Genomic DNA, 72,089 nt, shown 5'->3' with positions numbered 1-72,089 from the left:
CCGATCGGAGTTTATTATATGAAGCTTATGGAATTTAACCAAATGAATCGGTCGGTTGTTAAACACTATTTTATACTAATGTTTGGATAATATGACAATGTTAGTTTATATACCGGGTGTCAATTTATTAAGGTGAACATGTATCGGGAGTTGTATTTCCGCTCATTCGCAGTTACGATCTCTTTCCTTGAGTGATTTTAGCTTGTTATATAGATTTACTTTATATTTTTGTTATACCGGGTGGTGGTTAATTCTCGATGCGTGTGTCTATGGTGATGTGTACGTGTATGTTTGTGTTTAGTAAGAGTGATGACGACGAGGTGGAGTGAACATTGGTTTATATTATCGCTATTACTTAATTTACGTTATTCTATTGACGCATACTTAATATTATGTTTCCTTTTTATTTTTCAGATACTGCAACTAGAGTGACAAAACTAAATGGGTAATTATAATAAAATTAAGATGTTCGACCGACTTGGTGGGTCGTTTCTCTTCTCTTTTTCAGGTGCTGAGGAGGCGGACCAGAAGGTGATATACCGGGTGGCCGGAAAATAGGTGAGAATTTTCATTGGACAATTAATTAATTATTTTCCTTCATTTTTAGGTAGGTGATAGGGGAGAACCAGTGATGGGGATAAAACAGGAAAAAAAAAAGGAAGAAAAAGAAAAAAAAAAGGAAAAGGATGTTTTAGCCGGAAACATAATAAAAGGTATTTATCGGCTTAATCTATTTTTGATAATAACTATATATATATATATGTATATATAAAAAGAAAAGGAAAGTAAAAGAATTTTATAGGTGCTTAACGCTTACTATGTCTACTTAACAGGTGACGTATGGAGTCAACGGACGGCGACTGGTGTCAAGCGGAGGCGCTGGACGTGACAACTTTAAATAAAAATAAATTTAAATAATTATATATAAATATAAAATATATAAATAAATAAATATATTTAACTAATTTATTTTTTTATGGTGAAATATGAAAAGATATTAAAAGTTAAATAATTTTATTTAAATTAATAATAAAATTAAAAAAATTTATATAATAAATTAGGATTAGATACCCTATTATTTAAATGAAAATAAAATATAATTAAATATTAAATGTTAATCATTAAAAATAAAAAATTTGGCGGTATTTTATGATTTAGAGGAACTTGTTGATTAATTTGATAATCCACGAATAGAATTACTTAATTTAATTTTTATATATTGTTGTTGAAAAATTATATTAAAAGATTAATAATTTAAAAATTTAATTATAATTATAATTCAAATCAAAATTTAGAATAGTTAAGATTTAAATGAGTTACATTTAATTTAATTAATTGAAATAAATTTTTAAAGTTTTATAAATATTGAATTTAATTGTAAAGTTAAAAAAATATTTAAATTGAATTTTAATTAAAATATGTACAAATTGCCCGTCATTTTCATTAATAAAAATTTATGGAAAAAGTCGTAACAAAGTAAATATATTGGAAAATGTATTTAGAATAAAAAAAAATTTTAGTTTAAATAAAAATTTTTCATTTACATTGAAAAGATTAATTAAAAATTATTAAAATTTTATTATAATTAATAAATAAATTATTAATAATAAATAAATATAAGAAAAAATATTATAAATTATTAAATAAAATTATATTAAAAAAAAAAAAAGTTTTAGTAAAAAATTTTAAAATAATTATTTTAATTTTAATGATAATGTAATGTAAATGAAAATAAAAAAATTTTTAAAAGTAATTTTAGTTAAATGTACCTTTTGTATCAGGGTTTATTAAAAAAAATTATTGATAAATAAATTTCTCGAAAGAAAAAGAGTTAAATAAATAAAGAAAATTTAATATAAAAAAATTATTTTTAATATTTATTTAGAGAAGATACTTTAATCAATTTTTTTGATATCTAATTTTTTTTTTTATATAAATTTAATTTAGATATAAATTTAAATATGTAAATTTTTATTAAAGTTTAAAATAATTTTTATTTACAATAAATATATTGATTTATATTAAAAATTTATGGGATAATCTATAAATTAATTTTAAAATTTAAAAAATTTATTAATATTATTTATAAAAATTTTATAAAAATGGTTTTAAAATTTAAAATTTTTTGAAAAAATTTAATAATTTATTTATTTTAGCATAGTTTAATTATAATTTTAAAATTAAAATAAATTTAATAAATTAAAAAAATATTTTTATTAATTTAAATTAAAAATAATAACAAACAAATTAAATTAAAATTAATTGAAGGAAAGTTATTACTTAAAGAAAATCTAAATGAAATTTTAAAATATATAAAAATTATAATAATAATTAATGGGATAAGTGTATAGAATATTAAATATGAAAATCAGATTAGGGTTTTAAAATAAATTAAAATTAATATTTATCCGGTTAATCGAAGAAAACATTTGGTTAATTGAAGAAAATCTTAATAAAATTTTAAAATTTATTGAATTAATTATTTTAAAGGCGGAGATAAATGCAGATGTTAAAATTATAAAATATAGTAAAAAAATTGGAGGGTTAATAAGTGAAATTATGTATAAAGGAATAATTTTTTGAATTGTTAAAAAAATAAATAATGAATATCAATCTAAAAAAATAGCTACAGAAGGGATTCATGAATGAAATGGGGGGATCCCTAATTTAATTATAATAGAGATAAAAAAATTGATTATAATAAAATTTATTTGTATATATATAAAATTATTAATAATTAAAGTTAACATTATTATTAAGGAAGCTAAAGCTTGAATGAGATAATATAAAAAAATAATTTTTTTATTTTTTAATTTAATTGATAAAAAACAAATGAATAAAAAATTATTAATTTCCATAATAATACAAATTATTAATAAATCGTATAAAAATAAAGAAATAAAAGAAAAATAAATTAAATAAGACATTAAAAAAAATTTTATGAATAAATTATGATGCATATAAATAATATTAATTTTTTAGTTGTATTAAACTTTGAATAAATGTTGAATATTAATATTATATTTTAATGTATTATGAAGCATAAAAATTTTTGAAATTTTTTGAGATAGTTTAAATCTATTAAATATAAAAAAATTAATTTAAATGAAAACATATATAAATTATGTATGATTTATTCTATCAAAATAATCCTTTTATCAGGCATATCATTAATAAATAAATTTTTAGTTATTAATAAAATTTAAATAGCAAAAATAATTAATTAAATAAGAGAAAGATAAAATTTCTATATTTAGGGTATGAACCTAAAAGCTTAGAGAATTAGCTTACTTACTTTAATTAAATAAATATAAATTAGTATAATATTTTTGAAAATTGACTATTAATCATTAGTTAAAATTAAATATGATAAGTAAATTTAATTTAAAAAAAGGTAAATTTAAATAAATAATTTAAATTAAATTTGTATTAGTAAAAATAATAAAAGAATTTATTAAAATTAAAGTAGTTATAAAGATTAATTAATAAATTAAATAATAAAATATTATAAATAAAATTATTATAAAAATTGATTTTTTAAAAATAATTAGTTATTATAGAATTAAAAAAGTATAATTAGTTAAAATAAAATTCGGAGGGAGAGAGTAATTTTATTTAAATTTAATAATTGACTATTTTAATTATATGTATTTATAAAAAAAAAATATATTATTAAAATTAAAATTAAAAAACTTATCTATAAATAAAATAATTAATAATAATTAAAAATCTTATTTATATAAATTTAAGGAGAGTATTTTATAGAAAGTAAAAAAAATTAAAAATTTAAGTTTTTATTTATATATACATTAATATTATTTAATAATTATTATTTAATGTTAATAAAATATTTTAATTATTTTTATAAATATATAATTAATTATATATATTTAAAATATTTAATTAACATTAATTATTTAATATTAATTAATTAAAACTTATTAATCATTATTTTTAATTTAATATATTAAAATCCTAAAATATAGAAAAAAAAAATTATTTATTTATAAAATATTTTAATATATTTAAATAATTATTAATAATTAATAATAATGATAATAATATAAAAAAGGGGGGGGGGAATATTATTTAATTTTTTTTTTATGTATATTATAAATTAAATTTTATATTCATATTAAATTTAAATTTAAATTATTTTTATAATTTGTTTTTAATAATTAATAAATATAATTACAAAATTAATTTTTTTTTAAAATTTATTTTATAATTTAAAGTATAAATAAAATTTTAAAAAATTATATAAAATTTAAATAATTTAATAATATATAAATTAGTATTTATAATAATTAATTAAATAAAAATTTATAATAGAAAATTATAATTTATTATTAATAAATAAAGTGCCAGCAATTGCGGTTTATACTTTAAATAAAAATAAATTTAAATAATTATATATAAATATAAAATATATAAATAAATAAATATATTTAACTAATTTATTTTTTTATGGTGAAATATGAAAAGATATTAAAAGTTAAATAATTTTATTTAAATTAATAATAAAATTAAAAAAATTTATATAATAAATTAGGATTAGATACCCTATTATTTAAATGAAAATAAAATATAATTAAATATTAAATGTTAATCATTAAAAATAAAAAATTTGGCGGTATTTTATGATTTAGAGGAACTTGTTGATTAATTTGATAATCCACGAATAGAATTACTTAATTTAATTTTTATATATTGTTGTTGAAAAATTATATTAAAAGATTAATAATTTAAAAATTTAATTATAATTATAATTCAAATCAAAATTTAGAATAGTTAAGATTTAAATGAGTTACATTTAATTTAATTAATTGAAATAAATTTTTAAAGTTTTATAAATATTGAATTTAATTGTAAAGTTAAAAAAATATTTAAATTGAATTTTAATTAAAATATGTACAAATTGCCCGTCATTTTCATTAATAAAAATTTATGGAAAAAGTCGTAACAAAGTAAATATATTGGAAAATGTATTTAGAATAAAAAAAAATTTTAGTTTAAATAAAAATTTTTCATTTACATTGAAAAGATTAATTAAAAATTATTAAAATTTTATTATAATTAATAAATAAATTATTAATAATAAATAAATATAAGAAAAAATATTATAAATTATTAAATAAAATTATATTAAAAAAAAAAAAAGTTTTAGTAAAAAATTTTAAAATAATTATTTTAATTTTAATGATAATGTAATGTAAATGAAAATAAAAAAATTTTTAAAAGTAATTTTAGTTAAATGTACCTTTTGTATCAGGGTTTATTAAAAAAAATTATTGATAAATAAATTTCTCGAAAGAAAAAGAGTTAAATAAATAAAGAAAATTTAATATAAAAAAATTATTTTTAATATTTATTTAGAGAAGATACTTTAATCAATTTTTTTGATATCTAATTTTTTTTTTTATATAAATTTAATTTAGATATAAATTTAAATATGTAAATTTTTATTAAAGTTTAAAATAATTTTTATTTACAATAAATATATTGATTTATATTAAAAATTTATGGGATAATCTATAAATTAATTTTAAAATTTAAAAAATTTATTAATATTATTTATAAAAATTTTATAAAAATGGTTTTAAAATTTAAAATTTTTTGAAAAAATTTAATAATTTATTTATTTTAGCATAGTTTAATTATAATTTTAAAATTAAAATAAATTTAATAAATTAAAAAAATATTTTTATTAATTTAAATTAAAAATAATAACAAACAAATTAAATTAAAATTAATTGAAGGAAAGTTATTACTTAAAGAAAATCTAAATGAAATTTTAAAATATATAAAAATTATAATAATAATTAATGGGATAAGTGTATAGAATATTAAATATGAAAATCAGATTAGGGTTTTAAAATAAATTAAAATTAATATTTATCCGGTTAATCGAAGAAAACATTTGGTTAATTGAAGAAAATCTTAATAAAATTTTAAAATTTATTGAATTAATTATTTTAAAGGCGGAGATAAATGCAGATGTTAAAATTATAAAATATAGTAAAAAAATTGGAGGGTTAATAAGTGAAATTATGTATAAAGGAATAATTTTTTGAATTGTTAAAAAAATAAATAATGAATATCAATCTAAAAAAATAGCTACAGAAGGGATTCATGAATGAAATGGGGGGATCCCTAATTTAATTATAATAGAGATAAAAAAATTGATTATAATAAAATTTATTTGTATATATATAAAATTATTAATAATTAAAGTTAACATTATTATTAAGGAAGCTAAAGCTTGAATGAGATAATATAAAAAAATAATTTTTTTATTTTTTAATTTAATTGATAAAAAACAAATGAATAAAAAATTATTAATTTCCATAATAATACAAATTATTAATAAATCGTATAAAAATAAAGAAATAAAAGAAAAATAAATTAAATAAGACATTAAAAAAAATTTTATGAATAAATTATGATGCATATAAATAATATTAATTTTTTAGTTGTATTAAACTTTGAATAAATGTTGAATATTAATATTATATTTTAATGTATTATGAAGCATAAAAATTTTTGAAATTTTTTGAGATAGTTTAAATCTATTAAATATAAAAAAATTAATTTAAATGAAAACATATATAAATTATGTATGATTTATTCTATCAAAATAATCCTTTTATCAGGCATATCATTAATAAATAAATTTTTAGTTATTAATAAAATTTAAATAGCAAAAATAATTAATTAAATAAGAGAAAGATAAAATTTCTATATTTAGGGTATGAACCTAAAAGCTTAGAGAATTAGCTTACTTACTTTAATTAAATAAATATAAATTAGTATAATATTTTTGAAAATTGACTATTAATCATTAGTTAAAATTAAATATGATAAGTAAATTTAATTTAAAAAAAGGTTATAAGTAAATTTAAATAAATAATTTAAATTAAATTTGTATTAGTAAAAATAATAAAAGAATTTATTAAAATTAAAGTAGTTATAAAGATTAATTAATAAATTAAATAATAAAATATTATAAATAAAATTATTATAAAAATTGATTTTTTAAAAATAATTAGTTATTATAGAATTAAAAAAGTATAATTAGTTAAAATAAAATTCGGAGGGAGAGAGTAATTTTATTTAAATTTAATAATTGACTATTTTAATTATATGTATTTATAAAAAAAAAATATATTATTAAAATTAAAATTAAAAAACTTATCTATAAATAAAATAATTAATAATAATTAAAAATCTTATTTATATAAATTTAAGGAGAGTATTTTATAGAAAGTAAAAAAAATTAAAAATTTAAGTTTTTATTTATATATACATTAATATTATTTAATAATTATTATTTAATGTTAATAAAATATTTTAATTATTTTTATAAATATATAATTAATTATATATATTTAAAATATTTAATTAACATTAATTATTTAATATTAATTAATTAAAACTTATTAATCATTATTTTTAATTTAATATATTAAAATCCTAAAATATAGAAAAAAAAAATTATTTATTTATAAAATATTTTAATATATTTAAATAATTATTAATAATTAATAATAATGATAATAATATAAAAAAGGGGGGGGGGAATATTATTTAATTTTTTTTTTATGTATATTATAAATTAAATTTTATATTCATATTAAATTTAAATTTAAATTATTTTTATAATTTGTTTTTAATAATTAATAAATATAATTACAAAATTAATTTTTTTTTAAAATTTATTTTATAATTTAAAGTATAAATAAAATTTTAAAAAATTATATAAAATTTAAATAATTTAATAATATATAAATTAGTATTTATAATAATTAATTAAATAAAAATTTATAATAGAAAATTATAATTTATTATTAATAAATAAAGTGCCAGCAATTGCGGTTTATACTTTAAATAAAAATAAATTTAAATAATTATATATAAATATAAAATATATAAATAAATAAATATATTTAACTAATTTATTTTTTTATGGTGAAATATGAAAAGATATTAAAAGTTAAATAATTTTATTTAAATTAATAATAAAATTAAAAAAATTTATATAATAAATTAGGATTAGATACCCTATTATTTAAATGAAAATAAAATATAATTAAATATTAAATGTTAATCATTAAAAATAAAAAATTTGGCGGTATTTTATGATTTAGAGGAACTTGTTGATTAATTTGATAATCCACGAATAGAATTACTTAATTTAATTTTTATATATTGTTGTTGAAAAATTATATTAAAAGATTAATAATTTAAAAATTTAATTATAATTATAATTCAAATCAAAATTTAGAATAGTTAAGATTTAAATGAGTTACATTTAATTTAATTAATTGAAATAAATTTTTAAAGTTTTATAAATATTGAATTTAATTGTAAAGTTAAAAAAATATTTAAATTGAATTTTAATTAAAATATGTACAAATTGCCCGTCATTTTCATTAATAAAAATTTATGGAAAAAGTCGTAACAAAGTAAATATATTGGAAAATGTATTTAGAATAAAAAAAAATTTTAGTTTAAATAAAAATTTTTCATTTACATTGAAAAGATTAATTAAAAATTATTAAAATTTTATTATAATTAATAAATAAATTATTAATAATAAATAAATATAAGAAAAAATATTATAAATTATTAAATAAAATTATATTAAAAAAAAAAAAAGTTTTAGTAAAAAATTTTAAAATAATTATTTTAATTTTAATGATAATGTAATGTAAATGAAAATAAAAAAATTTTTAAAAGTAATTTTAGTTAAATGTACCTTTTGTATCAGGGTTTATTAAAAAAAATTATTGATAAATAAATTTCTCGAAAGAAAAAGAGTTAAATAAATAAAGAAAATTTAATATAAAAAAATTATTTTTAATATTTATTTAGAGAAGATACTTTAATCAATTTTTTTGATATCTAATTTTTTTTTTTATATAAATTTAATTTAGATATAAATTTAAATATGTAAATTTTTATTAAAGTTTAAAATAATTTTTATTTACAATAAATATATTGATTTATATTAAAAATTTATGGGATAATCTATAAATTAATTTTAAAATTTAAAAAATTTATTAATATTATTTATAAAAATTTTATAAAAATGGTTTTAAAATTTAAAATTTTTTGAAAAAATTTAATAATTTATTTATTTTAGCATAGTTTAATTATAATTTTAAAATTAAAATAAATTTAATAAATTAAAAAAATATTTTTATTAATTTAAATTAAAAATAATAACAAACAAATTAAATTAAAATTAATTGAAGGAAAGTTATTACTTAAAGAAAATCTAAATGAAATTTTAAAATATATAAAAATTATAATAATAATTAATGGGATAAGTGTATAGAATATTAAATATGAAAATCAGATTAGGGTTTTAAAATAAATTAAAATTAATATTTATCCGGTTAATCGAAGAAAACATTTGGTTAATTGAAGAAAATCTTAATAAAATTTTAAAATTTATTGAATTAATTATTTTAAAGGCGGAGATAAATGCAGATGTTAAAATTATAAAATATAGTAAAAAAATTGGAGGGTTAATAAGTGAAATTATGTATAAAGGAATAATTTTTTGAATTGTTAAAAAAATAAATAATGAATATCAATCTAAAAAAATAGCTACAGAAGGGATTCATGAATGAAATGGGGGGATCCCTAATTTAATTATAATAGAGATAAAAAAATTGATTATAATAAAATTTATTTGTATATATATAAAATTATTAATAATTAAAGTTAACATTATTATTAAGGAAGCTAAAGCTTGAATGAGATAATATAAAAAAATAATTTTTTTATTTTTTAATTTAATTGATAAAAAACAAATGAATAAAAAATTATTAATTTCCATAATAATACAAATTATTAATAAATCGTATAAAAATAAAGAAATAAAAGAAAAATAAATTAAATAAGACATTAAAAAAAATTTTATGAATAAATTATGATGCATATAAATAATATTAATTTTTTAGTTGTATTAAACTTTGAATAAATGTTGAATATTAATATTATATTTTAATGTATTATGAAGCATAAAAATTTTTGAAATTTTTTGAGATAGTTTAAATCTATTAAATATAAAAAAATTAATTTAAATGAAAACATATATAAATTATGTATGATTTATTCTATCAAAATAATCCTTTTATCAGGCATATCATTAATAAATAAATTTTTAGTTATTAATAAAATTTAAATAGCAAAAATAATTAATTAAATAAGAGAAAGATAAAATTTCTATATTTAGGGTATGAACCTAAAAGCTTAGAGAATTAGCTTACTTACTTTAATTAAATAAATATAAATTAGTATAATATTTTTGAAAATTGACTATTAATCATTAGTTAAAATTAAATATGATAAGTAAATTTAATTTAAAAAAAGGTTATAAGTAAATTTAAATAAATAATTTAAATTAAATTTGTATTAGTAAAAATAATAAAAGAATTTATTAAAATTAAAGTAGTTATAAAGATTAATTAATAAATTAAATAATAAAATATTATAAATAAAATTATTATAAAAATTGATTTTTTAAAAATAATTAGTTATTATAGAATTAAAAAAGTATAATTAGTTAAAATAAAATTCGGAGGGAGAGAGTAATTTTATTTAAATTTAATAATTGACTATTTTAATTATATGTATTTATAAAAAAAAAATATATTATTAAAATTAAAATTAAAAAACTTATCTATAAATAAAATAATTAATAATAATTAAAAATCTTATTTATATAAATTTAAGGAGAGTATTTTATAGAAAGTAAAAAAAATTAAAAATTTAAGTTTTTATTTTATATACATTAATATTATTTAATAATTATTATTTAATGTTAATAAAATATTTTAATTATTTTTATAAATATATAATTAATTATATATATTTAAAATATTTAATTAACATTAATTATTTAATATTAATTAATTAAAACTTATTAATCATTATTTTTAATTTAATATATTAAAATCCTAAAATATAGAAAAAAAAAATTATTTATTTATAAAATATTTTAATATATTTAAATAATTATTAATAATTAATAATAATGATAATAATATAAAAAAGGGGGGGGGGAATATTATTTAATTTTTTTTTTATGTATATTATAAATTAAATTTTATATTCATATTAAATTTAAATTTAAATTATTTTTATAATTTGTTTTTAATAATTAATAAATATAATTACAAAATTAATTTTTTTTTAAAATTTATTTTATAATTTAAAGTATAAATAAAATTTTAAAAAATTATATAAAATTTAAATAATTTAATAATATATAAATTAGTATTTATAATAATTAATTAAATAAAAATTTATAATAGAAAATTATAATTTATTATTAATAAATAAAGTGCCAGCAATTGCGGTTTATACTTTAAATAAAAATAAATTTAAATAATTATATATAAATATAAAATATATAAATAAATAAATATATTTAACTAATTTATTTTTTTATGGTGAAATATGAAAAGATATTAAAAGTTAAATAATTTTATTTAAATTAATAATAAAATTAAAAAAATTTATATAATAAATTAGGATTAGATACCCTATTATTTAAATGAAAATAAAATATAATTAAATATTAAATGTTAATCATTAAAAATAAAAAATTTGGCGGTATTTTATGATTTAGAGGAACTTGTTGATTAATTTGATAATCCACGAATAGAATTACTTAATTTAATTTTTATATATTGTTGTTGAAAAATTATATTAAAAGATTAATAATTTAAAAATTTAATTATAATTATAATTCAAATCAAAATTTAGAATAGTTAAGATTTAAATGAGTTACATTTAATTTAATTAATTGAAATAAATTTTTAAAGTTTTATAAATATTGAATTTAATTGTAAAGTTAAAAAAATATTTAAATTGAATTTTAATTAAAATATGTACAAATTGCCCGTCATTTTCATTAATAAAAATTTATGGAAAAAGTCGTAACAAAGTAAATATATTGGAAAATGTATTTAGAATAAAAAAAAATTTTAGTTTAAATAAAAATTTTTCATTTACATTGAAAAGATTAATTAAAAATTATTAAAATTTTATTATAATTAATAAATAAATTATTAATAATAAATAAATATAAGAAAAAATATTATAAATTATTAAATAAAATTATATTAAAAAAAAAAAAAGTTTTAGTAAAAAATTTTAAAATAATTATTTTAATTTTAATGATAATGTAATGTAAATGAAAATAAAAAAATTTTTAAAAGTAATTTTAGTTAAATGTACCTTTTGTATCAGGGTTTATTAAAAAAAATTATTGATAAATAAATTTCTCGAAAGAAAAAGAGTTAAATAAATAAAGAAAATTTAATATAAAAAAATTATTTTTAATATTTATTTAGAGAAGATACTTTAATCAATTTTTTTGATATCTAATTTTTTTTTTTATATAAATTTAATTTAGATATAAATTTAAATATGTAAATTTTTATTAAAGTTTAAAATAATTTTTATTTACAATAAATATATTGATTTATATTAAAAATTTATGGGATAATCTATAAATTAATTTTAAAATTTAAAAAATTTATTAATATTATTTATAAAAATTTTATAAAAATGGTTTTAAAATTTAAAATTTTTTGAAAAAATTTAATAATTTATTTATTTTAGCATAGTTTAATTATAATTTTAAAATTAAAATAAATTTAATAAATTAAAAAAATATTTTTATTAATTTAAATTAAAAATAATAACAAACAAATTAAATTAAAATTAATTGAAGGAAAGTTATTACTTAAAGAAAATCTAAATGAAATTTTAAAATATATAAAAATTATAATAATAATTAATGGGATAAGTGTATAGAATATTAAATATGAAAATCAGATTAGGGTTTTAAAATAAATTAAAATTAATATTTATCCGGTTAATCGAAGAAAACATTTGGTTAATTGAAGAAAATCTTAATAAAATTTTAAAATTTATTGAATTAATTATTTTAAAGGCGGAGATAAATGCAGATGTTAAAATTATAAAATATAGTAAAAAAATTGGAGGGTTAATAAGTGAAATTATGTATAAAGGAATAATTTTTTGAATTGTTAAAAAAATAAATAATGAATATCAATCTAAAAAAATAGCTACAGAAGGGATTCATGAATGAAATGGGGGGATCCCTAATTTAATTATAATAGAGATAAAAAAATTGATTATAATAAAATTTATTTGTATATATATAAAATTATTAATAATTAAAGTTAACATTATTATTAAGGAAGCTAAAGCTTGAATGAGATAATATAAAAAAATAATTTTTTTATTTTTTAATTTAATTGATAAAAAACAAATGAATAAAAAATTATTAATTTCCATAATAATACAAATTATTAATAAATCGTATAAAAATAAAGAAATAAAAGAAAAATAAATTAAATAAGACATTAAAAAAAATTTTATGAATAAATTATGATGCATATAAATAATATTAATTTTTTAGTTGTATTAAACTTTGAATAAATGTTGAATATTAATATTATATTTTAATGTATTATGAAGCATAAAAATTTTTGAAATTTTTTGAGATAGTTTAAATCTATTAAATATAAAAAAATTAATTTAAATGAAAACATATATAAATTATGTATGATTTATTCTATCAAAATAATCCTTTTATCAGGCATATCATTAATAAATAAATTTTTAGTTATTAATAAAATTTAAATAGCAAAAATAATTAATTAAATAAGAGAAAGATAAAATTTCTATATTTAGGGTATGAACCTAAAAGCTTAGAGAATTAGCTTACTTACTTTAATTAAATAAATATAAATTAGTATAATATTTTTGAAAATTGACTATTAATCATTAGTTAAAATTAAATATGATAAGTAAATTTAATTTAAAAAAAGGTTATAAGTAAATTTAAATAAATAATTTAAATTAAATTTGTATTAGTAAAAATAATAAAAGAATTTATTAAAATTAAAGTAGTTATAAAGATTAATTAATAAATTAAATAATAAAATATTATAAATAAAATTATTATAAAAATTGATTTTTTAAAAATAATTAGTTATTATAGAATTAAAAAAGTATAATTAGTTAAAATAAAATTCGGAGGGAGAGAGTAATTTTATTTAAATTTAATAATTGACTATTTTAATTATATGTATTTATAAAAAAAAAATATATTATTAAAATTAAAATTAAAAAACTTATCTATAAATAAAATAATTAATAATAATTAAAAATCTTATTTATATAAATTTAAGGAGAGTATTTTATAGAAAGTAAAAAAAATTAAAAATTTAAGTTTTTATTTATATATACATTAATATTATTTAATAATTATTATTTAATGTTAATAAAATATTTTAATTATTTTTATAAATATATAATTAATTATATATATTTAAAATATTTAATTAACATTAATTATTTAATATTAATTAATTAAAACTTATTAATCATTATTTTTAATTTAATATATTAAAATCCTAAAATATAGAAAAAAAAAATTATTTATTTATAAAATATTTTAATATATTTAAATAATTATTAATAATTAATAATAATGATAATAATATAAAAAAGGGGGGGGGGAATATTATTTAATTTTTTTTTTATGTATATTATAAATTAAATTTTATATTCATATTAAATTTAAATTTAAATTATTTTTATAATTTGTTTTTAATAATTAATAAATATAATTACAAAATTAATTTTTTTTTAAAATTTATTTTATAATTTAAAGTATAAATAAAATTTTAAAAAATTATATAAAATTTAAATAATTTAATAATATATAAATTAGTATTTATAATAATTAATTAAATAAAAATTTATAATAGAAAATTATAATTTATTATTAATAAATAAAGTGCCAGCAATTGCGGTTTATACTTTAAATAAAAATAAATTTAAATAATTATATATAAATATAAAATATATAAATAAATAAATATATTTAACTAATTTATTTTTTTATGGTGAAATATGAAAAGATATTAAAAGTTAAATAATTTTATTTAAATTAATAATAAAATTAAAAAAATTTATATAATAAATTAGGATTAGATACCCTATTATTTAAATGAAAATAAAATATAATTAAATATTAAATGTTAATCATTAAAAATAAAAAATTTGGCGGTATTTTATGATTTAGAGGAACTTGTTGATTAATTTGATAATCCACGAATAGAATTACTTAATTTAATTTTTATATATTGTTGTTGAAAAATTATATTAAAAGATTAATAATTTAAAAATTTAATTATAATTATAATTCAAATCAAAATTTAGAATAGTTAAGATTTAAATGAGTTACATTTAATTTAATTAATTGAAATAAATTTTTAAAGTTTTATAAATATTGAATTTAATTGTAAAGTTAAAAAAATATTTAAATTGAATTTTAATTAAAATATGTACAAATTGCCCGTCATTTTCATTAATAAAAATTTATGGAAAAAGTCGTAACAAAGTAAATATATTGGAAAATGTATTTAGAATAAAAAAAAATTTTAGTTTAAATAAAAATTTTTCATTTACATTGAAAAGATTAATTAAAAATTATTAAAATTTTATTATAATTAATAAATAAATTATTAATAATAAATAAATATAAGAAAAAATATTATAAATTATTAAATAAAATTATATTAAAAAAAAAAAAAAGTTTTAGTAAAAAATTTTAAAATAATTATTTTAATTTTAATGATAATGTAATGTAAATGAAAATAAAAAAATTTTTAAAAGTAATTTTAGTTAAATGTACCTTTTGTATCAGGGTTTATTAAAAAAAATTATTGATAAATAAATTTCTCGAAAGAAAAAGAGTTAAATAAATAAAGAAAATTTAATATAAAAAAATTATTTTTAATATTTATTTAGAGAAGATACTTTAATCAATTTTTTTGATATCTAATTTTTTTTTTTATATAAATTTAATTTAGATATAAATTTAAATATGTAAATTTTTATTAAAGTTTAAAATAATTTTTATTTACAATAAATATATTGATTTATATTAAAAATTTATGGGATAATCTATAAATTAATTTTAAAATTTAAAAAATTTATTAATATTATTTATAAAAATTTTATAAAAATGGTTTTAAAATTTAAAATTTTTTGAAAAAATTTAATAATTTATTTATTTTGCATAGTTTAATTATAATTTTAAAATTAAAATAAATTTAATAAATTAAAAAAATATTTTTATTAATTTAAATTAAAAATAATAACAAACAAATTAAATTAAAATTAATTGAAGGAAAGTTATTACTTAAAGAAAATCTAAATGAAATTTTAAAATATATAAAAATTATAATAATAATTAATGGGATAAGTGTATAGAATATTAAATATGAAAATCAGATTAGGGTTTTAAAATAAATTAAAATTAATATTTATCCGGTTAATCGAAGAAAACATTTGGTTAATTGAAGAAAATCTTAATAAAATTTTAAAATTTATTGAATTAATTATTTTAAAGGCGGAGATAAATGCAGATGTTAAAATTATAAAATATAGTAAAAAAATTGGAGGGTTAATAAGTGAAATTATGTATAAAGGAATAATTTTTTGAATTGTTAAAAAAATAAATAATGAATATCAATCTAAAAAAATAGCTACAGAAGGGATTCATGAATGAAATGGGGGGATCCCTAATTTAATTATAATAGAGATAAAAAAATTGATTATAATAAAATTTATTTGTATATATATAAAATTATTAATAATTAAAGTTAACATTATTATTAAGGAAGCTAAAGCTTGAATGAGATAATATAAAAAAATAATTTTTTTATTTTTTAATTTAATTGATAAAAAACAAATGAATAAAAAATTATTAATTTCCATAATAATACAAATTATTAATAAATCGTATAAAAATAAAGAAATAAAAGAAAAATAAATTAAATAAGACATTAAAAAAAATTTTATGAATAAATTATGATGCATATAAATAATATTAATTTTTTAGTTGTATTAAACTTTGAATAAATGTTGAATATTAATATTATATTTTAATGTATTATGAAGCATAAAAATTTTTGAAATTTTTTGAGATAGTTTAAATCTATTAAATATAAAAAAATTAATTTAAATGAAAACATATATAAATTATGTATGATTTATTCTATCAAAATAATCCTTTTATCAGGCATATCATTAATAAATAAATTTTTAGTTATTAATAAAATTTAAATAGCAAAAATAATTAATTAAATAAGAGAAAGATAAAATTTCTATATTTAGGGTATGAACCTAAAAGCTTAGAGAATTAGCTTACTTACTTTAATTAAATAAATATAAATTAGTATAATATTTTTGAAAATTGACTATTAATCATTAGTTAAAATTAAATATGATAAGTAAATTTAATTTAAAAAAAGGTTATAAGTAAATTTAAATAAATAATTTAAATTAAATTTGTATTAGTAAAAATAATAAAAGAATTTATTAAAATTAAAGTAGTTATAAAGATTAATTAATAAATTAAATAATAAAATATTATAAGTAAAATTATTATAAAAATTGATTTTTTAAAAATAATTAGTTATTATAGAATTAAAAAAGTATAATTAGTTAAAATAAAATTCGGAGGGAGAGAGTAATTTTATTTAAATTTAATAATTGACTATTTTAATTATATGTATTTATAAAAAAAAAATATATTATTAAAATTAAAATTAAAAAACTTATCTATAAATAAAATAATTAATAATAATTAAAAATCTTATTTATATAAATTTAAGGAGAGTATTTTATAGAAAGTAAAAAAAATTAAAAATTTAAGTTTTTATTTATATATACATTAATATTATTTAATAATTATTATTTAATGTTAATAAAATATTTTAATTATTTTTATAAATATATAATTAATTATATATATTTAAAATATTTAATTAACATTAATTATTTAATATTAATTAATTAAAACTTATTAATCATTATTTTTAATTTAATATATTAAAATCCTAAAATATAGAAAAAAAAAATTATTTATTTATAAAATATTTTAATATATTTAAATAATTATTAATAATTAATAATAATGATAATAATATAAAAAAGGGGGGGGGGGAATATTATTTAATTTTTTTTTTATGTATATTATAAATTAAATTTTATATTCATATTAAATTTAAATTTAAATTATTTTTATAATTTGTTTTTAATAATTAATAAATATAATTACAAAATTAATTTTTTTTTAAAATTTATTTTATAATTTAAAGTATAAATAAAATTTTAAAAAATTATATAAAATTTAAATAATTTAATAATATATAAATTAGTATTTATAATAATTAATTAAATAAAAATTTATAATAGAAAATTATAATTTATTATTAATAAATAAAGTGCCAGCAATTGCGGTTTATACTTTAAATAAAAATAAATTTAAATAATTATATATAAATATAAAATATATAAATAAATAAATATATTTAACTAATTTATTTTTTTATGGTGAAATATGAAAAGATATTAAAAGTTAAATAATTTTATTTAAATTAATAATAAAATTAAAAAAATTTATATAATAAATTAGGATTAGATACCCTATTATTTAAATGAAAATAAAATATAATTAAATATTAAATGTTAATCATTAAAAATAAAAAATTTGGCGGTATTTTATGATTTAGAGGAACTTGTTGATTAATTTGATAATCCACGAATAGAATTACTTAATTTAATTTTTATATATTGTTGTTGAAAAATTATATTAAAAGATTAATAATTTAAAAATTTAATTATAATTATAATTCAAATCAAAATTTAGAATAGTTAAGATTTAAATGAGTTACATTTAATTTAATTAATTGAAATAAATTTTTAAAGTTTTATAAATATTGAATTTAATTGTAAAGTTAAAAAAATATTTAAATTGAATTTTAATTAAAATATGTACAAATTGCCCGTCATTTTCATTAATAAAAATTTATGGAAAAAGTCGTAACAAAGTAAATATATTGGAAAATGTATTTAGAATAAAAAAAAATTTTAGTTTAAATAAAAATTTTTCATTTACATTGAAAAGATTAATTAAAAATTATTAAAATTTTATTATAATTAATAAATAAATTATTAATAATAAATAAATATAAGAAAAAATATTATAAATTATTAAATAAAATTATATTAAAAAAAAAAAAAGTTTTAGTAAAAAATTTTAAAATAATTATTTTAATTTTAATGATAATGTAATGTAAATGAAAATAAAAAAATTTTTAAAAGTAATTTTAGTTAAATGTACCTTTTGTATCAGGGTTTATTAAAAAAAATTATTGATAAATAAATTTCTCGAAAGAAAAAGAGTTAAATAAATAAAGAAAATTTAATATAAAAAAATTATTTTTAATATTTATTTAGAGAAGATACTTTAATCAATTTTTTTGATATCTAATTTTTTTTTTTATATAAATTTAATTTAGATATAAATTTAAATATGTAAATTTTTATTAAAGTTTAAAATAATTTTTATTTACAATAAATATATTGATTTATATTAAAAATTTATGGGATAATCTATAAATTAATTTTAAAATTTAAAAAATTTATTAATATTATTTATAAAAATTTTATAAAAATGGTTTTAAAATTTAAAATTTTTTGAAAAAATTTAATAATTTATTTATTTTAGCATAGTTTAATTATAATTTTAAAATTAAAATAAATTTAATAAATTAAAAAAATATTTTTATTAATTTAAATTAAAAATAATAACAAACAAATTAAATTAAAATTAATTGAAGGAAAGTTATTACTTAAAGAAAATCTAAATGAAATTTTAAAATATATAAAAATTATAATAATAATTAATGGGATAAGTGTATAGAATATTAAATATGAAAATCAGATTAGGGTTTTAAAATAAATTAAAATTAATATTTATCCGGTTAATCGAAGAAAACATTTGGTTAATTGAAGAAAATCTTAATAAAATTTTAAAATTTATTGAATTAATTATTTTAAAGGCGGAGATAAATGCAGATGTTAAAATTATAAAATATAGTAAAAAAATTGGAGGGTTAATAAGTGAAATTATGTATAAAGGAATAATTTTTTGAATTGTTAAAAAAATAAATAATGAATATCAATCTAAAAAAATAGCTACAGAAGGGATTCATGAATGAAATGGGGGGATCCCTAATTTAATTATAATAGAGATAAAAAAATTGATTATAATAAAATTTATTTGTATATATATAAAATTATTAATAATTAAAGTTAACATTATTATTAAGGAAGCTAAAGCTTGAATGAGATAATATAAAAAAATAATTTTTTTATTTTTTAATTTAATTGATAAAAAACAAATGAATAAAAAATTATTAATTTCCATAATAATACAAATTATTAATAAATCGTATAAAAATAAAGAAATAAAAGAAAAATAAATTAAATAAGACATTAAAAAAAATTTTATGAATAAATTATGATGCATATAAATAATATTAATTTTTTAGTTGTATTAAACTTTGAATAAATGTTGAATATTAATATTATATTTTAATGTATTATGAAGCATAAAAATTTTTGAAATTTTTTGAGATAGTTTAAATCTATTAAATATAAAAAAATTAATTTAAATGAAAACATATATAAATTATGTATGATTTATTCTATCAAAATAATCCTTTTATCAGGCATATCATTAATAAATAAATTTTTAGTTATTAATAAAATTTAAATAGCAAAAATAATTAATTAAATAAGAGAAAGATAAAATTTCTATATTTAGGGTATGAACCTAAAAGCTTAGAGAATTAGCTTACTTACTTTAATTAAATAAATATAAATTAGTATAATATTTTTGAAAATTGACTATTAATCATTAGTTAAAATTAAATATGATAAGTAAATTTAATTTAAAAAAAGGTTATAAGTAAATTTAAATAAATAATTTAAATTAAATTTGTATTAGTAAAAATAATAAAAGAATTTATTAAAATTAAAGTAGTTATAAAGATTAATTAATAAATTAAATAATAAAATATTATAAATAAAATTATTATAAAAATTGATTTTTTAAAAATAATTAGTTATTATAGAATTAAAAAAGTATAATTAGTTAAAATAAAATTCGGAGGGAGAGAGTAATTTTATTTAAATTTAATAATTGACTATTTTAATTATATGTATTTATAAAAAAAAAATATATTATTAAAATTAAAATTAAAAAACTTATCTATAAATAAAATAATTAATAATAATTAAAAATCTTATTTATATAAATTTAAGGAGAGTATTTTATAGAAAGTAAAAAAAATTAAAAATTTAAGTTTTTATTTATATATACATTAATATTATTTAATAATTATTATTTAATGTTAATAAAATATTTTAATTATTTTTATAAATATATAATTAATTATATATATTTAAAATATTTAATTAACATTAATTATTTAATATTAATTAATTAAAACTTATTAATCATTATTTTTAATTTAATATATTAAAATCCTAAAATATAGAAAAAAAAAATTATTTATTTATAAAATATTTTAATATATTTAAATAATTATTAATAATTAATAATAATGATAATAATATAAAAAAGGGGGGGGGGGAATATTATTTAATTTTTTTTTTATGTATATTATAAATTAAATTTTATATTCATATTAAATTTAAATTTAAATTATTTTTATAATTTGTTTTTAATAATTAATAAATATAATTACAAAATTAATTTTTTTTTTAAATTTATTTTATAATTTAAAGTATAAATAAAATTTTAAAAAATTATATAAAATTTAAATAATTTAATAATATATAAATTAGTATTTATAATAATTAATTAAATAAAAATTTATAATAGAAAATTATAATTTATTATTAATAAATAAAGTGCCAGCAATTGCGGTTTATACTTTAAATAAAAATAAATTTAAATAATTATATATAAATATAAAATATATAAATAAATAAATATATTTAACTAATTTATTTTTTTATGGTGAAATATGAAAAGATATTAAAAGTTAAATAATTTTATTTAAATTAATAATAAAATTAAAAAAATTTATATAATAAATTAGGATTAGATACCCTATTATTTAAATGAAAATAAAATATAATTAAATATTAAATGTTAATCATTAAAAATAAAAAATTTGGCGGTATTTTATGATTTAGAGGAACTTGTTGATTAATTTGATAATCCACGAATAGAATTACTTAATTTAATTTTTATATATTGTTGTTGAAAAATTATATTAAAAGATTAATAATTTAAAAATTTAATTATAATTATAATTCAAATCAAAATTTAGAATAAGTTAAGATTTAAATGAGTTACATTTAATTTAATTAATTGAAATAAATTTTTAAAGTTTTATAAATATTGAATTTAATTGTAAAGTTAAAAAAATATTTAAATTGAATTTTAATTAAAATATGTACAAATTGCCCGTCATTTTCATTAATAAAAATTTATGGAAAAAGTCGTAACAAAGTAAATATATTGGAAAATGTATTTAGAATAAAAAAAAATTTTAGTTTAAATAAAAATTTTTCATTTACATTGAAAAGATTAATTAAAAATTATTAAAATTTTATTATAATTAATAAATAAATTATTAATAATAAATAAATATAAGAAAAAATATTATAAATTATTAAATAAAATTATATTAAAAAAAAAAAAAGTTTTAGTAAAAAATTTTAAAATAATTATTTTAATTTTAATGATAATGTAATGTAAATGAAAATAAAAAAATTTTTAAAAGTAATTTTAGTTAAATGTACCTTTTGTATCAGGGTTTATTAAAAAAAATTATTGATAAATAAATTTCTCGAAAGAAAAAGAGTTAAATAAATAAAGAAAATTTAATATAAAAAAATTATTTTTAATATTTATTTAGAGAAGATACTTTAATCAATTTTTTTGATATCTAATTTTTTTTTTATATAAATTTAATTTAGATATAAATTTAAATATGTAAATTTTTATTAAAGTTTAAAATAATTTTTATTTACAATAAATATATTGATTTATATTAAAAATTTATGGGATAATCTATAAATTAATTTTAAAATTTAAAAAATTTATTAATATTATTTATAAAAATTTTATAAAAATGGTTTTAAAATTTAAAATTTTTTGAAAAAATTTAATAATTTATTTATTTTAGCATAGTTTAATTATAATTTTAAAATTAAAATAAATTTAATAAATTAAAAAAATATTTTTATTAATTTAAATTAAAAATAATAACAAACAAATTAAATTAAAATTAATTGAAGGAAAGTTATTACTTAAAGAAAATCTAAATGAAATTTTAAAATATATAAAAATTATAATAATAATTAATGGGATAAGTGTATAGAATATTAAATATGAAAATCAGATTAGGGTTTTAAAATAAATTAAAATTAATATTTATCCGGTTAATCGAAGAAAACATTTGGTTAATTGAAGAAAATCTTAATAAAATTTTAAAATTTATTGAATTAATTATTTTAAAGGCGGAGATAAATGCAGATGTTAAAATTATAAAATATAGTAAAAAAATTGGAGGGTTAATAAGTGAAATTATGTATAAAGGAATAATTTTTTGAATTGTTAAAAAAATAAATAATGAATATCAATCTAAAAAAATAGCTACAGAAGGGATTCATGAATGAAATGGGGGGATCCCTAATTTAATTATAATAGAGATAAAAAAATTGATTATAATAAAATTTATTTGTATATATATAAAATTATTAATAATTAAAGTTAACATTATTATTAAGGAAGCTAAAGCTTGAATGAGATAATATAAAAAAATAATTTTTTTATTTTTTAATTTAATTGATAAAAAACAAATGAATAAAAAATTATTAATTTCCATAATAATACAAATTATTAATAAATCGTATAAAAATAAAGAAATAAAAGAAAAATAAATTAAATAAGACATTAAAAAAAATTTTATGAATAAATTATGATGCATATAAATAATATTAATTTTTTAGTTGTATTAAACTTTGAATAAATGTTGAATATTAATATTATATTTTAATGTATTATGAAGCATAAAAATTTTTGAAATTTTTTGAGATAGTTTAAATCTATTAAATATAAAAAAATTAATTTAAATGAAAACATATATAAATTATGTATGATTTATTCTATCAAAATAATCCTTTTATCAGGCATATCATTAATAAATAAATTTTTAGTTATTAATAAAATTTAAATAGCAAAAATAATTAATTAAATAAGAGAAAGATAAAATTTCTATATTTAGGGTATGAACCTAAAAGCTTAGAGAATTAGCTTACTTACTTTAATTAAATAAATATAAATTAGTATAATATTTTTGAAAATTGACTATTAATCATTAGTTAAAATTAAATATGATAAGTAAATTTAATTTAAAAAAAGGTTATAAGTAAATTTAAATAAATAATTTAAATTAAATTTGTATTAGTAAAAATAATAAAAGAATTTATTAAAATTAAAGTAGTTATAAAGATTAATTAATAAATTAAATAATAAAATATTATAAATAAAATTATTATAAAAATTGATTTTTTAAAAATAATTAGTTATTATAGAATTAAAAAAGTATAATTAGTTAAAATAAAATTCAGAGGGAGAGAGTAATTTTATTTAAATTTAATAATTGACTATTTTAATTTTATGTATTTATAAAAAAAAAATATATTATTAAAATTAAAATTAAAAAACTTATCTATAAATAAAATAATTAATAATAATTAAAAATCTTATTTATATAAATTTAAGGAGAGTATTTTATAGAAAGTAAAAAAAATTAAAAATTTAAGTTTTTATTTATATATACATTAATATTATTTAATAATTATTATTTAATGTTAATAAAATATTTTAATTATTTTTATAAATATATAATTAATTATATATATTTAAAATATTTAATTAACATTAATTATTTAATATTAATTAATTAAAACTTATTAATCATTATTTTTAATTTAAAATATTAAAAACCTAAAATATAGAAAAAAAAAATTATTTATTAATAAAATATTTTAATATATTTATATAATTATTAATAATTAATAATAATGATAATAATATAAAAAAGGGGGGGGGAATATTATTTAATTTTTTTTTTATGTATATTATAAATTAAATTTTATATTCATATTAAATTTAAATTTAAATTATTTTTATAATTTGTTTTTAATAATTAATAAATATAATTACAAAATTAATTTTTTTTTTAAATTTATTTTATAATTTAAAGTATAAATAAAATTTTAAAAAATTATATAAAATTTAAATAATTTAATAATATATAAATTAGTATTTATAATAATTAATTAAATAAAAATTTATAATAGAAAATTATAATTTATTATTAATAAATAAAGTGCCAGCAATTGCGGTTTATACTTTAAATAAAAATAAATTTAAATAATTATATATAAATATAAAATATATAAATAAATAAATATATTTAACTAATTTATTTTTTTATGGTGAAATATGAATAGATATTAAAAGTTAAATAATTTTATTTAAATTAATAATAAAATTAAAAAAATTTATATAATAAATTAGGATTAGATACCCTATTATTTAAATGAAAATAAAATATAATTAAATATTAAATGTTAATCATTAAAAATAAAAAATTTGGCGGTATTTTATGATTTAGAGGAACTTGTTGATTAATTTGATAATCCACGAATAGAATTACTTAATTTAATTTTTATATATTGTTGTTGAAAAATTATATTAAAAGATTAATAATTTAAAAATTAATTATAATTATAATTCAATTCAAAATGTAGAATAGTTAAGATTTAAATGAGTTACATTTAATTTAATTAATTGAAATAAATTTTTAAAGTTTTATAAATATTGAATTTAATTGTAATGTTAAAAAAATATTTAAATTGAATTTTAAATAAAATATGTACAAATTGCCCGTCATTTTCATTAATAAAAATTTATGGAAAAAGTCGTAACAAAGTAAATATATTGGAAAATGTATTTAGAATAAAAAAAAATTTTAGTTTAAATAAAAATTTTTCATTTACATTGAAAAGATTAATTAAAAATTTTTTAAATTTTATTATAATTAATAAATAAATTATTAATAATAAATAAATATAAGAAAAAATATTATAAATTATTAAATAAAATTATATTAAAAAAAAAAAAGTTTTAGTAAAAAATTTTAAAATAATTATTTTAATTTTAATGATAATGTAATGTAAATGAAAATAAAAAAATTTTTTTAGAGTAATTTTAGTTGAATGTACCTTTTGTATCAGGGTTTATTAAAAAAAATTATTGATAAATAAATTTCTCGAAAGAAAAAGAGTTAAATAAATAAATAAAATTTAATATAAAAAAATTATTTTTAATATTTATTTAGAGAAGATATTTTAATCAATTTTTTTGATATTTAATTTTTTTTTTATATAAATTTAATTTAGATATAAATTTAAATATGTAAATTTTTATTAAAGTTTAAAATAATTTTTATTTACAATAAATATATTGATTTATATTAAAAATTTATGGGATAATCTATAAATTAATTTTAAAATTTAAAAAATTTATTAATATTATTTATAAAAATTTTATAAAAATGGTTTTAAAATTTAAAATTTTTTGAAAAAATTTAATAATTTATTTATTTTAGCATAGTTTAATTATAATTTTAAAATTAAAATAAATTTAATAAATTAAAAAAATATTTTTATTAATTTAAATTAAAAATTAATAATGATAAAATTAGTATTATTTATAAAATTTATTTTTAAAAATTTGATAATAATTAATAATTTATATTTAATTAAAGAATTAGGCAAAATAAATTTATTTAATATATTTAAATAAAATTAAGTCCACCTGTTTAATAAAAACATGGTTTTTAGAAAATAATTAAAGATTTGTTCTGCTCAATGATGTGTATTAAATAGCCGCAGTAATTTGACTGTGCTAACGTAGCATAATCATTTGTCTTTTAATTGGAGCCTGGAATGAAGGAATGGATGAGATTTAAGCTTTTTAAATTAAATAATAAAAATTTAAATTTTGAATAAAAATGTTCAAATAATATTATGGGACGATAAGACCCTATAGAATTTAATATAATTTTTATTAAAATACATTAGTTTTTAAATTTAGTATAAAATTATATTTAGTTGGGAGGATTAAAAAATTTTATAAACTTTTTTAATTTTATTTAATAGATAATCATATATTTATGAAAATATGAATAAGTTTTAAAAAAAATTATTGAAAAATTAATTACCTTAGGGATAACAGCGTAATATTTTTTTTAAGATCATATTATAAAAAATGATTGCGACCTCGATGTTGAATTAAAATAAAAATTAGATGGAAAAATTTAATTATTTAGTCTGTTCGACTATTAAAATTTTACATGATTTGAGTTTAGATCGGCGTAAGCCAGATCGGATTTTATCTATAATTAAAGTGTAAATAAATTTGTACGAAAGGACTTTTTATTTGAAATTTTTTTTAAATTAAAGAATAATATTAATTTTATAAAAATTGTAGATTACTTTGCCAGAATAGTGTAATAAATTTAGAATTTATAAATATATAAAAATAATTTATATAAGTAATAATTAAAAATATTTATTATTATTTAGTTTTAAATTTATTAAATTTATTAATTTTATTATTAATTTTATTGTTAGGGATTGCTTTTTTAACTTTATTAGAGCGGAAATTTTTAGGATATGTACAAATACGTAAAGGTCCTAATAAGGTCGGGTTAGTTGGTATTTTGCAACCTTTCAGCGATGCTATTAAATTATTAAATAAAGAATTATTTTATGTTTATAAATCTAATTATCGATTATTTTATTTGACTCCTTTAATGAGATTTGTAACTATATTATCTATATGATTATTATATCCGTTTGCTACTAATTTTTATTATTTAAATTATTCTATTTTATTAATAATTATTTTTATATCTATTGGCGGGTATTTCATTATTTTTATAGGATGGTCAGCAAATTCAATTTATTCAATAATAGGGTCTATGCGATCTGTTGCTCAAATATTATCTTATGAAGTAAGGTTTATTTTAATTATTTTAATTTTAATAATTATAAGAGAAAGATACTCTTTTTTGGATTTTTATAAATATCAAATTTATATTTGGTATTTAGTTAGTTTATATCCTTTATTTTTGTTATATTTTATTAGAATTTTGGCTGAGTTAAATCGTAGCCCTATAGATTTTATTGAGGGCGAATCAGAGTTAGTTTCGGGGTTTAATATTGAATATTTTAGGGGGGGATTTACATTAATTTTTTTATCTGAATATGGTATGATTATTTTTTTTAGATTTATTAGAATTATTTTATTTACTAATTTACTTTTATATTCTATGTTAATATTTGTTATAATTAATTTAATAAGATCTTTGATTATTTTTATGCGAGGATTATTACCTCGAATGCGGTATGATGAATTAATATATTTATGTTGAAAAATTATTTTGCCTATTATTTTAATATATTTAGTTTTAATTTTAAGAATAAAATTCATAATAGTTATTGTTTTATTATAGAATAGAGATAAAGTGGGCTTAAGTTGTGTGGTGTGTGTGAGATTAAAAATAAGTAATTTGGAAGTTAATAGAAAATTTTGAATTTCTTTATTATGTTTTCAAAACATAAACTTATTAATCAAGATCATTAACTTATGAATTTATAATTTTTTTATTGGTTAATAGTTAAATATAAATAATAAAAATAAATTTTTAATTTAATAAAATAATATCTCAGATTTTTATTATGATAGATATAAGAATAAAATAAAGAAAATAAATAACTGATAAAATTTGACTAATTCTAATAAATGGATATTCAATTACTTGGGCTCCTGCCCAAGTAAGGAGAATAAATGTGTTTAAAAAAATTCAATATAATAGCTGGTTAATAGGATAAATTATTAATAAATTGAATTTAGGGGTTAAAAGAGGAAGGGTGTATAAGATTAAAATTGATATTAATAGGGCAATAACCCCCCCTAGTTTATTAGGGATTGATCGAAGAATAGCATAAGCAAAGAGAAAGTATCATTCAGGTTGAATATGAATAGGTGTAATTATAGGATTTGCGAGAAGAAAGTTATCAGGATCCCTAAATATATATGGATATTCTAGATTAATAATTCAAAAAATTATGATGAAAATTATAAAAGTAATATTATCTTTTATCGTGAAGTAAATATGAAATGGAATTTTATAGAGATTTCTATTAGTTTCTAAAGGATTAGAAGATCCTGTATTATGTAAGAAAAATAAATGTAAAATAATTATTAATATAATTAGAGAGAGGAAGGGTATAATAAAATGAAGAGAGTAAAATCGATTTAAAGTTGCGTTATTAATAGAGAATCCCCCTCAAATTCATTGGACGATTATATTTCCTATGTAGGGGATTGTGGAAATTAAATTAGTAATAACTGTTGCTCCTCAGAATGATATTTGGCCTCATGGCAAAACGTATCCTAAAAAAGCTGTTGCTATGGATATTAAGAAGATTCTTACTCCAATTATTCAGGTATTAAAAAGTTTGTAAGAATTATAGTATAATCCTCGTCTAATATGAATATATATACAGATAAAAAATATTGAAGCTCCATTTATGTGAATATTATGCAATAATCATCCTAATTTTACATTTTGAATAATGTGAATAATTCTGTTAAAAGCATAATTTATATTAGAACAATAATGTATGGATAAAAAAAAGCCCCTTAAAATTTGGATAAATAAGAATATTCCTAATAATGATCCAAAATTTCATCAGTAAGAAATATTAATTGGTGTAGGGAGTTTAAGTAAAGAGTTATTAATAAATATTATTAAGTTTTTATTCATAAATAAATTTTTAATTGATTTTACGTATAGTGAATAATTTAATAGAACAAACTTTGATAATAGTAAATAATGAAATTAGTAGATAAAATATTGAGCTAATAGTTATATTATTATATGGGTATTCATAAAGGTTAATAATATTTTGATAATTTATTTCATTAAATTTTAAGATTATTATTGAATCACTATAATTAAATTTATTTTTTAATAAGTTAGGTCAAGGTAAATTGAAATATATATATCTAATTAATAATAATCAATTTAAAATGAATAATATAAGTAAATAGGGGTAATTATTAAGTTTATTTTGATCATTTGAGATTAATCTTGCAAAATAAAGAAAAATAATTAATAAGCCTCTAATTATAATTAAGAATAATATAATAGAATAAATATAATTAGATTGTCAGACTGAAAGATTTATGCAAATAAATATTCTAAAAATTAAAATAGAGATAATTATTCAGATAGGGTGGATAGAGCTGTTATTAGTAGCTAGTAAAAATAAAATAATAAAAAATATTAAAAAAATTAAAATAGTAAAAGTAAGTAATTCTTTATTCATATATAAGAGGGGTTGAAAAAATTAAAGTTTAATTAAATTGAATATATTGGTAAAAATCAATGAAAATTTAATTAATTTCAAAAAATAGTTTAGAAAAAGAATATTAATTTTGGAGATTAATGGCATAAATAGATTTATTTTTTGAATTATATAATAAAATAATTATATAATTATTTATATTGATTTATTAATTTATACATATATATATATAATTATTTTATTATTATTAATTTTTATATATAAATTTATATTAATTATTTTAATAATAATTGAATTAATAGTATTAATTTTATCAATAATTATATTTATGATTTTTAGGATATTTAATTTGGAGATTTTTATAATTTATTATTTAGTTTTTAGTGTGTGTGAAGGAGTTTGGGATTAACATTATTGGTAATTATTGTTCGTTTTCATGGGAATGAATTATATTATTTATTTAATATTAATAAGTTTTAATTAAAAAATTAAAAATTTATTTAATATTTTATATTAAAATATTTTATAATTTTACACAAATTTATTACAATAAATATTTTTAATTTACAAAATTAATGTTTTAGTATAAACTATAGTATAATTAAATTATTCTATTATTTATTTTTTTTGAATTAATATGATAAAATTTTTATTTTTTTTTATATTTATAATTTTATTAATAAAAAATAAAAAAATTATATTTTTTTATAATTCATGTTTTATTTTTAGATTTTTATTTTTATTTAAATTTATATTTAAAGATGATATTTGAATTAGGGTGAGAATATTTATAGGGTTTGATTTTTATTCATTTTTTTTATTAGCTTTAAGATTTTGAATTTTAGCTTTAATAAAAATAGTTATTCAGTTGGAGGAGAGGAGTGGTAGGCTAATTAAAATAAATTATGAGAAAAAATTGTTAATATTTGAAATTATATTATTAATTTTAATTATTTATTTTTCTTCTATAAATTTAATATTATTTTATTTAATGTTTGTGAGTTAAGATTAATTCCTATGTTTATTGTCATTATTTATTGAGGGTTAAATTTTGAACGAACCTCTGCATCTTATTATTTATTAATATATACAATATTTATTTCTTTGCCTTTATTAATTTATTTATTTGAAATTTATAAGCATAATATAACATTTGATTTTAATTTATTGATAAAAAATATAATAATTAATATGGGGTTTTGAGATTATTTAGTTTATTTTATAGCATTTTTTATTAAACTACCAATTTTTATTTTTCATGTTTGGTTGCCTAAGGCCCATGTTGAAGCGCCTGTTTATGGGTCAATAATTTTAGCTGCTGTTTTATTGAAATTAGGGGGGTATGGTTTATTACGTTTTATTATAATATTTATTTTTCAAAGGAATAAGTATAGGTATGTAATTTTTAGAGTTGGGATTGTAGGAAGGTTGTTTATTGGTATTTTATGTTTAGTTGAAATTGATATAAAAAGTTTGGTGGCTTATTCTTCTGTTGTACATATAAATGTAATAATATGTTCAATATTAACAATAATAAAATTAGGATTTATTAGTGCTTATATTTTAATAATTTCTCATGGCCTATGTTCATCAGGTTTATTTTTTATAGTGAATTTATATTATGAGCGATCAGGGAGTCGGTTGATTTTTTTTAATAAAGGAATATTAAATATTTTTCCGTCTTTAAGAATTTGATGATTTTTATTATGTGCTGCTAACTTTTCTTTTCCTTTTTCTTTAAATTTTTTTAGAGAGATTTTTATAATTAGAGTTTTAATTAGATGAGAGATATCTGTTATTATTTATATAATAATGATTTGTTTTTTTAGGAGTGCTTATTCATTATATTTATATTCATATATTCAGCATGGATTTAATTATTTTGAAGAAAAATTTCCAACAATTTATTTATATAAAAGATTATATGATTATTTTGATTCATTTAATTCCTTTAATTTTAATAATTTTAAATTTAAGTTTAATACATTAATTTTTTTAAATAGAATTTAGTTTTGTTATATTAGTCAATATAGATAATATTAATTATTAATAAATAAGTAATGTTTATTATTTATTTATTTTATTATAATGTCATTATTTAAGTAGTTTAAAATAAAATATTAATTTGTGAAATTAGTGATATAAAAAAAATTTATCTTAGATTATTATAAATTTATTCATTTTTTATAATAATTATTTTTATGTTATTTTTTTTTATAAGATTATATTTAAATTTAATAAATTTAAGATATATAATGGAATGATTATTTTTTAATTTTAATTCAATTAATGTCGAATTTTATATTTTATTTGATTAAGTCTCATTATTCATTGGGGTAGTTATATTAATTTCTTCAATAATTATATTACATAGAATAATTTATATAGGCGATGACATATTTATTGATCGGTTTATTAAGTTAGTAATTATATTTGTTTTATCAATAATTTTAATGATTATTAGCCCTAATTTAATTAGAATTTTATTTGGGTGAGATGGGTTAGAATTAACTTCTTATTGTTTAGTGATTTATTATCAGAATTATTTATCATATAATTCTGGGATAGTGACAGTCTTATGCAATCGAGTGGGAGATATTGGGTTATTAATAAGAATTGGATTAATATTTACATTTTGAAGTTGGAATTTAAGTTTTATGGAAAATTATAAGTTAATTTTAAGAATAATTGTTTTAGCAGCAGCTACAAAAAGTGCTCAGATTCCTTTTTCTGTTTCATTACCAATAGCTATGGCCGCCCCGACCCCAGTATCAGCCTTGGTTCATTCATCAACTTTGGTTACTGCAGGGGTTTATCTAATAATTCGTTTTAATAAATATTTAATGAATAGGGGCATTGAGAAAATTTTATTATATATTTCAATTTTTACTATATTTATAGCTGGGTTGATGGCAAATTTTGAAAATGATTTAAAAAAAATTATTGCTTTTTCTACTTTAAGTCAATTAGGGTTAATGATAATAATTTTAAGTTTAAGATTTAATTTTTTAGCCTTTTTTCATCTATTGACTCATGCAATTTTTAAGTCATTATTATTTATGTGTGCAGGAGTTATAATTCATTTAATGAATAATAATCAGGATATTCGATTATGTGGTAATTTAAATGAGTTTATTCCATTTACTATAATAAGATTTTATATTTCTAGATTAGCATTAATAGGAATTCCTTTTTTAGCCGGATTTTATTCTAAAGATTTAATTATAGAAATTATCTATTTAAATAATATTAATATTTTTTTATTAATAATAATTACTTTATCAATTTCTCTTACTGTGTCATATTCTTTACGATTGATTTATTATATTTATTTTGGCTCATTTAAAAATTCAAGATTTTATTATTATAAAGAAGATAAATTAATGAATTTATCGATGTTTGTTTTATTAATCTTAAGGTTAATTAGAGGATCTATATTAATGTGAATATTTTTTTTTGATAATTACTTTTTATATATGAATGTAAATGTAAAAATAACTACAATGTTATTATTATTTGTGGGAGTATTATTAAGGTTGATTATGTCTATAAAAAATTTAATTAATTATATTAATATTTAATTATATTAATATTTAGTTATTTTTTTAGATCTATATGATTTATAAATTATATATATATATGAATTTATAGTCCTATTATAATTTGTAGATTAAACACCTATAGGATAGATAAGATATGGATTGAATTTATGGGAAAGAAAATTATTTATAGGATAATAAATAGATTAGTAATTAAGATAAAATTATTTAAAATTTATATATTTATTTTTATTTCAGTATTAATTTTATTAATTATTTTTTTTATTAGTTAATTAATTTTTAAAGTAATTTATATTTAAATAGCTTAAATTTCGTAAAGCATAATATTGAAGATATTAAGATAATAAGATTTTATTTTTAAATAATTTATTTATAAATAAAGAAAAATTTATTATTTTTATAATGAAAATATAAGGTTTTTATTAATTAAACTATATAAATGAATAAAAAAGAAAAATTAACTAGAATTTTTTTATAGATTCAATATAATTATTAACAATAATTTACCTCTTTTTTGGTTTTAGTTAATAATTTTTAATTAGATATTTATTAAATTTATGAAATAAAATGAAACCTTTCATTGAATGTTGAGTTAGAAGCTCAAAAATATTATTATTTCAAAAAATAAATTTTATTCGATGTGGTTCTTTTAGATTAATTGAAATTAATCAAATTTTTAGGTCGAAATTAAATGTAAATATTTACTTTAAAAGAAAATTAAGATTTAAATATTAAGATATTTAATTTTTAATTGCAATTTAAATGTTATTTATGTTTAACTAAAATCCTAAATAAAATTTATCAAGAATAAAAAATAAATTTATAAATGTAAAAAAATTATAAATTTTAATTAGTTTTTCAGTCAATTGATTTTTCTAAATATTCAATGATTAGGCCAGAAATTAGAATGAAAATGAACAATAATGAGGAAAAAATAATAATTTTATTTATAAAATATATGTAAATTAATGGGATTAAGAGAGTAATTTCAATGTCAAAAATTAAAAAGATTAAACTAATTAAAAAAAATTGAATTCTAAATGGGAGACGAGAATTAGATAGAGGATCAAATCCACATTCAAATGGTGAGATTTTTTCTCGATTTGCTAATGATTTAGATGAGATAAGTAAATTAATTAATAAAATTAGAGTTGATAGAATAATAAAAAATGTAATTATATAAATAAAAGTTAAAATTATTTATATTAAAATTTTATTAATTTTTTTAATTGGAAATTAAATGTAATATGAATATACTATATAAATTTATAAAATAATAAATTAATTTAAATTAAGTAATATTTTAGTATCTTCATCAATAAATAGAAATATATAAAAATAATCAAACAACATCTACAAAATGTCAGTATCAGGCTGCTGCCTCAAAACCAAAATGGTGAGATTTTCTGAAATGAAGAAAATTTATGCGAAGCAAACAAATTGAAAGAAATAGCGTCCCAATAATTACATGAATTCCGTGAAAGCCTGTAGCTAGAAAAAAGGTTGACCCATAAATAGAGTCAGCAATTGAAAAAGGTGACTCGAAATATTCAATTATTTGAAGGGAGGTAAAATAAATCCCAAGTATAATTGTTAATAAGAGGCTTTGATATCTTTCATTAAAGTTTTTATTTAAGATAGAATGATGCGTTCAAGTTACTGTTATCCCAGAGGATAAAAGAATAATAGTATTTATTAGAGGGATATCAAATGGATTGAATGGTTTAATGCCTAAGGGGGGTCATAATTGACCAATTTCTATGGAAGGGGCTAAAGCAGAATGAAAATAAGCTCAGAAAAAGGAAATAAAAAAGAAAATTTCTGAAATAATAAATAAAATTATCCCTAAGCGAAGGCCAATATATACATTAATTGTATGAGATCCTTGAAATGTTGATTCTCGTGTTACATCTCGTCATCATTGATATATGCATAATAATGTGCAAGGAATAGAAATTATAATTAGATAATTTAATTTATGAAATCATATAATTATTGAAATTAAGTTATTAAATAATCTGAAAGAAATAATAATAGGCCAAGGTCTAATTGATACTAAATGAAATGAATGATTTTGATGTAATTTTGTCATAATGATAATACTATAAAATTTGATTATAATTATTTATTATTTATTTATTTGAAATAGTAAAAATTAATTAAATTTCTCTTCTATATAATGTAGAAAGAATGGAAAACACATAGGCCTGAATAATTGATACAGATAATTCAAGAATAAATAATAAAAGTTGAGAGGAGATTATAATTAAAAAAATTAAGAAATTATTAATAATTTGCCCAGAAAGATCCTAATAATGATAAAAGTAAATGTCCTGCAATTATATTTGCTGTCAGACGAATTGCCAACGTGAGAGGCCGGATAATCAGACTGATTGATTCAATAATGACTATAAATGGTATTAGAATGAAGGGAGTTCCTTGAGGGGTAAGATGAGAAAAGAAATCATTAGTGTAATTTAAAATTCTAAATAACATTATAGAAATTCACAGGGATAAAGATAAAGAAAGACAAAAACTTAAGTGACTAGAAGATGTAAAGATATAGGGGAATAAGCCTATGAAATTATTTACAATAATAAATAAAAATAAACTAATAAAAATAATTAAATTAGAATAGGAATAATTAATTAAAATTTTAAATTCTTTTATTAGAAAATTTAATAAAAAATTAAAAAATATATGTAAACGAGAGGGGATAAGTCAATATTGATATGAAAAAATAAGAAAAATAATTAAAGTTCTTAATCAATTTAGAGAAAAATTAATTCTAGTTGAGGGGTCAAAAATAGAAAATAAATTTATTATCATTTTCAAATTCATTTTTTAGGATTTGTTAAAATTATATTATTATAATAATTAATTTTTAAGTTGATAGGATAAAAATAAATAATGCTTAAAATCATAAAAAGTGAAAATATAGATAAAATTAACATTATTGCTCATATTATCGGTATTATGTGTGGTATAAAAGAATATTTTTGTGGGGGTGAAAATATTTTTAAATTGACAATTTAATGTTTTTTAATATTAAACTAATTCTTTACATTAAAAATAGGGTGTTAGATCTATTATAATTTGACTTAAAAAGTCAAAACTTACTTTCAGTCATTTAATGAATGTAAAAATTATATTTTATATTTATTAATTATTCAATTAAAATAAAAAAAATTAGTTAAAAGGTAAGAAGTCAGTCTTTGAAGTTAGGAAAGTTTGTTGATTCAATAACAATGAGTATAAATCTATGATTTATACCACAAATTTCAGAACATTGGCCAAAAAAAAGACCTGGTCGGTTTATAATTAACATTGATTGATTTAGTCGTCCGGGTGTAGAATCTATTTTAATTCCTAAAGATGGGACTGTTCAAGCGTGAATTACATCTATAGATGTAGTTAAAACACGAATGGGATAATTATATGGAAGAATACAACGATTATCTATGTCTAATAGACGAAATTCATTGGGGTTTAATTCATTAGTAGGAATTATAAATGAATCAAATTCAATATTTAAAAAATCTGAAAGTTCATACCTTCAATATCATTGATGTCCCATAGATTTCAGGGTAATTTTATTATTAAATATCTCATCAGTTAAATATAAAATTTTAATTGATGGGATGGCAATAAAAATTAAAATAATATATTGGAAAAATAGTTCAAATTAATTCAATAGTGTGGCCTTGAAGTATAAATCGGTCAGTAAATTTATTATTAATTATTGAAATTATAATAAAAAGAATTAATAAAGTAATGAAAATTAAAATTATTATAGTAAAATCATGAAAAAAAATTATTATATCATATGTAGGTGAATTAGAATTTTGAAGGAAAATTATTCAAGTAATTATTTTTAATAAAAGAATTTATCTTTATATATAGAGTTTAAATCTATTGCACTAATCTGCCATATTAAAATTTTTTAAAGTTGATAATTTTTAATTAAATTGAAGGAATTTCATTATATCTGTGATTAACAGGTGGTAATTTTCTTAGTCATTCTAATGAAGGATTAAGATAGAATATATTTAAGACAAGACGTTTAGATGATAGGGATTCTCAAATTAAATATATTAAAAAAATTAATCTGATGATAGAAATTAATGAACCAATTGAAGAAATAATATTTCATGAGAGGTAGGTGTCTGGATAATCTGAGTATCGTCGAGGTATGCCTCTCACCCCTAAAAAATGTTGTGGGAAGAATGTTAAATTTACACCAACAAATATTGAGATAAATTGAATATTTAAAAAGTAATTATTTAAAGAATATCCTGTAATAAGAGGGAATCAATGAATAAATCTTGCAATAATGGCAAATACAGCTCCTATAGAAAGAACATAATGAAAGTAGGCAACAACATAATATGTATCATGAAGAATAATATCAATTGAGGAATTGGATAGTATAATTCCAGTTAATTCCCCCATTGTGAATAAAAAAATAAATCCTATAGCCCATCAAAGAGAGGAATTATAATTAATTTTTGTACCATGAAGTGTTGTAATTCAACTGAAGATTTTAATTCCTGTTGGAATTGCAATAATTATTGTTGCTGAAGTGAAATAGGCTCGGGTATCAACATCTAGCTCAATAGTAAATATATGATGAGCCCAAACAATAAAGCCTAAAAATCCAATTGCTATAAGAGCATAGATTATTCCTAAGGCACCAAAGGTTTCTTTTTTTCCTCTCTCATTTATGATAATATGGGAAATTAGCCCAAATCCTGGGAGAATAAGAATATAAACTTCGGGGTGACCAAAGAATCAAAATAAATGTTGATAAAGAATAGGATCACCCCCTCCTGACGGATCAAAAAATGAAGTATTTAAATTTCGGTCTGTTAAAAGTATTGTGATTGCTCCGGCTAAAATTGGGAGGGATAAAAGTAAGAGAATTGCTGTAATGAGAATTGATCAAACTAGAAGGGGTATTTTATCAATTGTGAGATTTTTATGATGTATATTTAAGATTGTAGAAATAAAATTAATAGCCCCTAGAATAGAAGATATTCCGGCAATATGAAGAGAAATAATTGTTAAATCTACTGAAGGACCATTGTGAAATGTATTAGAGGCTAAAGGGGGATAAATTGTTCATCCAGTCCCAGTTCCATCATTAATAAAATTACTTAATAAAAGTAGAGAGAGTGAGGGGGGTAGAAGTCAAAAACTTATATTATTTATTCGAGGGTAGGCTATATTAGGTGAACCAAGTATTAGAGGGACAAGAAAATTTCCAAATCCCCCAATTATAAATGGCATAACTATAAAGAAAATTATAATAAATGCGTGTCTAGTAACTATTGAATTATAAATTTGATCATTATTAATTAGTGCATTAGATGATCCTAATTTTAAACGAATAATTATTCTTATAGAAGATCCGATTATCCCAGCCCAAATTGCAAATAAAAAAAATAGAATGCCAATATCTTTGTGATTAGTTGAATAAAGTCACTTATTCATAGTATATTTTTATTGATAATAAAATTATTTACTAAGTTTAAGTGAGATAATAATAGATATCATGTCTGATTTAAGTAATAAATTGTAAATTTATTTAAGAAAATTTTAATTTTCTGATATTACATTAAATGTGTTATAAAAATAAAAATTTTTTATATATTTTATAGTTTAACTAATAAAAATATTAAATTGCAAATTTAAAAAAATTTTTAATAAAAAATTAAAATATTAGAATTTTTAAGATTTAAAAATTTTTTTAAATTTTATTGTGTAAACTTTGAAAATTTAAAGTTTAAAAATTTAACTTAAAATCTTAATATTTAAAATTTATTGATTAAGTGGGGTGAAAATTATATATCTAATTTTAAAAAATTGTATACAAACTAAATTGAAATTATAATTAATGAAAAGATTAAGCTTAAAATCATGAAAAAAATAAATAATCTATATGAGTGGGAAAATTTATATATGTATATTGGTTTATTAAAAAGCTTAATTTTAATTGAATAAAAATATATTATTAGATTTATTAAATTAATATAAACATAATTTAAAATGAAAGAATTTAAAATCATTAAAATAAAAATAAAGTAAAAATTTGAATTTAATAAAAAAATATAGATTATAGTTCATTTAAAAATAAAAAACGTTAGTGGAGGAATTCTGGCTAAATTAAAAATTAATAACAAACAAATTAAATTAAAATTAATTGAAGGAAAGTTATTACTTAAAGAAAATCTAAATGAAATTTTAAAATATATAAAAATTATAATAATAATTAATGGGATAAGTGTATAGAATATTAAATATGAAAATCAGATTAGGGTTTTAAAATAAATTAAAATTAATATTTTTCCGGTTAATCGAAGAAAACTATTGGTTAATTGAAGAAAATCTTAATAAAATTTTAAAATTTATTGAATAAATTATTTTAAAGGCGGAGATAAATGCAGATGTTAAAATTATAAAATATAGTAAAAAAATTGGAGGGTTAATAAGTGAAATTATGTATAAAGGAATAATTTTTTGAATTGTTAAAAAAATAAATAATGAATATCAATCTAAAAAAATAGCTACAGAAGGGATTCATGAATGAAATGGGGGGATCCCTAATTTAATTATAATAGAGATAAAAAAATTGATTATAATAAAATTTATTTGTATATATATAAAATTATTAATAATTAAAGTTAACATTATTATTAAGGAAGCTAAAGCTTGAATAAGATAATATAAAAAAATAATTTTTTTATTTTTTAATTTAATTGATAAAAAACAAATGAATAAAAAATTATTAATTTCCATAATAATTCAAATTATTAATAAATCGTATAAAAATAAAGAAATAAAAGAAAAATAAATTAAATAAGACATTAAAAAAAATTTTATGAATAAATTATGATGCATATAAAAAAAATTAATTTTTTAGTTGTATTAAACTTTGAATAAATATTGAATATTAATATTATATTTTAATGTATTATGAAGCATAAAAATTTTTGAAATTTTTTGAGATAGTTTAAATCTATTAAATATAAAAAAATTAATTTAAATGAAAACATATATAAATTATGTATGATTTATTCTATCAAAATAATCCTTTTATCAGGCATATCATTAAATAAATTTTTAGTTATTAATAAAATTTAAATAGCAAAAATAATTAATTAAATAAGAGAAAGATAAAATTTCTATATTTAGGGTATGAACCTAAAAGCTTAGAGAATTAGCTTACTTACTTTAATTAAATAAATATAAATTAGTATAATATTTTTGAAAATTGACTATTAATCATTAGTTAAAATTAAATATGATAAGTAAATTTAATTTAAAAAAAGGTTATAAGTAAATTTAAATAAATAATTTAAATTAAATTTGTATTAGTAAAAATAATAAAAGAATTTATTAAAATTAAAGTAGTTATAAAGATTAATTAATAAATTAAATAATAAAATATTATAAATAAAATTATTATAAAAATTGATTTTTTAAAAATAATTAGTTATTATAGAATTAAAAAAGTATAATTAGTTAAAATAAAATTCAGAGGGAGAGAGTAATTTTATTTAAATTTAATAATTGACTATTTTAATTATATGTATTTATAAAAAAAAAATATATTATTAAAATTAAAATTAAAAAACTTATCTATAAATAAAATAATTAATAATAATTAAAAATCTTATTTATATAAATTTAAGGAGAGTATTTTATAGAAAGTAAAAAAAATTAAAAATTTAAGTTTTTATTTATATATACATTAATATTATTTAATATTTATTATTTAATGTTAATAAAATATTTTAATTATTTTTATAAATATATAATTAATTATATATATTTAAAATATTTAATTAACATTAATTATTTATTATTAATTAATTAAAACTTATTAATCATTATTTTTAATTTAAAATATTAAAAACCTAAAATATAAAAAAAAAAATTATTTATTAATAAAATATTTTAATATATTTAAATAATTATTAATAATTAATAATAATGATAATAATATAAAAAAGGGGGGAATATTATTTAATTTTTTTTTTTTATGTATATTATAAATTAAATTTTATATTCATATTAAATTTAAATTTAAATTATTTTTATAATTTGTTTTTAATAATTAATAAATATAATTACAAAATTAATTTTTTTTTTAAATTTATTTTATAATTTAAAGTATAAATAAAATTTTAAAAAATTATATAAAATTTAAATAATTTAATAATATATAAATTAGTATTTATAATAATTAATTAAATAAAAATTTATAATAGAAAATTATAATTTATTATTAATAAATAAAGTGCCAGCAATTGCGGTTTATACTTTAAATAAAAATAAATTTAAATAATTATATATAAATATAAAATATATAAATAAATAAATATATTTAACTAATTTATTTTTTTATGGTGAAATATGAATAGATATTAAAAGTTAAATAATTTTATTTAAATTAATAATAAAATTAAAAAAATTTATATAATAAATTAGGATTAGATACCCTATTATTTAAATGAAAATAAAATATAATTAAATATTAAATGTTAATCATTAAAAATAAAAAATTTGGCGGTATTTTATGATTTAGAGGAACTTGTTGATTAATTTGATAATCCACGAATAGAATTACTTAATTTAATTTTTATATATTGTTGTTGAAAAATTATATTAAAAGATTAATAATTTAAAAATTAATTATAATTATAATTCAATTCAAAATGTAGAATAGTTAAGATTTAAATGAGTTACATTTAATTTAATTAATTGAAATAAATTTTTAAAGTTTTATAAATATTGAATTTAATTGTAATGTTAAAAAAATATTTAAATTGAATTTTAAATAAAATATGTACAAATTGCCCGTCATTTTCATTAATAAAAATTTGTGGAAAAAGTCGTAACAAAGTAAATATATTGGAAAATGTATTTAGAATAAAAAAAAATTTTAGTTTAAATAAAAATTTTTCATTTACATTGAAAAGATTAATTAAAAATTTTTTAAATTTTATTATAATTAATAAATAAATTATTAATAATAAATAAATATAAGAAAAAATATTATAAATTATTAAATAAAATTATATTAAAAAAAAAAAAGTTTTAGTAAAAAATTTTAAAATAATTATTTTAATTTTAATGATAATGTAATGTAAATGAAAATAAAAAAATTTTTTTAGAGTAATTTTAGTTGAATGTACCTTTTGTATCAGGGTTTATTAAAAAAAATTATTGATAAATAAATTTCTCGAAAGAAAAAGAGTTAAATAAATAAATAAAATTTAATATAAAAAAATTATTTTTAATATTTATTTAGAGAAGATATTTTAATCAATTTTTTTGATATTTAATTTTTTTTTTATATAAATTTAATTTAGATATAAATTTAAATATGTAAATTTTTATTAAAGTTTAAAATAATTTTTATTTACAATAAATATATTGATTTATATTAAAAATTTATGGGATAATCTATAAATTAATTTTAAAATTTAAAAAATTTATTAATATTATTTATAAAAATTTTATAAAAATGGTTTTAAAATTTAAAATTTTTTGAAAAAATTTAATAATTTATTTATTTTAGCATAGTTTAATTATAATTTTAAAATTAAAATAAATTTAATAAATTAAAAAAATATTTTTATTAATTTAAATTAAAAATTAATAATGATAAAATTAGTATTATTTATAAAATTTATTTTTAAAAATTTGATAATAATTAATAATTTATATTTAATTAAAGAATTAGGCAAAATAAATTTATTTAATATATTTAAATAAAATTAAGTCCACCTGTTTAATAAAAACATGGTTTTTAGAAAATAATTAAAGATTTGTTCTGCTCAATGATGTGTATTAAATAGCCGCAGTAATTTGACTGTGCTAACGTAGCATAATCATTTGTCTTTTAATTGGAGCCTGGAATGAAGGAATGGATGAGATTTAAGCTTTTTAAATTAAATAATAAAAATTTAAATTTTGAATAAAAATGTTCAAATAATATTATGGGACGATAAGACCCTATAGAATTTAATATAATTTTTATTAAAATACATTAGTTTTTAAATTTAGTATAAAATTATATTTAGTTGGGAGGATTAAAAAATTTTATAAACTTTTTTAATTTTATTTAATAGATAATCATATATTTATGAAAATATGAATAAGTTTTAAAAAAAATTATTGAAAAATTAATTACCTTAGGGATAACAGCGTAATATTTTTTTTAAGATCATATTATAAAAAATGATTGCGACCTCGATGTTGAATTAAAATAAAAATTAGATGGAAAAATTTAATTATTTAGTCTGTTCGACTATTAAAATTTTACATGATTTGAGTTTAGATCGGCGTAAGCCAGATCGGATTTTATCTATAATTAAAGTGTAAATAAATTTGTACGAAAGGACTTTTTATTTGAAATTTTTTTTAAATTAAAGAATAATATTAATTTTATAAAAATTGTAGATTACTTTGCCAGAATAGTGTAATAAATTTAGAATTTATAAATATATAAAAATAATTTATATAAGTAATAATTAAAAATATTTATTATTATTTAGTTTTAAATTTATTAAATTTATTAATTTTATTATTAATTTTATTGTTAGGGATTGCTTTTTTAACTTTATTAGAGCGGAAATTTTTAGGATATGTACAAATACGTAAAGGTCCTAATAAGGTCGGGTTAGTTGGTATTTTGCAACCTTTCAGCGATGCTATTAAATTATTAAATAAAGAATTATTTTATGTTTATAAATCTAATTATCGATTATTTTATTTGACTCCTTTAATGAGATTTGTAACTATATTATCTATATGATTATTATATCCGTTTGCTACTAATTTTTATTATTTAAATTATTCTATTTTATTAATAATTATTTTTATATCTATTGGCGGGTATTCCCCGAAATACCCGAGGGCTCAGAGAGGAAGGTTATGCCTTCGTACCCAGGGCCATCGACATTCGGTGGCAAACCTACCATCACGGCCATTCAGGATGGTACGGCAGCGAGGGAGGCGTTGGAAAGGAGATACCTCCAATTTCCAATGGCCAAAAAAACGAGCAAATGCCCTCACAACGCGAGGCATATATGCCACAGCTGCCGAGCGAGCGGGAAAAGGAGGAAACATACCGATACAGGTATAACTCCTGCTCCTAGTGACGAGGACTTGGCGTTCCCAGCGGGATCACGCGCCAGTAGCGTGGCGGGTGATCCTGACGAGTACGAAGCAGCATCGCACGCTGGGTCGTACTATGCTGGCTCGGAGGACGAGCAGTCGGACGTCAGCTCCGTCAAGAGAGGCAGAGGAAGGCCCATCACCACGGGTGAAGGGACAAGGGAGAAAAGGGAGGCAAGGGAGGCAAGGGCCAGAGCGAGGGAAGAGGCCAGAGAGAGAGTGGACACGGATTGGGCCCTGGGTGCCTCAATGCCCGATGGACAGGCCTGGGAGAGATGCCGAGACAACCAGAGGGTGGCGAGGGAGATGTTCCTCCACTCTCCGACACCGGCTGTGGTTCGGATACCATAGCAAACTGCGTGACCATTTTCAAGAGTCTGCAGGTCTCCAAGAACATCAAGGGCCCACTGGAAGGGGAAATGAAGAAGGCTGTGGCGTCCATCATGGCTGCCACAGCAGTCCTTCACGACAGAACTGTATCGTCCTCGCCGAGCAACGCTGAAGCGGAGGAACTTTGGCACTAATTGGAGCTCCTCAAAGCCGAGAAAGAAAAGGAGACGAGCGAGCTCAAAAAACAGGTGGCGGAACTCGCCGATCAGGTAAAAGTGCTGACGAACCAGCTCAGTACTCGCCTGATCGAAGAGGGAAGCATCACAAAAAGTGAAAAGGAAAAAAGGGGCAGGAACCTGAGAGGACGGAACCGCATTGAATCTGACCGGGATTCAGATTCCGACAGCGGGGAGTGGCATTCTCTCAGGCTGAGGACGCCCCAAAATGTCTCCCCAAAGAAGACCGCCTTGAGGAGGGGCGGACTATCTCCGGCATGCGTGTCCCCGGGCCTGGCTGGTGACCCCTGCATGGAGGTAGAACCGCAGGCCGCGAGCGTAACGGAGGAACAGGGACCCCTCTTGAGTGGATCCCCTCGACCACTCCCACCGGTAACTCGCCCAACAATCCAGGGCGACTTTGCAATCCTGTACGAAGCCCTCAATCAGCACCTACAAATAAGCGTTGACTTGAGGGAAAGGATGCTGCGATTCTTCGAAGCAACGAACGGACAGGGGGAGGCGGTCCAATCTGCTCCCCTGAACGCACATACTCAGCCGCCAATGGGGAAGGAGGCCGAGGCTGAGATCCCCTCGCCAACTCAGCCCAAGACGCAGGGAATGGTTCCTAAAAGCAGCCAAAAGGAAAAAGCGGCCAAGAAGGGAAAGAAGAAGGGAGAAAACCAGGTTTGTGCTCACACCAAGATCTCTCCCCCCCTTTTCCCTGCCGGTACCCGCTGCCGATGAGAGAATACCTGGAAAGAAATCTCGCCAGGATGCGGAACCCTCTGGGGCTCCACCCTCTGGCGGAGGACCATTAGGTCCGGGGCCCTTCGACAAGAAGTCGACAGACCTCGGGACATATGACCCCTCTCCGACCACGGAAACTCCGTGGAGCGTGGTGGTCGGACGTAAGGGAAAGAAGAAAGTAGGACAGACTCCCCTCCCCTCCAGAACTGTACCCGTTGCTGCGGCCAGTCACCGCCCAGTGAACAGGGTAAGCAGAAGCGTGGGCAGGTAACGGGGGGAGAGAAACCCGGTAAAAGAAAAGTTCCCAAAACCTCGGCGGTCATGATAACTTGCCCAGAAAAGAAATATGGCGAAAACATGGCCGCCATCAGAAAGGAGGTAAAACTTGACCAACTGGGAATCAAGGAAGGAAGCCTCAAAATAAGGAAAGGTCTCACCGGTGCCTTAATCCTTGAGATTTCCGGTGAGGACAAGGCACGCAAGGCGGGACAACTCGCCGAACGTGTTAGAGAGGTGACTGGGGACAACGAAGGGGTGCGAGTCACGTGCCCCCAAAAAATGGCCGACCTCCGCATTCGGGGGCTGGAAGACTCCATTACCCGGGCGGAGATTGTTGCCGCAATCTCCGGGGAGGGTAAGTGCGGGTTCTCGGACGTCAAGATGGGAGCGTTCGTGAAGGCCCCCCGCACCGGCCTCAATACGGTGTTGGTGCAATGTCCAATAGACGCGGCCAACAAATTGACACAGATGGGAAAGGTACCGATATCGTGGTACAAATTACCCATCAAGCTGTTGCCGCGGCTCCCCCTTCGATGCTTTAAGTGCATGGAGGAGGGGCATGTGCAGCAACAGTGCGGCAGCGACCGATCCTGTGCCAATATGTGTTTCCGCTGCGGCAAGGAGGGCCACAAGGCCAATTCCTGCTCCGAGCAGAAAGTGCACTGCGCACTCTGTGCTGACTTCGGGGCACCCGCGGGGCACAGGATGGGGGGCATGAATTGTCACCCCCCGAAAAAACTCAACAGGAAGAAGGCCAAATCGATTCCTCCCTCCAAAAAACCCACCCCGTCGGTAGGAGGGGAGAAGGGGGGAATCGAAAACAAGAGCCCAATTCCGTCCCTGATGGAGGTCGTTGTAGGAGAAATCCCACAAGCGAACCAAACGGCTTCAGCCGAGTCTACGCCCGCGCCGATGGACACATCGGAGTGTCGCAAGCGGCGCGCGGACTCGGTCAGGGAAGGAAACGAGGAGGGTGCGGGGAGCAAAGAGCTCTGCTCCGACTCCCCCAAGCCCCAAAGGAAGCCACGCTTAGACCCTAAGCGTGGTAACGTGAAAGGAGACACCCTTACCCCGGGCGAAATTGAGCCCGTGGGTAATGCGCCATCGAACGCGGATGGAGCCCCCCTTCCACGGCCACGTGGTGCGGGGTCTGAGTCGACGGAGGCCCTCTCTACCGACATCAATGAGGGCCTGTAAATTCATACAGGCAAACATTAACCACGCTCGGCGGGCGCAGGACTTACTCCTGCAGACTATCGCCGAGCGTGGTATAGGACTGGCGATCGTGTCGGAGCCGTACCGACCCCCATCAAACCATCCTAATTGGAGGGTGGACGGCTCTGGCACGGTCGCAATCATACGAGGATCGAACAGCCACAACCCCCCTGTTCCTTACTCAAGTCAGGAAGGGGGTATGTGGCGGTGAAATAAGGATCCATCGCGGTGGTGGCGTGTTACGCACCGCCTAGTTGGGGCCTCTCCCAATTTGAGCTGTATCTGGGGGAGTTGGAGCACTGCATACGCAGCATACTCCCCAGGAGGTGGTGGTGGCCGGTGACTTTAACGCCAGAGCGCAAGCCTGGGGAGACCGGCTTACCACCCCCAAGGGAGAGGTCCTACTGGACTGGATAGGGGCTCTCGGGCTATGCCTACTAAACACCGGCAACGAGCCCACGTGCGACCGACTACTGCGGGAGGCGTCTATAGTGGATCTCACTATAATAACCCCCTCCGCGGCACGCCTAAATTGGTCATGGGGGGTGGTCGACCAAGAGACTCTATCGGACCACCGATATATAGAGTTCGGTTGCACCACCCTCCAGCCCAGGAGCCCGACCGGCGGTGCGCCACCGCCGCGATGGAACCTAAAAAAGTTAGACCCGGATAGGTTGACGGCGGCCGTCCAGGCCACCCTTTGGCAACACCATCCGCCAGAGGAGGAAGTGGGGAGCCTGGTGGAGGATGTCGCGCGCCTGGTAGACTCGATCACACAGGCGTGCGACTTCTCCATGCCCAAAAGCAGGCCCCACTCGCGCCGGGCTGCGTACTGGTGGACGGAGAAAATCGCGTCTTTTCGCCGCTCCTCCGTCGCGGAGACTCCTCAAACGCGCCCAGCGCCGTGGCGACGAGGCCTGGAAAGCCGAGGCACTCAGCGACTACCGGTCCGCTCGAGTGGCGCTGAGTGTCGCATTCGCTCCTCCAGGGCGAGATCGTGGGACGAGCTCATCGCGTTTCTTGATGCCGACCCGTGGGGGCGCCCATACAAGATAGTGACGAACAAACTACGTCACTGGGCGCCCCCCGTGACGGAAACCCTCCCCTCGGGATCCCTGGACCAAATAGTCGGGACTCTGTTCCCGACTAAACCCAATCCTCGAGGTCTCGATTGGGGCAGCGCGAACACCGGCGCTGCCGAGGCCTGGTCCAGGGATCTCGAAATCACCGAGGAGGAGTTGAGGAATGCCGTCCGGGGAGTCAAGAACAACAAGGCCGTTAACCCAAACGGCATCCCAGGGCGCGTCTGGAAGCTCGCCTTGGAGGAGCCAAACCTATCCGGGTGGCTACGAGGCATCTTTAATAGATGCCTCGTGGAGGAGGAATTCCCCCCAATGTGGGGAAGAGCCAAGTTGGTTCTTCTCCACAAGGGCGGTAAGAAGGAGAGTGACCCGTCATCGTACCGGCCAATTTGCCTGCTGGACGAGGTCGGCAAAATATACGAGAGGATTCTCGTTCGCCGACTCGTCCAGCATCTGGCGCGCGATGAGGTCCCTTCCCTTCACGAGGAACAATACGGCTTCCGTGAGGGCAGGTCCACGGTGGACGCCGTACTGCGCGTCAGGGCCCTCACGGAGTCAGCTGTGGAACGCGGGAGGGTGGCGTTGGCCGTCGCTTTGGACGTGTCCAACGCCTTCAACACCCTCCCGTGGAAGGCAATCGGGGACGCGCTTAACACCCACCGCGTCCCCAACTACCTCGTGAAGGGAATTCGAGCCTACTTCGGTCACCGTAGGCTCGAATACAAAGACCAAGAGGGCCAGGGTCACACCCGTTGCGTGTACTGCGGGGTCCCACAGGGCTCGGTGTTGGGCCCGCTGCTGTGGAACCTCGGGTACGACGGGGTCCTCCATACCGCCCTCCCCCTCGACTGCCGGGTCATCAGATATGCCGACGATACCCTGCTGGTAGCCGAGGGGGACAATTGGGGGGAAGCCCTAAACAGGGCCAACGAAGAGGTGGCAGGCCTCGTGAGGGCCATAAGCCGGACTGGCCTGAGGGTGGCCCCCAGCAAGACCGAGGCGGTCTACTTCTACGACCGCCGGGCCGCTGGGGAGCCTCCCCCCACCTCCCGACTAGATGTTGACAGTACTGTTGTCCCAGTGGGGTCCCAGATCAAATACCTGGGGCTCCACATCGACGGCCGATGGAGCTTCGCGGGTCACTTTGACCGCCTGGTCCCGAGAGCACAGAAAGCGGCGGCAGCGATTAGCCGCTTGCTGCCGAATCTCGGAGGGCCGGACGGTCGGGTGCGCCGCGTCTACGCGCACACCGTCCTTAGCATACTAATGTATACAGCACCGGTGTGGGCGAGGCGATGGCCACCAGACGCATACAGGACGCGATGCGTCGCGTCCAGCGTAGATTGGCCATTCGTCTTGTCCGAGGCTACAGGACGGTGTCGCACGCGGCGGCCACCATCCTGGCCGGACTTCCCCCCTTGCATATGGTCGCGGATTCACACGTCTGTATGACCGGAAATCCGCGGCACGCATGGAAGGAGTCGCCAAGATCCCGGCCAGGATACTGGGCACTTGGAAGCTCCAGGAGAAAAAGTCCCTCGAGCAGCGATGGATCGCGTTGCTGCACGAGCGCCCCTCAACATTTGAGGAGAGGACTATATCGGCCGTCCTGCCCTGTCTGAAAGAGTGGCTGGACAGGGCGTGGGGCAACAGTACGTTTAGGATGACACAGGTGCTCTTCGGACATGGGTGTTTCGGAGAGTACCTGTACCGCATCGGACGGGAGGCAAGCGAGGCCTGCCACCACTGCGGTCACGAGAAGGACACCGCGCAACACACCCTTTAAACATGCCCAGCTTGGAGGGACGAGCGCGATGTCCTAACCCGGACTATCGGGGACGACTTGGCGCTGCCAAGCGTCGTCGTCAAGATGCTCGGCAGCGAGGACAACTGGAGAGCCGTGGCCGCCTTTTGCGAGGCGGTCATGGCCCAAAAAGAAAGCGCCGAGAGGGAACGTAGACCGGGACGGGCGAGGGGAAGGGCTCCTGGCAAGAGACCCCAACCTCCCCCACCACCCGGGCCCCTCTTGCGTACGGTGACGGTCCGGCTGGTGCGACTTCCGCTGCACCCGCTGCCGTCATCGTCGCCACCAGCGACGGCGCACCCATCGACACCCATGGGAGCGCCGCCAAGATGTCAGTAAGTGGAAGGAGGGAGCAGACTGGTTCTGCTCGACCTTCCCGCCCTTACTTCTCCCTCTTTTTTGCCCTCCCTATTTAACCCCTTCCAGATGAGAGGAGGGTCGAAATTCTAAATCTCGATTCTCCCCCTCCACCCCCCATCAGGAGGAAGAGTAGACACGACGGGAGGAGGTAGTGGCCCTCCCGCCGCAGAGTAAAAGTTCGATTTGGAGAGGAGGGGAGTATAGGATATGTTCCTTTCTTCCCTCCCTCCCAGGAAGAACTCCAGTTAAGGAGTGTGACGAGGAGAGGCTCCTGAAGTATTGCATCGCTAGTTCCAGGAGTCTCCCCTACAATCGCCGAAGATGCCACTCGTGAGGTTTTTAGTGGGTATGCCCTTAAATAGGGAGAGTCCCACATACCCCCCGGATATCCACATGCTGGGTACCGCTGGGTGCTCCTAGCACATGAGGGTTTCCGCGCGTGCGGGTGTTCCCGCCGTGCGGCGTCCCTTGGGGGGATGTGGGTGCTGGCATGGGCTGGCGTCCCACAGTCGTGAGGCTCCATCTCGCGTGCAGGCGGCTCAGTGGGTTCTGCCCCTGAGTGCGCGCCGCGAGGGGAGCGGACGGGCCAATGGATCTCCGGAACTCCCGGACCCATCGGGCCGGGCCTCTTCCGAGCCGCTCGAACGTTTTCCGAGGACGGGGTCGGGGAGGCGGAGGAGGGCCGGCGCGGACCGCACGGGCATAGCCCAACGGCGCCGGGTCGGCCCAGCCGTCGGAGCCGCTCGGACGTATTCCGAGGCAGGGTTCGACGGCGGGACGGAGCCCGACGGTGCATCGCGACCGTTTCCCTTCCGAAGCGGTGCACCGTCGGGGCCCTCTGATGGGAGGTAACTTTCGTCAAGGGCGCGTGCAAGCTGATCGCCATGGCGGGTAAGACTGGGCCGGGGAGCGGCGACCCAGTCCCAACCGTCCATGGGGCCCCCCGGGTGGCACCACCCGCTGCGGTATCCCGGAGGTCGGAGGCCGGGAACCCCCGAAAGCCCATGGAGGCGTCAAAACCTCCATGGGTGAGTAAGGGGCCAGGGACCAGTGCCGGGGATGTATATCCCCCGGCCCGTGTCGTATGTCACCCCCCCGGGGGAACTTGAGGCCCTGTCGTGGAGTGTTGCCGGTCACGTTTCGGGACACTCTGCGGCAGGTGAAAGTATACCCTGGGTGACGGAGCCGCAGCGGGGAGCGGGAACTAACAAGAAATGGCGCCAATAAAAACAAATACGGAGGTGGGCGTAACGAGAGACACTACGAGTCTCACGGGAGGAAGAGGAAGGAGAGCCTCGGTCGGGGCGGCCGTTGGTGTCCCTGTGGTCAGGGAAACTAGGTCGCTGACTGATTTGGAAAAAGCGAACTTAGACCCAGTCTTGAAAAAGATGAGGGCGAGACCGCTCAAAAAGGAGAGCAAGAAAGAAGGAACTGGTGAGGTTATCGAGGTGGAGGATGATTCCGACGTTGACGGTTCGGGATCGGCCGGCTCAACGAACTCACAGAGTGATACCGGGTCCTTCCTCTTTGAAAAGAGGAAACAAGGTCGCCCGATAACTACGGGCGAGTACGAGGTCAAGAAGACTATGGACCGGATCAAACAAGCTCAGGAAAAACTGGCTCTATTCCAATGGGTCTATGACAGGTCTGCTCTGCCAGGGAAAAGAAACAAAACCTGGGGAAAACTGAAATCTCAAAAGGAGATCGAGGAGGAACTTAAAAATTCTCCGGCAGCTGATGTCTGCGCAGAAATACTCGCAGCAACACAGGCTGTGGAGAAGGTAGCGAAGGTCTCCAAAAACCTCAAAGGAGATTTCGTCAGGCTTCTTAAGGAAGCCGTGCTAGTGACTTCTGCCGGGGCAGTTACCCTAGCCAGTAGGCGTAGCATGTCCTCTGACGAAGTAAGGAGGCAATTGGAGGAGACCAAGGCTTAGTTTGGGGCCCTCATTGAGGAAAACACAAAGCTGAGAAGGGACGTCGAAGAACTGAAGGGAACGAGCGGTTCCCTTCAGCGCCAGATGGAGGAGCTGACGCGGAGAGAAACCGCGCTTAAAGAGGAGAATGCACTCCTAAGGAAAAGAGTAGAAGAAGGTACGCCCATCAGGAGGAAAGAACCTCCCCTGGAGGTGGCTCCAGGTACCCCTACCCCTGCCCCTTGTACAAGAAGCTGAGAGGGTATGGGAGTAGTTAATTACGCGGAAGAAGGCTCCAGCGAAGAGATGGAGACCGAACGGCTCCTGGAGAAAGGGGCCCCAGAAACCGATTCGGTGGCTCCCAAATCCATGGGGACAAACACATCCCCCGCGGGATCATACAAAGGAGGAAAGTTCCCAAATACAAAAGGGGAGGTGGGACCTGACATAAGGGAAGGGAAAAACCAAAGGAAGAACAGGAAAAAGGGGGCGGCGAGGAAATTGGAGGTACCGCAACCCCGAGGTAAAAAACCGCCAATCTCCCTCTCGCTCATGGAGGAGGAGGAGATAAGAATTAGGGCCATCTCCGAGGTGGGATGGAATGTGGAGGAGGTCGTTTCCGAGGCCCTTAAAGTTATCAAAGGGCGGAAGTATCTCAAGAAGGGAGACCTGATGGTAGAGGTTAGGTACGCCGAAAACCTCGCCTTGGGATCGACCTTTGTGGGAGAAGATCAGGGCCCTTTCAGAGGGCAAAAAGAAAGAGGAGCGGGAACTAAAGCCGCCATAATTAAAGGCGGAGGAGGACCAGTCCCAGGACCGTCGCGGGCAGCCGACAAGGAGCGGCTCACATATGCGGCGGCACTGGAAAAGAAAGGGAAGCTAAGGAGCGGGAAGGAGACCGCATCCCCAGCACCCCCGACAACCAAGGTAAAGGGAAAGGAGAAGAGACCACCACCACCTGGACCCCCTGATGGGGTTCAGAAGAAGAAGAGAGCTGGTGCCTCCAGGCCGATAAGGGTCCCCCGCACCGCGGCGGTTGTCCTTATATGCCCGGAGGGGCAATACAGCGAAATGGTCCGCCGTGCGAAAGGACAGATCGACCTGACTGAGCTCAACATCACGGAGCTCAGGAACAGGAGGGCCCTGACAGGGGCGATTATATATGAAGTGGGAGGTGAGGGAGCCAGCCAAAAGGCTATGGCTTTTGCCTCCAAACTTAGGAAGACGTTGAAGGGGGCGGAGGGAGTTAGGGTATCCCTCCTTACCAAGACTGCGGAGCTTCTGTTTCGGGACTTGGACGATGCAGTCCAGGCCTCGGAGGTAAGGGACGCAATCGCGGAAGTCGGTGGATGTGCCCACGGGGACATCAAAGTGGGGACGATACGAAGAGCCCCCAACGGGATGGGATCGGCGTGGGCCAAATGCCCTGCAGCTGCCGCCAATCTGGTGGCGAAAGCCGGCAGAATAAGGGTTGGGTGGGCCCACGCCAGGGTTGAATTGCTGGAGGAGAGGCCCCTCCAGTGCTTTAAATGCCTGGGTAGAGGACACGTACAGTCGAAATGCACGGCAACCGTGGAACGAAGATTCGATTGCTTCCAGTGCGGGGAGGAGGGACACCGAGCGGCGGACTGTAGAGCGGCGCCCAGATGTCCCATATGCGCGGATAAAGGGAAGCCGGCAAAACATAGGGCGGGGAGTGCGGCTTGCCCCATTGCGCAGGGTGGTCGAATGACTGGGCGAACTACCGGGGCCTTTAGTGGGGAAACACGCAGGCCTGTAGGGGAGAGCACTGGCCGGAAACCCTCCTCTATAGGGGGAAAAGGATCCTCTACAAAGGAAAAAGGACCCGACGCGGCGAAGAGGGCAGTGGATGGGGGAACTCCCACACCCCGCGGCGCGTCAACACCTAGGTCGCAACCGAAGAAAAAGAGGGAGGGGGAAGTGGAGAAAAAAGCTAAAGACCTCAACAATTCCTGCTCCTCACCCCCCAACAAGCAGCTGAAGGAGGGGAGAGAAAAAATGGAGAGAAATGAGGAAACGGAGGATGTCCCCACCATCATAGAAGGGGAGAATACTCTGGAAGGAGTATCCGCCGGAACAGCGACAGCTGGGATGGTGGGCGAGACCGAGGTGAAGAAGGGAAACACAGAGGAGGACGAGGATACAAATCTCCTCACCCCAGATTACCCCCCTGAAGGAGAGGGTACAGGATGGGAAAGGGGTCCCGAAAGCCCCTCTTCTTTAAAGGGATCGGAGGCAGGCCCGAATCAAAATTTAAATAATAAATAAATGGTGGCTCGGGTCCTGCAGGCAAATCTCAACCACGCCCGTCAGGCGCAAGACTTGTTTGTGCACACTCTGGCGGAGCGTGGTTGTGGTTTGGGCATTGCTGCGGAGCCGTACCGGATCCCCGAGCACCCTTCGTGGGTGGGGGACGAGTTGGGCTCCGTAGCCCTGGAGGGCGGATGCTCCGGCCTCACTTTCCGCCACATTGGTGGGCAAGGGCAAAGGGTGGGTGGCGGTCAGGTGGGGACCCGTTTTGGTCATCGGGGTCTACCTGCCGCCTAGTCTGGACCTCTCAGGATTTGCTGAGAGGTTGGACTCCCTTTCCGCTATCATCAGCGGGATTGGAGTGGGGCGGGTGGTAGTCTCTGGGGACTTTAACGCAAAATCGATGACGTGGGGTTCCCCGAGGACGGACCGCCGAGGTGTCGCGGTCGAAGAGTGGGCCGCGACACTGGATTTAAGGCTGCTGAACGAGGGAGGGATAAGCACCTGCGTACGGGAAAGGGGAGAGTCGGTGGTGGACCTTATCTGGGCCTCCCCAGCGACCCTCAACAAGGTGCTAGGGTGGAAGGTGGCCACGGAGGTCGAGACCTTGTCAGATCATAGGTACATAGTCTACGGCCTCGTGGTCACACCCGAGCAGGTGCTCCAGCGTCGACGGCTGAGAGAGACGACCTCTCCTAGGCGCTGGAGCACAAAGAAAATGAACGAGGACGCCTTTATGGCCTCGATCCTTTCGGCCACGTGGCTGGGGAGAGGAGAATCGGGAGAGGCCGATAGGGACATAGAGCAGGAAGTCGAGTGGATCCGGGGCGCCATGTCTGATGCATGTGACGGGTCAATGCCCCGGATCAAGGCTGGTCCGCAAGGCCGTAGAGCGGCGTACTGGTGGACCGGGGAGATCGCGGAATTGCGGCGGTCATCGGTCCATCAAAGGAGGAAATACGCCCGGGCCAAGAAGAAGGATAGGCCGGTAGAGGAAGTTAGAGGCCTCTACCAGGCGTACAGAGTGGCCAGGGACGCCCTACGCCTGGAAATAAAAAAAGCGAAAGCTAGGGCGTGGGACGAGCTCCTCTCGCACTTGGAAGAGAACCCTTGGGGACGGCCATACCAAATGGTGCTCGGGAAGCTTCGCAATAGAGGGCCACCGGCTACGGAGACCCTTTCCCCGGAAGCCCTGGACCGGGTGGTCGGAGGGCTCTTTCCCCAGTCTGAGGAGGAGGATACCCCCTTCCCCATCTTTGCGAGGGGAGGACCCGAATGGTCAGAGGACTGGCGGTCTCGGGGGAAGAAATGGAGAGGTGCAGGCGGAGACTCCGCGGCACCAAGGCCCCCGGACCCGATGGACTCCCTAGGAAGGCATGGGCTGGAGCCTTTGAGGTGATGGGTGGGCATCTTGCACACCTATACACGAAGTGCCTCAGACTGGGAGTCTTCCCCGAGAGGTGGAAGAGGGCCAATTTGGTCCTCTTGCACAAGAAAAACAAGGATATGGAGACCTCCTTGTCATTCAGGCCCATATGTTTGCTCGACGAGGCTGGCAAAATCCTGGAGAGGATAGTCGTCAATCGCCTCGTCGAGCACCTGGAAAGCATCGGGCCGAACTTGGATGACCGGCAGTACGGCTTCCGCGGTGGAAGATCAACCGTGGACGCAGTACTGAGGGTGCGCGCCTTTGCGAAGGCCGCGGTGCGGGAGGGCAGGGTGGCGATCGGCGTGTCTCTTGACATCTCGAACGCCTTTAACACCCTGCCCTGGAGATGTATCCAAAGAGCCATGGCCCGCTTCGGCGTGCCGGGATACCTCCGCCGGATCATCCAATCGTACCTCAGCGACCGCTCCCTGCATTACACCAACAGGGACGCGGTAGAGGTTATGAGACGAGTGGGATGTGGAGTCCCACAGGGGTCGGTCCTCGGGCCACTCCTGTGGAACCTGGCCTTCGACGGGGTGGTAAGAACGGCCATCCGCCCCGGCTGCACGGTCGTCTGCTACGCGGACGATACGATCGTGTTAGCCGAGGGGGAAAACGGAAGGGAAGCCTCGGCCCTGGCCACGGTAGCGACGGCGTGTATTACGCGGGCTATCAGGGAGTTGGGCCTGAGGGTGGCGCCCCAGAAGACGGAGGCAATCATTTTCCGGCCAGGTGCTAGAGGTGTGCCGCCGAGCCTTTGGGTCATGGTAGAGGGGATGGAGACGAAGGTGGAAAATACCTCTAAATATCTGGGGTTACTGCTGGACGGTGGGTGGCGCTTCGCCGCGCACTTTGCCCAGTTAGTTCCCCGCCTGGAGAAAGCAGCTGCCGCGCTGGGCCGTCTACTCCCGAACCTGGGAGGCCCTGACGGTCGAGTCAGGCGGCTGTATGGATGGACGGTTCACGCCATGATGCTGTACGGGGCACCCGTATGGGCCAAAGATATCAGCGGCAACCGGAGGACCTTGGGCATTTTGCACGGGGTCCAAAGGAAAATGGCATTACGGGTGGTACGTGCCTACCGTACAGTGTCGTTCGAAGCGGCGACTGCTTTGGCGGGGATTCCTCCCGTGGAGCTCCTCGCGAAAATGTACACCGATGTGTACCGATGCATGCGAGGGCTCCGGGAGGCGGGGCGGAACATCGTCCCCCGGGCGAGGATTGCGGTGAGGCGGCAGCACCATAGGAAGATGCTGGAACGGTGGAAGCAGCAGCTGCTCTCTCCGTTTGGCAGAGCTGCGGGGCGTAGGGTGGCTGAGGCCATAGGGCCTCACTTAGAGGCCTGGGTGGAAAAAAGGAAGGGGGGAATGACCTTCCGTATGACCCAAATGTTTACGGGGCACGGCTGCTTCGGCGAATATCTGGACCGTATTGGGAAGGAGACTACGGGCAAGTGCCACCACTGCACCGATCCCCTGGACTCGGCGCAGCACACCCTGGAGATGTGCCCTGCGTGGGTGGAAAGCCGGGCGGAATTGTCCACGGCCATGGGAGAGGATCTCTCCCTCGTAGCCATAGTGAAGGCTATGGCAGAAGGGGAGGACAAATGGAAAGCGGTGGCCTCCTTCTGTGGAGTAGTCATCAGCACAAAAGAGGAGGCGGAGCGAGAAAGAGAGAGAGAAGGACGAGAGAGACGCGGGGGGAGGGAAGGTAAGACCCCTCCTCCCTCTCCCGGGAATTTGGGCGAGAACCCCCAACATCAGACCCCCACCCTTGAAAGCCAACCACCACTAGTAAGTGGGCGGTCGGACCAGGGGGCCGGGGCAGGCAGTGGGGTAGACAAGGAAGTAGGACGAAGATGACGATGAAGGGGGGGACACGATTATCCCCCCCCCATTACGTCTCTGGTGTGGGAGAGACGCAGAGCCGGAGGTGGGTAGGAAACGGACATTCCACCTCCGTCTACTGCAATCTGGGAAGGAGAAGACCCCGGCTGGTATCCCGGGGTCGTAATAGGGAAGGGACGCTCCTGCGAGTGCTCGTTGGACCCAGGTCCAAGCGTGTGTGTGTACGAGACGGGCAGGAGGAGGGATAGTGCCGATGGCGAGGCCCTCCTTTCTGCATAAACCGTCTGGGAAGGATACCCGGGAGGGTTTTAGTGGGCATTCCGGTGCTTCCTCTATAGCGCCGGCGAGTCCCACATACCCCGGCCAACCAATACCAGGCCGGGGATGCGTAAAGGCATTTCCCCCTCGTAACAAAAAAAAAAAAAAAAAAAAAAAGGTTAGATTCCTCCCCGATGATGCGCCACCTTGACGTGGTGGGGAGGCTCTGTCCCGAAGCCCCGGGAAACCGGAGTGGAGGGATAGTTAAGAGCGCATCTTTAGCCGGATTTCCTCTTGGACCCCGGCTCGGGCAGGATGCATAGCACCGGCATGCATACCTGGGTGTCGGACGCGTACGAATCGGTTCCTGCTACAGACGCGACGGTCGCGGCGGAAATGATGGTGAGCGCCACATAGTACGCCGGGGGCGAAAGCCCTTAAGCCGGAGCGTGGCTGGGCGGGGGTTGAGGAGTAACGAAGACACTACGCGAGGGCCTTAGCGCGCCCGCCTGAAGAGCGTCCTCCCTTCCGGAGGAGTCCTTATTATAGATGACACCGTATAAAACGTTACGTATATTTATATATAAATGGATTGATAGCTACAATTAGAATTATGTATATGTAAGCTTATACATACTTATACACAATGCCTGCAACATTTTATGTATAATTATTAATAATTATATATAAAATGGGCAAATTTCGTATATTTTCGTATAAATTTGTATAATTAGATACGACTATTTTTGTCTGATTATATATAAAAATTTTTTACCGGGTTTATAACACAATATCAATATCTGATCGAATTCATGGTTTGTCACAAATGAACTAACGAGCATTTAACTGTAAATTTACAATACTTATATAAAAATGTAACTAATTTACGGAAGATAACGTTATGCTGCGTAATATTACAAAAATTTAGATATCTTTATAAAATTTTTTTAAATATTAATGATTAAATTATACATATATTAATATTAAATATTAATTTAAAGTAAATTAAAAACTCTATTTATTTTCTTTTTTTTTTATTTATTTTCATAAATACATATATATATTTTTATGTATAATTATATATAAAATATAAATATATATATGTTACGTCCAGGCCCGTAGAGAGGATGAGTCAGAGAAAGGGCGTAACAAGAACTGTTCCGATGTCAAAAGTCTTATCGACGAGTGACTCGGTCGAGCGAGCTGCAGGTTAACAAACAAGTAAACGACGGGTGTCGTTATTACTCTGTTATGCGAACGCTCTCTCGGTGGTCCCTTTTTCGTAAGAGAATTGAATCTCTTTTACGCGGGACGGGACCTTATATGATCTTTTGCGTGGAGGGAGTGAGAGAGTTAAATAAGTTTACCGATCATTTTAATTTTTAGATTAATATTTATTCAATTAATTCTTACCATTTTACATATGATCTTATTAATATCGGCTTTAAAATTATTTGTATGAGTGTGTGCGTGTGTGTGTGTGTGTGTGTGTGGATCGCGGGTGTTACATAAGTACGGAGGTCATCAACCAGAAAAGAGGAGGAAAGAGTGCGATTCTAAAGATTTTATTCTGGTTGATATTTGTTACAATGGTTTATAATAAGAGGAAAAAAAATAATAATAAAGATTTACGAAAATGTAATATGTGTTACGGCGCGATTTCGCACACGGTCGTGTCGTCCGATCTATGCTCTCGGTTGGCTCGCGAGAATCGGCGGGTCGGTGCGATTTTAGGCATACTTAGTAAAAGAACAGGGTTGAATAAAGGAGAAAAGAGACGATGAGAAAAAAAAAACAAAACAAAAGAGAAGGAAATTAAACTTACTATTTAGGCAGATTTGTTGCGTTTTTTTTAGCTGCTGGTGTAGTTGTGGCTCCAGTTGTGGTCTTACTTGGCGGGTGGTCTTTGTTGAGCACTGACTCTAATAGATTTTAAGATGTAATCGGGACTCCCGCAGTGTAAAACGAATTGCTTGAATCAGCGAACGACCGAAAAATCTGTGCCGAATGAATCTGATGCTGTACTGTCGACTGATTTTAAATTTTTTGGTCTTCGTAATGCGCGAGTCTTCCCTTTTTATATTAAATCTTGAGGGCGTGTTAACAATTTGGGCGGGAGTATTTTTGAGATTTTGACGTGTAAAAAGCTATCGTTCGGTGAGATCCTTCTCCTCCTTATTTTTGATTGTTGCTGATTGGTGGGCTCTGTACGGCCTCTTAGGAAATTTGAAGATTCTTCATTTGGTTATCTCCTGGGATTATCCAGCTGTTTCTTTCCATTTATTTATTTAGGGGATCTCTCTATCGATCCTTTTCGGTCATTTCTTTGAACATCGATTTCAATGTTTAAAACATTTTTTTCGTTCCGCGGCCCTCTTATGACTGGTCGGGCAATTATTGCTTTATCTTTATAGGAGGTAAAGACGTGGAGCCGACAGTGCGTAGCGGCGTTATTTGTTTCTTTCTTAAGATTATGCAGCTGTGTTTGTCGATTTATTCATTTAGAGGATCTCACTATCGACCCTTTCCGGTCGTTTCTTTTAACATCGTTTTCAATATTTTAAAATATTTTTCGTCACGCGATCCTTTTTATGATTAGTCGGGCGATTATTGCTTCATTTTCGTGGGAGGAAAAACGTGGAGCCGACAGTGCGTAGCGGCATTATTTGTTTCTTTCTTAAGATTATGCAGCTGTGTTTGCCTGTTTCGTTGTTTAGAGGATTTCGTTATTGATCCCTTCCGGTATTTGTTTAGATATCGTTTTTAGTAGGTCTAAACATTATTTGATAATAACGGTTCTTTTCTATTGCGCAATCCGTTTTTTGTGACCGATCGGACGATTATTGTTCATTTCGTGGGAGAAAAAATGTGAAGCCGACAGGACGTAACACATATATATATATATATGTTACGTCCGAAAGCAGACTCGTCTTCTTGCGACGCTCGTTTTTCTTTCAAACTTTTGACCGATCGATATATCAATTTTCTTATATAGCTGACACGGACGTAACAGTATATATAATTTTATATAATTATATATATATTGTATATATATTATATATATATATATATTTATATATAAAATGTTTTAAGAACCTACCATTAAAATATTTACCAGTCATTTCGGGAAACCTTGTATGTATAATATATGTATGTATGTATGTATATATACATATATATAATATAAAAATAAAAAATAATTATTGACTTAATTATTACTATACTACTTAATAGCAACAGTAATGGTATTATTAGTGAATTATATAAAAGATTATTTTATTAACACATTTTTTTAATAATGGAAGTATATAATATTTAATTAATTATAAATGTAATTATATATATATATATATATATATATACATATGTGTCAAGAAATGACCAGCATCTCAGCTTTATAAGAAAATACCCGATTTTAGGGCAAAACAATTGTTTAAAAATTTGTTTAATTATTTTTATCATCAGAACTCTTTATGAAATTAATGTACATGACCAGAACTATACTAGACTGTTTTAAAATAAACAGAACTGTCGAAAATCGACCAGCATCTCAACTTTATATTAAAAAATACGCGATTTTTGGAAATATAATTGTTTAAAAATATTTTTAATTGTTTTTAACATGAGAACTCTTTATGAAATTAATGTACATGACCAAAACTATACTAGAACTGTCTTAAAATAAACAGAACTGTCGAAAATCGACCGGCATCTCACATTTATGTTCGAAAATATGAATTTTTTGGGTAAAATAATTGTTTAATCGTCAGAACTATTGACAGGACGTGTTTAGGCGATAGAACTCTTTTTATTCTTACTTCCCCGTAATCAGGTATTCGAAATATGGTGAGATGCTGTAAAGTGTTGTCGGAAGTTAGCATCTCATTTTTAAAAATTCGATTTTAATAATTAATTGGACGGAACTTTTGTTAAAACTTATCAGGAACTGTAGAACTATGCTGGATGCAAGTAAATATAAAGTTTATTTTTGAGATTCTAACATTTGAGATGCTAACTTCACACACCCAAGGACTGCCCGGCCAAGACCCCGAGCTGTTCGACTTGTGCAGGGCGCGGGCGGCCGTCCAACCATTTGATTGGACGGCAAGTCTGCCCCGTAACAAAACCTTAGCCGAAAAAACCGGCAAAGGAAGGGGGAGGGGCCGTGAGGACCAAACTGCCGTCCCCCTCTCCCCCAAAAAGAAAGAGAATATCCCGTTTGGATCGGCGTCCGCCCATCCTCACCCCGCAACCCCTGAGGTAGCTGTGCTACCCAAGTATAGAGAGGAAGTTACGGACGTCGATGCCAGAACTGGGAAGGAAAAAAGAAAAAGGTATGCGAGGGAGGACCCCGTATCCTTGACACAGGGAAACGCTTAAGAGGCCCAATCCCCACCTGTGAAGGTTAAGGTAGTAGAGGGCCCACGGGAGGAGGGAGGAAGAGGAAAAACACTTCTTCTCCCCTCTGTCCCCCTCCACCTTCCAACCCTGGAATCTGTAACAGAAGCGGCAACCACGTCGCCCTCACCCTCCCCCACCTATTGTCTACTTACCGATCATCCCCTAGATGGGAAGGGTTGGGGGAATCTCCAGGTGGGGACAGAAGATTCCTTGAAGGACTTGATCGCCTTTAATAACCAAAATGAAGGCTAAAATCTTTCAGGCCAAACTGAACCACTGCCGCAAGGCGCAGGACGTTTTTGTCCACAGCCTCGCAGCAGAGGGTTATGGCCTGGGGGTGGCCGATTTGGGTGCGGGACGATCGGGGCTCCGTGTCCATAACATGGAGACCGAGGGCGGCGAATTCCGCTCTGGCCTCCATGTTAGAGAAAGAAGACGATTTGGTGGCCGTCCAGTGGGGGACCACCGTGGTGATGGGGTGTACCTTTTTTTTTTTTGACGCAGGAGAAATGCTTGATGCATACCACCACCCTCGGGAGAGGGATGGTGGTTATGTTGGACTCCCGGTGGTCCTGATCATATTGGACCACCGGACTACTAACTAAAACTCCTGCGGTGGCCTTCCGCGCGATGGAGGGGCAGGCAGGGACCCGGGACTCGCAGTTACATTACTTCGGTATCCCTGACTGTGGGTCCCCTCCGCGCTTAAGACTCGGCGACATTTGACTTTCGCTGAGTCTCCTTCCCAGATAGGACTGTTGATGTCCTACCTGATTTCTTCTATTTTTGTGAACGAGTGGGGCCACGCCGCCCGTTCACCTTCCTCTGGGACCCGACATAGGGCAATGCAGGCCCCCGCCTGCACTACCCAGGTCCCGAGGGAGAGACGCAACCGTCTCTAAAGCAGACGTTCGTCTCTGGTTGGGGGAACATCATTCCAGCCACCTTTCGTTGAGGTGTGGTTTTTATAGAGGGGCCTATTGGTCCCTCTCTTTTTTAATTCTCTCATTCGCGTTTAGCGACCATGAGGAGGGATCTTATTACCTCCTCGCCATCCTGTTTGTTACTAGGGGGGCTAATAAGGGGGAGGGGAGCACTTGGTGGAGACATCCAATCTCCAACCATGCCCCCCTCTAATGTCATCTTCTCCTTTGAGGAGAGGGCGACTGGATTGTCCCCCCTCAATTGCTCGTCAAGGCCTTAGCTTCATTGTCAGTGGGGGTAGCCGATGCAAGGAGGGACCCAAGCTCCCATCGGAGTCACTCTTCTTTCTCCTGTTCCTCCTCGCTGCTGTCATCTACAACAGCCGCTGCAGCGGCCGCAATCGCCGCTTCTGCCGCCGCCTCTTCTTGTCGGCGTATGCGCTCGGCCGCCTCCTTCTGCGTCATAACTTGTTCGCAGAAGAAGGCAATCGCCTTCCAGGATCTCTCATCACCCAACATCTTCGTAACCATGGTTGACAACGAGAGGTCGTTGCCAACCACTGAACAGAGATCACGGCGCAGCGTGTCCCACGCCGGACACTTCTCCAGCGTGTGCCGCGCCGTGTCTCTCACCTCCTTACCGTGGTACCTTCCTTGCCGATTCGATACAGGTACTCACCAAAGCACCCATGCCCGGTGAGCACCTGTGTCATCCTAAAGGATACCTCACCTCGGGCCCTGTCTAACCATTCTTGTAGACAGGGCCGGACGGCCTCAACGCGGGTTCTTTAACCCGCAGTCTTCGGGTCAGATAGGTGGGCACTCCATCTCTCCACCATAGACCGCTGGGCGTGGATTCGGATGGTCTTCTTGACCCTGGCTGGTAGAGGGCCATGACCCCTCCTGAGCCCCCTTTCCCAATTATACCGCTCCGCGTACATTGCGGTCAGGAACTCCAAGGGGGGCGAACCCGCCAGGACCGTGGCCGCCGCATGGGACACCGTGCGGTAGGCCCTTATCACCCTCACGGCCATGCTGCGCTGTATGCGTCGGAACTTGTCCTTTGCATAACGCATGGCCACGAGATCCGTCGCCCATATTGGGCATTCATACAGGGCCACCGCATTTACGGTGCCCATGTATATACGGCGGACTCAACCATCCGGTCCCCCAAGGTTTGGCAGGAGCCTACCCAACGCCGTGGAGAAGCGCTTCACCTTGGGGCAAGGACATTGAAGTGGTGTCCAAACTTCCACTCGCCGTCCAGTAGGAGACCGAGATATTTAAGCCGGTTCCCCACCGAGATAGAAGTATCTCCCACCCGGATATGAGTCCTTGGCGGTTTCCCAGAGGATTTACTGTGAAAGTAAAGAGCCTCGGTTTTTTGAGCCGCCACTCTAAGACCCATACCAGTGATGCTTTGTACCACAACTGCCACCGCTGTCTCGGCCTTGGCTGCTGTATCCCCCAGCTGCTCCCCGCGGCCACCACTAATGTGTCGTCTGCATAGCAGATGGCGTGGCAGCCACGAGGGAGAGGAAGGCAAAGGACTCGGTTGTATGTGAGATTCCACAGTAGGGGTCCTAAGACTGACCCCTGCGGAACCCCGCATCGAATTTCCCGTCGGCATTGGAGTCCGTCTTGTGTGACGAACTCCAGGCTCCTATCCCGGAAATATTGTCTGATGATCTCCACAAGGTAGGGAGGGACCCTGTATTGCAACAAGGCATCCATTACTCTATCCCAGGGCAGGGTGTTGAAGGCGTTTGCGATATCTAGTAATACCGCAAGTGCCACCCCGCCCCCTTCCACGGCTTCCTCCGTGAGGGACGTAACACGACTAATCGCATCCACAGTCGAACGTCCCTCGCGGAAGCCATATTGCTCCTCGTGGAGACCACTCTCTCGGGATATATGTCGAACAAGTCGTTTTGCAATGATCCTCTCAAAGATCTTGCTGACCTCGTCCAGCAGGCATATTGGTCTATATGCCGACGGGGTTCCTTCTTCCTTGCCTTCCTTGGGGAGCAGGACCAATTTAGCCTGCTTCCATTGCTGGGGGAAAGCGCCATGTCTGAGGCATTTATTAAATATGTACCTCAGACGTTCTCCCAGAAAGTCCAGTGCCCAGACCCATATCTTTCCAAGCACGCCGTCAGGGCCAGGAGCTTTTCTTGATCCTATTCTTTTGACGGCGCGCTGAAGTTCGTTGCTGGATATCTCCTCGTCCTCCTCTAGTTCATAAGGTTCCCCCAGGCCGGGACCCCAGTTGAGTGTGGACTCCTAAACCACTAGCGGGAAGAGGGTGTCCACAACATTCCTGAGGACGGGAGTATCCAGGGATTCCGTGACGGGGGGCGTGTCCAGTTCCTATACTTATTCAGAACTATTCTGTATGGACGCCCCCATGGGTCCGTGTTGAGGGATGACAGTAGCTCATCCCAACAACTGGCCCTGGACTTCCTGATAGTGGCGCTAAGGGCGCATCTTGCGGCCCTATAGGCAGCCAAGGCCTCCTCTCGGATCTCCGGGTTTCTTCTTCTGGGAATACGAAAGAGGGTGCGTCGCGCCTGGACAGAGGAGCGCCTTAATTGCGCTATTTCCTCCGTCCACCAATAGACGGCGTGACGTGGGCGGAGGACCCTGGCGCGTGGCATGGCTGCGTCGCAGACTTTGCGCATAACGCCCCGCAACCATTCCACATCCAGGTTAATGTCCCGCCTTTCCTCTCCCTCCGGGATACCCCACAAAATGGTCATTAAGGCCTCTTCTAGTTTCTTGGGGTCCAGCTTTGTGAGGGTCCACCTACCTGTGTCCCCGCCTCGAGGTGGGTGATGTACCCAGTAATGCACGGCATCCAGGACAAATTCAATGTATTGGTGGTCCGAAAAGGTTTCCCCTCTCGAGTCACCCACCACGCGCCATCCTCGCACCATCCTCTTGGCCCCCTTGGAGCCGATCGTTATATCCACGATCGACTCCTCTTGGGGCCGAACACATGTGCTCACTCGGCCTTCGTTAATAACGTGAAGGCCGAGCGAATTCACCCACCTCACCAGGGTAGTTCCCCTGGTGTCCTGCCTCGACTCACCCAGTGCCGGAGACTTGACGTTAAAGTCTGCAGCTATTATGAGTGGATCGGCAGGGAGTATGTTTCTGACAACATCCCCCACCTGTTCAAGGAGTGAGTCAAACTGGGCAGGACTTCAACTAGGGGGGACATAGCAACTAATTATTGTTGTGGACCCCCACTTTGCTGCAACATATCCGTTCCCCTTTTCAATACATTTGAGAGGGGGGGTGTTATTTGTTGCAGCACCGACCTCGATTGCCGCCGTGCTTCTTGCATTCCCCAGCCACGTAAGCTTTGCTGAGATCTTATAGGGCTCAGCAACAATGGCCAGCCCGATGCCACGCTCAGCCAGGCTCTGATAAAAGAGATTCTGTGCCTGACTGGCGTGGTTTAGGTTAGCTTGGAGGAACCTGACCGCCATTTATTTTGGGTGATCAAGCTCCTCCGGCTTTGCCTCTATCTGCCCTCCCCATCATCTTTCGGCAGAGGGGTATCCTCGGGCTTTTTTTTAGAGCCTTTCCTTGGTACCCTCTGCTCGAGGGGTTCCCCCTCTTATCACCCCCTCTTTATCCGCGAGGACCTCTCGCATTCGGCTCGCTAACGCATCCGCCTTTTTTTTGTTGTCCGGACCCCCAACCTCAAATAGTTGGACACCGGTAACTGCCTTTCTGGCCTTCAGGCCATTAATTTCGAGACTGGCGAGATCTATACTGTCCATCGCCAGTCTCAGATTCTCCTTGTATTGGCCGGATGGGCATGTAAGCACCATCGCAGTTGTACGGGGGACTCTCCTACGTCCATTTTTCCCTCCTCTCTTTTTTGGTTGGGAGGGAGGATTGGACGTCGCAGGCTTAGGTTGAGGGCCCTGTGGTTTATTGCCTGGCTCCTTTGCCTTCGCCTTAACATTCGTGGTTGCCGGAGCCCGATTGTCACCTTTTTTGGTGGTTTTTTTGCGAGCTTTACGCTCTACCACCTCCGACCATGTCTCCTTTTTCCCTGTGAGCGGGGGAGGCGAAAGTGTTGTCTTTTCGGTGGGTTTCGCCTTACCCTTGAGGGCTTGTGTCTGCCCTTCGACAGGGCCTTGTCGGCCCCTTTTGGGTTTGGAGAAGGCAGCTTTTCCTTTTTTTTTGGGAGGCGACTGGGGTCCCGCTTTCAGTGGATCTTGCCCTCCGCGGGCCTTTTCCCCTTTTCTCCTCCTCTTTCCACCCTCTCGCGGTCCCTCCGTTTTTGCGTCAGGGGCCGTGGGAGCGGGTCCCACGTGATTCTGCTCTTGTCTTCCCCGGGGATTAGAGGCCTTAGCCTCCTCTCCAGCGGTAGACGGGACAGGAAGCGGAGCCGGAACAAGCTTTTTTGGAGCAACCACCGCTCCAGAGAGCCTTAGCGTCTCCATCTGCTTCGCGATGGGATCCAGGAGTGCTAGAACTGCATCCTTTTGGTCCATCAGCTCATTATATTTTGCCCTCAGCTCCTCGGGCAGATTCGGAGGGAAGGCCTTCGATGGCCGCGGTACCCCTTTGATCGTCGATCCCGCCTGTCTTACGGGACCTGTCCTTGCCGGGGGGACTGCTGTGTCCATCTTCATATCCTCCCTTATATCCTTTTCCCCCTGTATAGGAAGGGGAGAGGGGGCAGTCCCTCCCGCTAAACAAGGAGAGGTGGGATTCCGATAATCCTCCTCATCCGACCTCACCACCAGCCTCTTCCTTCTTGTGTTCTTGGGTAATGTCCCTAGATGAGGAAGAGTATGGGGCGGGTAAAAATACAAGGGGAGGAAGAGGAACTTTCTAGTTCGCACCTCCCTTTTCAACTCCGCATTTTCCTCCCGGAGCTTTGTCAGTTCCTTACGGAATTCTTTAAGCTCAGGGTTCTCTCCCTCCCTGATTTGTCTGGCCATAACTGTTGTAGCTGCTCTCAGCAGGACTACAGTGTCTTTGACCTTCCTGACCAGAGACCCTTTCATTCCGTTGGAGCAGTCCGCCACCTTATATAGGATGGTGGAATGCTCCATGAGTTGCGCCGCAATTACCTCGGTGGATTCCAGCAAGAGCAACTCTTCCATCTCCTTTTCATCGTTGAGGAGACGTTTCCACCTCGCTGATTTAGAAGGATCCGGAAGCAGCGACTCTGCCGCCCTTCTATCTCTCTTCTCTTCTTTTCTGCGTCTTTGAGCTTCCTTCTTTTTTTGGCGCCTTCCGACATGTTTGCCGATGACCGGTTGATGGCCTTTGCCCCGTTTCTCCTTTTGCTCCTTGACTATATTTTCTGCCACCGAACTGGTGACAGAAATATTGTCATTCTCCTCTGCGATCTTATCGCGGATCTCCTCGCCATCTATGGAGTCTGCCTCCATATTCTCATCATGAGCGGAAGTCCTCTCCTTCTTGAGCCAGGAATGGTTATATCCCAGCACACGTGCAGAAAAATCTTCCGCAGCTGGCCTGACCTCGTTGTCCTTCGCACTCATCAACGGGGATGGAGGGGGGTCATGCCTCATTCCACTCGTGCTTGGAAGTGGGTTCTCCATCGTCCCTTCGGTTTCCTTCCGACGGGTGAGGGGGAGTTGGAAGTTAACATCTTCAATCCTAGTGATGCGCAACTTCTCCATCCTAACCACGTGTTCTCTGTTTGTTGCATAGGCTAACCTCGCACTGCTTCTGTAGGGATCCTGACGTGGACGCGTTGGCCTAAGCGTCATCCTAACCGAAGAGGAATCTTCGGATATATCGCCCGAACGCAACGGACAGGTGGACCGCGACCAGATTCTTTCCCCAGCGTTTTTTCCCTTCTCGTTGTTATTATTTTTTTTATTTATAATATTATTTATTGATGGGTCCATTTGAAAATAATCCCACTTTCCCCTTGCAGCTCCCTCGACCAGGGTATATCTTCACCGCCGTCGAAAGCGCCCCGAAACATGACTCGTAACGCTCCCGACGAGGGGCCCCAAGTTTCCCCGGGGGGTCGAGATACACCACGGGCCGGCGGCCAAAGACAGCACCGGCACTGGATCTCAGCCCCTTACTGACCCATGGGGTTTTGACGTCCTCATGGGCTTTCAGGGGTTCTGTGTCTGACCTGCAAGGAGCGGCGCCACCCGGAGGGCCCCACGGACGGTTGGGACAGAGCAGCTGCTCCCCTACCCCGCCTTACCCGCCGTGGCGACCAGCATACCGTGTTAACACCCTCTCCTCGACAATCCTCGAGGAGGGCACCGGCGGTGCACCGCTTCGGAAAGGGGAACGGTCGCGATGCACCGCCGGTGGCACCCATCGCGCCGCCGGGCCCTGCCTCGGAATATGTCCGAGCGGCCCCGGCGGCAGGCCGATGCTGCACCTCCGGAGTAAGCCCTCGGCGCGCACACGGCCCACCCGCCGCTCCCCGGCCCGAGCTCAGAATACGTTCGAGTGGCCCGGGAGGCGGCCCTCCTCAGGGACGCTGAGACGAGAGAGCCAAGGCTCTCCACTAGCACCCTGAGGCACTGTTACCGGCCTGAGCTCAGAATACGTCTGAGTGGCCCGGCAACAGTCACCCCGCCTCTGTGCGCGTACAGAGAGGGCCACGTCCTTCCGCCGTTTGCACAGAAACAAAGGGTCTCTCACCCTACTGTGGGACGCTGTCTTCCCCCATGCCAAACCGCGAACGACGCAGAAGATCCCGCGCTGCCGTCCCGGCCCCAGGCACAAAGAGGAACGGCACCCACATCCCCCCCGTGGCCCCGAAAAGGGAGCTCTGAAAAGGGCTGAACCCCATGCTCGGCGGGAAAGACTGGAGCAGCAGCCCCGTGCAATGTCTTTCCCTAACGGTGCCGTGCCACCGGGCGTTTAAATTTCGGGTTGCCGTCCCTTACCACATACGGGTCCCCTCCGAAGAGGGTTGCCCCTGCGGGGAAGTGGGCCCCGTCCCCCCAGGATGCAAAGAACTCTTCCACCCCAGGAGGAGCCCCCCCGAGACTGGGGAGCACTTCCCAGAACTTGGGGAGCAATTGTACAAAGTCCGAGGACTTCGTACTGACCGCTCTGGGCACCCAAAATGTCTTCAGGTGAGCCCTCCCACCACGACAAGGTGGCGGTCAAGGGAGGAGATGGGGGTGTACTTGCCTCTCCCTCTGGGGGAATTCAGGGAGCGGCTGGACACATTAACGGACTGGTTGGTCCGGTACAGCCGCTCCTGGCCGACCCTCACGCTGGGAACTTCAACGCATGGTCTTCAGCATGGGGGTCCGCCAGCACAAATCTCTGCGGGCGTTTGGTAGAAGAGTGGGCGGCAGCAAACCGGTATTTAGCAACGACCTCCGGTTGCTAAATACCGGTGGCGTGAGCACCTTTTTCCGCGGGGCGGAGAATCCATAGTGGACCTGGCCGACCCTGACCGAGAGCTAGCGGGGGACGTCGACCTGGACCGACGACCGCAAGTTGGTATTGCAACGAGTGGAGTAGTGGGCGCGCGAACCACGGAGTGAGAGGCGAGTGCTGGTTGGCGACGTGCGATTTGATTTTGTTCAAATAAATTTTATTTTCTGGTTTATGAAGGCATCGATGATATCTATATTTTGTTCTTTTTTGACATGGCCCTATGCCAAACTTTGTTTTTTATTTTTTTAATAAAGACAATTTGCGTTTGATGATTAACGTTGTTATACGTGGTTATAACAGGGCATTAAGCCGACTTAACTATTTAACTAAAATTGTAAGTGTGAAAGACCGAGTTCGATTTTTAGTTTTTGTTTACTATTGTTGTGCTGCTGTTGGATTTCGACCCGATCTGGTATCAAGTTTTGTTATCTGCGA

General features: G+C 29.4%; 3 protein-coding genes and 4 pseudogenes across 3 annotated transcripts; 3 read left to right on the top strand and 4 right to left on the bottom strand.

The window, feature by feature from the left end:
- Nucleotides 1–28,757: 28,757 nt before the first annotated feature.
- On the bottom strand, nucleotides 28,758–29,861 carry LOC140665283 (cytochrome b-like; annotated as a pseudogene).
- Nucleotides 29,862–32,714: 2,853 nt separating this feature from the next.
- On the top strand, nucleotides 32,715–34,098 carry LOC140664996 (NADH-ubiquinone oxidoreductase chain 5-like; annotated as a pseudogene).
- Nucleotides 34,099–35,256: 1,158 nt separating this feature from the next.
- LOC140664995 (cytochrome c oxidase subunit 3-like) lies at nucleotides 35,257–36,057 on the bottom strand (annotated as a pseudogene).
- A 2,586-nt stretch (nucleotides 36,058–38,643) lies between these two features.
- On the bottom strand, nucleotides 38,644–44,956 carry LOC140664994 (cytochrome c oxidase subunit 1-like; annotated as a pseudogene).
- A 5,538-nt stretch (nucleotides 44,957–50,494) lies between these two features.
- Nucleotides 50,495–50,809, top strand: LOC140664992 (uncharacterized). Its single transcript, XM_072890630.1, has one exon. It carries the CDS (start codon nucleotides 50,495–50,497, stop codon nucleotides 50,807–50,809), a length of 315 nt encoding a protein of 104 aa, XP_072746731.1.
- Nucleotides 50,810–55,774: 4,965 nt separating this feature from the next.
- On the top strand, nucleotides 55,775–56,770 carry LOC140664991 (uncharacterized). Its single transcript, XM_072890629.1, has one exon. It carries the CDS (start codon nucleotides 55,775–55,777, stop codon nucleotides 56,768–56,770), a length of 996 nt encoding a protein of 331 aa, XP_072746730.1.
- Nucleotides 56,771–65,017: 8,247 nt separating this feature from the next.
- LOC140664990 (uncharacterized) lies at nucleotides 65,018–65,368 on the bottom strand. The gene has a single exon (XM_072890628.1). It carries the CDS (start codon nucleotides 65,366–65,368, stop codon nucleotides 65,018–65,020), a length of 351 nt encoding a protein of 116 aa, XP_072746729.1.
- Nucleotides 65,369–72,089: the final 6,721 nt, after the last annotated feature.

This window comes from Anoplolepis gracilipes, chromosome 4 (genome assembly GCF_047496725.1).
Source record: "Anoplolepis gracilipes chromosome 4, ASM4749672v1, whole genome shotgun sequence".
Lineage (NCBI taxonomy): Eukaryota > Metazoa > Arthropoda > Insecta > Hymenoptera > Formicidae > Anoplolepis > Anoplolepis gracilipes.
The sequence above is the reverse complement of the archived record's forward strand: the minus strand, read 5'-3'. Positions and strand labels throughout refer to the sequence as shown.

Coding starts and splice junctions, on each gene's coding strand:
- LOC140664991 (XM_072890629.1), top strand. CDS start 55,775: ATGACGTGGGGTTCCCCGAGGACGGACCGCCGAGGTGTCGCGGTCGAA.
- LOC140664992 (XM_072890630.1), top strand. CDS start 50,495: ATGGAAGGAGTCGCCAAGATCCCGGCCAGGATACTGGGCACTTGGAAG.
- LOC140664990 (XM_072890628.1), bottom strand. CDS start 65,368: ATGGGCACCGTAAATGCGGTGGCCCTGTATGAATGCCCAATATGGGCG.